Below are 72,089 nucleotides of genomic sequence, written 5' to 3' on the forward strand. Positions count from 1 at the left end.
CTGATTTATGTTTGTATATCTATATGTATATGCATGTTCCTACCTAGTTTCATTCCAATCGCAATTAATTCAATATTACCATGAATCTTGATCACATTTTTTTTTTATATTTTTGATTTTCTATTATATCTAATAGTAGTTTCATTTTAAATACAGTATATTCGATTCCTCTTTCATATTTCTAATAATTAACTCTTAAGAATACCATTCAACTTTTTTTTTTTTTTTTTATACTTAGTAACCATTTGTTTGTTTATTTTTTAAGATGACTTCCTTTTCTTTTCACGAAGAAATTTAGAGGCGCAGAATTTGTACCATTTAGCCAACATATACTTTCCGTTGAGATACAAAATAAAATTAACGACAACATATTGAATAATTAATTGAATGAATAAAAACAAAATCATAATACTGAATAAAATAAACGATCAGAGTTTGGAATGCCATCACATAACGTGTGGGGCATTACAATGTGATACTTAAGTTACTTTTCGACATAGTCGTCGTGTAAATTTAAACACTTGTCATACCGTGGTACAAGTTTTTCTATGCCTTCGGCATACACAGTTGCCGCCAAACTGTTGAACCAATAACTAATTTTTTGGTAACCAAGTTCACCACTGACAATTTCGTACAACAAAGTTCTTGAAATTTTAGGAAAGAATTCGTGCAGCCCATCAATAGTGAATCGCCTATCCTCTTGAATTTTCCGCTCAATTCTTCCTTTGAGTTCGTCAGTCACAACGGAAGGCCGGCTCGAGCGTTCCTCATCGTGCACATTCGTCCGTCCGTCATTAAGCATAATGCACCACTTACGAACTGATGCTTCGTTCATTACATTTCCATACACCTCAGTGATTTGTCTATAAATTTCTATCGGACGCACTTTTCTTGCATTCAAAAATCTTATCACACTACGAACCTCACACTTGGCGGGATCAGTAATTGTATCGCACATTTTACAGTCGCACAGCGAAGCAATAACGAACCGTAGCGGATCGCAGCTGGTGCCAGACTGAGGCTAAAGCATGCCCAGGTCAATAACCCAGCGGCAGCGGGGGTGGGGGAACACGCGCACGCGCTAGCGCAAAACGTTCTTTACTTTCCGAATGACCCTCGTATATACATATATTCACTTTTACGGTAGAACCTAGGAGAGAAGAGGGGAAGGGGAGATTAATATATAAAAATAAATAGAACTTAACTCTTGAACCACCCAACCGATCTCGATGAAATTTTCAACATAGACGACATACCGGCCTGGGATAGTTTTTGTCATTTGACTTTGTCGGTGCAACGTAGGGGAGGGGGAGATGTATATGTGATAAAAATGAAAGTGACATCATCCGAACATAGATGAGGTTCGGACCTGGAATTTTATTTATCTATTCATTTTGACCATAGAACTTAGGGGAGGAGGAGGAGGAGTTAAAAAATAAAACAATTTTTAACATATATGCGATTCGGGCCTGAGATGTTTTCTATCATTTTACTTTGACGGTAGAACTTAGGGTAGGGAGATGGGAGGGCGAGATATATAGATATGAAAATAAATAAAACTTAATAATTCTTGAAGCACCGGACCGATCTGAAAACGATCTAGGTTGAAATTTTCAACCTAGATGAAGTTCGAACCTGATCAAAAATAACCGATATTAGTGTCGAATCTATAGTTTTTAAGGTCGCTGAGATGAACAGTGATACTTCTAATGCTGTTTAAATCCAAATTCAACCCCGCAACTTGGGGGCGAAGGAGGGGGAGATATATAAAATTGATGAAAATGACCAATATCAGTGTCGAATTCATAGTTTTCGGGGTCGCTGAGATGAACAGTGACCTTTTCGATGCCGTTTAAATCGATGCCATTAAAAACTAAAACAGCATATTTCACGGATACCAAACACATGAGATACGGAGTTGTGCATTTAAATTTTCATTTTAACCCAGAATGAATCGATGCTAGTATGGCGGGTAATCGATGCTAGTATATATTATTATATCTATGTGATGTTACTATTATTCAATATGATATAAATACATTTTAGTCATGTTTTCATAACTTATATGAATTACGATTATCATTTACAAACAACCTATGTTTATTTTGTAATCACACACTTTCTCCCTTTATTCATTTTCAGCTTCTAAAAATATGCCAAGTATTGTACACAAAGGTTTACTATTGATGGATAAATTATCTTCGTATATTGTTTGCCTGTGTGAAACCATTTGACGTAGAACAGGAGTCACCCAAGAAATTGATATTGTGAGTATTGTATGATTCAATGTGTGAGATATTTTGCAAAAAATTCAATTTTGATCCGAAATGACGAGTCCTCAATCTTCCATTGAGCTTATATATATATATATATATATATATATATATATATATATATATATATATATATATATATATATATATATATATATATATATATATATATATATATATATATATATATATATATATATATATATATATATAAGAAATAGTAAATCTGCTTTTTGGATCAAGCAGTGGAGTTTTGATACTTAGAACTGTTAGTACTTGTTGACTTATGATGTGGATGGAGAATATTAGTAATGAAAAAAAACTATTAAGCCCGTCTCACACGGATCTGAACTAAGACCTCAATCCAGGCTACAACTTTTAACTCAAACTTCCATACAATTTATTTTATCCTTAGGTGATGTAGGGGTCTCAGACGATCCTTAAAACTAGGTAGGTTTTACCATCAGAACCTCTCGTGGTCGGTGTATAAAACAGACTAAAACATTTCAAGAATGTGTTACGCACAGGGCAATCAACTGTCGTAATTGTAAATATTATTATTTATCTATTTCAGAATATGAGTTCATCCGAAGATGAAATAGCTGTAGCAGTGATATTTGCTCCGTTGTTGACACAAAATCCGCCCTCCCCTCCCCCCAAAAAACGAGAGAGAAAGAGTAAAGAGGAGCTGCTGGTCAGGGAGTGAATTCTTCGCCCCAATAATGCACAGCAAAGTACCATATTTTCAATGGTGAATAATGAACTACATACAGAAGATCCTCGTTCATACAAAAAAAATCTACAGAGTGGACTATTCAGAATCCCATACGCTATTGAAATTAGTAACTCCGAAAATTCGGCAGCAAGATACGAACAAGAGGGAGTCTGTATCAGCTGAAAAAAGGTCTGTAGATCCTTGTATCCACCAGATTGTAGAACTGAAAATCAAATGACTTGTCCAGATATGTAAATGAGGACAGTTATCAGGCGCGGAAAGCTAAAATAAAGAAAGAGAAATTTTCTAGTATAGATACTAAGTGTATACGCTCAGCTCACTATCCACAAAAAATGCACACATAGATCTAACCCATAAAGTAAACTTATCCCGCGCCGGGAGCTCCTCTCATGCACTACACCCGGACTTTCTGTATTGTGCCAGCATTGTAGAACTGTTCCCTAAAATTGCACGAAGACCACACAACATTGATGACAATTAACTTTCATTGTTTCTGTTTCTGGTGCTGGTTTACTTTTCCCGTACCACACCTGAATTTTATGTTTATACAATTACTAGTGTAATATTATTACAAATGCTTTACGACGGATAAAATACGTGAGTTCATATGAAAGATGTATGTATAGAAACTATTTTCCACCGGCGGTGAATTTCTGCACACCTGTGCAGAAGTTGTATTTTGTATACAAGTGAAACGCTACTAGTATGAAACCATGACAAATGCCATTGAAACTCGTATCATTCCCAAAACCCATTCGTTACCACTACCCTCGCTTATGCGGATACCCGCTTTCACTGACGCACCCCCTCGCTAACACGGGCCCTCCAGCTTCGGTTAGATAGCATTTGTGCTTTTTAGTGGCGACCTAGCGCAGGTTGTTTTGTGTTTTTTGGGCTGTAGTTTTTATGCATGCATCCGGACGCTGTATTTATAGGCAAATAGTAAAAGAAGTATAATTTTTCAACAATTGCTTGTGATAAACCCTTGAATTTTAACTATGCCATGTGGATATTTTCATGTCGGCCAGCACAAATCATTTAGAAAACAATAAGAAGGAAATTAGTAAAGGAATCCTAATTTTTGAACAGTTATTTCGAGTGGTGCGCCAAAAGTAAACCTGCACGCTTTTTAAAAATATTTACATTTTTTGGTATATGAGTTGCACAACATACGTAAATAACCTATCTTTTTTTCTTTTAAAAGAGGTAATTATATATGTTCACACCTGTCGTGTTCGGGCGGACACTATTTACTTTACTGCATACCTTCTCTAGTTCTCTAAGGTCTTTATATATTTAAAAATAATATAAAACGTGCTTCACATTATCTAAAAATTCATATTTTTCATATGATTCTATTAACATTATTATTGTTTATCTTGTCCAGGCAGCATTGTTTTGAAATTACAGCGAGAAATAAAGTTGAATGTCGTCTCGTCAGGCGCTACTCTTTTCTGATTGGTAGTTGTATGGAAGTCCAGAAGAAAATAGAAACTGCTTCTATTTCTTCCAAGTCAGGATCCAAATAAAGACAGCAGAAAATTTCAAGCTGACCTAAGGGCAAGTTACCTCTCACACGATCGTTAAGTAAGGTCGTGAGTTTTAGATCGTGAATCGCAGCCTTACTTCAGTCCCGTCTGAGACAGGCTTTACTCTATATTTCTGACTGTACTAATGAAGAAACTAAACATAGGGAACTCGAGATAGTTGAAATGTTACATACCGATGGGTAATATTCAACCTGTAGTGAGTAAAACACCTAGCTATTGATCTGATATATTTTGCACTATTATAAATACATGTATAGGATGCTCATCATTCAATTTCTTTGAGACATGCTTATAATAACTTATTGATTGACTGATTTATTTATGTGTATAATAACTGATTGATTGACTAATTTTATTTATACTTGTAATTGATTGACTAATTTATTTATGTGTATAATAACTGATTGATTGAGGGGCCGCGGTGGCTCAGTGGTAGAGCGTTCACCTCTGATGCTTGAGGTCCTGGGTTCGATCCCAACCTCCGCCAAGTGAACTTTGTGGTGGACAAACACCGTGTGCGTGGGTTTTCTCGGGGTGCTCCCGTTTCCTCCCACTTTCTTCATTCCACCATTTCATTCATTACTCATCATCACAGTCTCCTTTAGCCTAACCGGCATAACCGTGGGACGTAAAACAAAGATTTCATTTCATTTTATTTCATAACTGAATGAGTGACTAATTTTATTTATACTTGTAATAACTGATTGATTGACTGATTTTATTTATACTTAAAATAACTGACTGACTGATATTATTTATGCTTATAATAACTGACTGACTGACTCATTTTATTTATGCTTCTAACTGTATTATTGATTGATTTTATACTTACAATAACTGGTTGATTGATTTATTTATGTGTATAATAACTGATTGATTGACTAATTATTTATGCTTATAATAACTGATTGATTGACTGATTTTATTTATACTTAAAATAACTGATTGACTGATTTTATTTGTACTTGTAATAACTGATTGATTGACTGATTTTATTAATATTTAAAAAACTGATTGACCGATTTTATTTATACTTATAATAACTGATTGATTTTATTTATACTTAAAATAAATGATTGACTGATTTTTATTTATACTTGTAATAACTGATTGATTTTAATTATACTTAAAATAACTGGTTGATTTTAATTATACTTAAAATAACTGATTGATTTTAATTATACTTAAAATAACTGATTGACTGATTTTATTTATGCTTATAACTGACTGACTGACTCATTTTATTTATGCTTATAACTGTTTTATTGACTGATTTATTTATGTGTATAATAACTGATTGATTGACTAATTTTATATATGGTTATAATAACTGATTGATTAGCTGATTTTATTTATACTTATAATAACTAATTGACTGATTTTATTTATGCTTATAATAACTGATTGACTGATTTTATTTATGTTTATAATAACTTATTGACTGACGGATTTTCTTTATGCTTGTAATAACTGATTGGTTGACTGATGCTTATAGTAATTGATTCATTGATTAATTTTATTTATGTCCTTTGTCAGCAGCTAGGTTATACAGAATGAGACCCACAATTTAAAGCAGGATCTATGAATCGGGAATCGAATTCGGAACCTCTTGCACCAAAAGCCGTCTAGACTAGCCACCAGGCCAGCAAGCGAGTTATATTCTAATAATAAATAACTACTATCTTGAATCAAGTTTGTTTCTTGAAGTACCGTTATAGAGTATTTTTATAACACTGATTATATGAGTTTCACTGTTATTATTATTATTATTATTATTATTATTATTATTATTATTATTATTATTATTATTATTATTATTATTATTATTATTATATTTTTAACCTAGATGTTAGGCTGTATTATCTGTAGTCATTCCAGCATATTGTGAAGCTGAAAAGAAGTTAAAAGCGTTGTGAGGCAACCTTTGAACAGTGTATTATGTCATCTGGGTCTTGAATCGTCTAACGAAAGAGGTCAACCATCTGTGTGTTGTTTCTGAGATTACTACAGTACCACTCTCAGCTTACCTTCTGGAGAAAGGCGCCAGATAGATTTCAACAATGAAACGTAATGCTTTTCCACCCACATGAGGAAGAAGAAAACTTTTACATCATTCATAGGCAAAACAAAAGTGAATTCCAGTTACGTTAAGTACTTCACAACTAGGCAGGTTATTGACAAGTGAATAATAGCTGCATGGTAGAAGCAGCAACAATTAAACACGACCAATATAAGTATATTACATAGTCGTAGGCACGTACTTTTTAAAAATAAGGTCGTTTATATTTAGGGTGACCAGACATACTCTTTTTAAGAGTATTATACTCTTTTCGAGGTTCATATACTCTATACTCTTTTTTCTTCCCAAAAATATCGAATTATACTCTTTTGTGGTATTTTCAATTTCATTTAACGTTTAATGCATTTCCCCATTGAAAATCTCATTTTTTTTTCTGTAAAAACTTGGACGTTGACAACAGGACAGAAAATTTGAAAAACTTTTGTGAGTTCATTGGTTGTCATTATGAGGGTCTTTTGTATCACTCAGACGAGATTCTTGTCTCTGCTTCCGTGTGTAGAAAAATTATACGTCAGTATGAACCACTTAAGGGGTACTTTTTGAGTGATGAAAATGCTCCAATAGCTATAGTCAATTTCTTTCGGGACGAAACAAGTGAGTTGTGGCTGTATTTCTTGCATGCTCAGTTAATCTTCTTCGCTGAAACAATTACAAAAATTGAGAGGGAGGATATAACAGCGACTGAAGTTTCTGTTGAACATTTTGAACTTCTGAGGAAATACAAAGATAGAATTGAACAAAACTTTTATCCGTTTTCTGCTAGAAATTTACTTACGAAACTTGTAAAAGAAGGGAATATAAAAGAGGAATATGCCTACTCAGTGTCAAGAAGGTTTTACTTTGAAGTGATAACATACTTAGAGATGTGGTCACAACCTTTTTTCGGAGAAGTAAACAAGATGAAACATTTACTACTTGACACATCAGTTACCTATGATGAATTTCAGGTGTCGTTTGCATATTTCTATGAGCAGGTAAAACATGTAGACAGTTCGTTGGAATTCAGTGATAATGATATTTTTGACACTTACTGTGCAATATCCAGATATGTTAAAGAACACGTTGAACAATGGGGAGAGAAAAGAGAGACAATGATGGGCAAATGGAAAATAGTGTACAAAGATTTAGTGCGGGCTGGGTCAAATTTAAAAGTGATTGTGCCACTCGTGCATTCTTGTTTACTTTACCGGACACTAATGTTGATTGTGAGAGGCTCTTCAGTGCTATTAACACTTACTGGAGCGAGGAAAAAAAGTCAATTCACAGTGTCGACACTGGAACAAGTGATGAAAGTGAAGAGTTCAGATTGGCAATAAAGGATAACATTAACTTACTCAAGAAAGCAAGATCGTCGCAAAAGTATGAATGATGGTGAATAAAACTGTTTTAAGTATTTAACTCATTTGCATGCGCATTCGATAAAATACTGTAATTCATCTTGTCTTCATACTTACTGTCTTTTTTTTTTTTTATATATATACTCTTTTGGATTTAAAAAAATCTGGTCACCCTATTTATATTGAGTATGGTCTGTAAGTATTAAAAAAAATCCGAAAGGTATAATGTATTTAAAATCTCTATGAAAATGAAATGTCAATAATATCATTAGCCCACCATGTTTTTCCTTTGATAAGAGCAGGGAAAGGCAATTAATTATCCTTCTGAGTTTGATATATATTTTAATAAATAGTACGAGGGATGTTATATAAATTCTAAGCCTAAATACTAGAACTAGACATGTAATACTTTTAGGCCACATTTATTGAATCTTCCTATGATGTAATTTGAATGTATGACCAAAATTTGGTATTAATATCGACTTTTATTCTGTTGTTACAGGTCCAGAAAGACAGAAGAGTGACCAAAAGCAGAAATTGAAGGCGAGAGATGTTATTTTCACAAGAAATTTTTAAAGTCGCAAAAGATTCACGCCGACATGATTGCTACTTTAAGTGATAGTGCCCCTTCGAACACCACAGTGAGGAAATGGCATCTCAAGTTAAGAGAGGAAGAACTTCCATTGAAAATGATACGCAATCAGGAAGGCCCGTGGAAACACTAACTTAGGAGAACATTGACAAAGTGCATGAAATCATCATGAATAATTAATTTGCAAATGACCATCAGACATATTGCTGACAAGTAAAGGGTCCAAATGGATGAATCGAGTTGCGGGATGAGACCCAGTGCGTCTGATAGAGGATGTGAAAATATGTATATGTGCAAAGTTATAGCGGATGGGCATCATGAGAAACAGAAGGGGAGGGGGTCAAAGTTAGTGGGAGAAGAGCTATGCTATGCTATTGAAATACATCAAATAAACTGTTGAATCGTGAAAATGGTGTGGCAAAAGAAGAACGAGCAGAATAGATCACGAACCTCCGTCGCCATCTTGAAATCCGCCATTTTGAAATCTGTGATATTGTTTTGAAATGGAAAGTTAGTCATGTGATACATCAATTAGGGTAAGCATGTTCTCAAAAAGTGAATTATGAACTTTAGTGATCGTTATCTGTACTTATTTGAAACATTTAGGATCATCTTTATAGTTATTTACGAAAGGCTAGAGGACTGATACCTGTATGTTGAAAGTTTGGATTATCACAAAAACACATGTAAGTTAAACATATCTACAAACCAAGGAAACAGGGAAATTTGATGTCCAACTGTGAAATTTGATGATAATAATAATGTAATAACCTACAACTTGGATATCAAATTTCACTGTTAGTTTTCTTGGTTTGAAGATATGTTTAATTTACATATGCTTTTATGATAATCCAAACTTTCAACATACGGGTATCAGCCTCCTAGATTTTCGTAAAGATGATCCTAAATCTTCCAAATAAATACAGATAATGATCACTAAAGTTCATAATTGACTCTTGGAGAACATGCTGGCCCTAACATATATCACATGACTAACTTTCCGTTTCAAAAAAATTCACAATTTCAAAATGGCGGATTTCAAGATGGCGGCGGAGGTTCGTGATCTACTCTACCCATTCTTCTTTTGCCAATATGTGAAACTACCACCGTTTGCATTGTCTATCCTTCACCATTTTCACGATTCAACAGTTTATTTGATATATTTCAATAGCCAGCATAGTCCTTCTCCTACCAACTTTGACTCCTCCCCCTTTGTTTCTTATGGCACTCAGCCACTATAACTCTGCACATGCACATATTTTCACATCCTCTATCAAGCACACTAAGTTTCGTCCCGCAACTCGATTCATCCATTTGGACCCTTTACTTGTGAGACAATGGAATCTACTGCAAACGTTGACCGAATTATCACCTAACATCTGGAAATGAGCAAGGTTTCCGCGAGATAGGTGCCAAAATTTTGATACCTGATCAAAGTCTCACCAGACGCAACATTTTAACGGAGAATCGTCATCTCTTTTGGAGAAATCCAGATGCCTTTCGCACTCGATTCATAACAGTAGATTAAACCTGGGTCCATTATTACCAACCAGAGTCCAAACAAACTTTCAAGCAGTGGAAACGCCCCTCAACTCCTCTGAAGAAGGCCAAGTCAGTACCCTGAGCTGGAAAAGTGATGTATAAAGTTTTCTGGGATTTAGAAGGGATAATGATGGTGGATTATCTTCCAAAGGAGCGAACAGTATCTGAGGGAGCTATACAGTTCTTCTGCGGCAGATGCATGATCATAAGCAGAAGCTTCGTGGAAAACTGACGACAGGCGTGGTTCTCCATCAAAACCATGCCCCTAATAGCAATGGCAGCAATTCACGATTGTGGCTACAGATTAATCCCCACCCATCGTATTCGGCTGATTTAGCACATTTTGATTTCCACCTTTTTCCAAAGCTCAAAAAAGAAGTCGGAAGGTACTCATTTTGACACTGATGATGACGTCATGCATGCCATAGATGAAACTTTACATACCTTCAATAGATCATTAAAAAGAAAACGATATTAACGCACTTGACCATAGATGGGCAAAATGTCTAAACTTGTTAGGAGACTGGGGGGCGCGGTGGCTCAGTGGTAGAGCGTTCACCTCTGGTGCTTGTGGTCCCGGGTTCGATCCCAGCCCCGCCAAGTGAACTTTGTGGTGCACAAACACCGTGCTCGTGGGTTTTCTCGGGGTTCTCCCGTTTCCTCCCACTTTCTTCATTCCACCATTTCCCTCATCTCTCATAATCACCGTCTCCTTTAGCCTCACCGGCATAACCGTGGGACGTAAAACTCAAAGATTTCATTTTTTTTTTTTTTTTTTGTTAGGAGACTGTTTAATATTGACCCCTCCCTAAAGAAAACAGTAAGAAGTAATTTGAATTTGCTTATATAAAGTCAGCGTTTCCAGAACTGACTTACTCTCCATCCTGGTTCTTTCACCGGAAATGTAGTACAACTTCCGGTTTTAATATTGAGTATGTAGAGATAAACTTAAAAGGAAGCAAGAAACGGTTTTCTCATCCCAAAAATAGAGACTATATTACTCTTGTATTGAAGCCGGAAGTAGTACTCCAGCTTTTGCTTTCAATATTGATTCACATAGAGCAAAAGGATTTTTGATTTGGATTCAGTAGTAGATTATATTCCTTTGTATTGAAGCCGGAAGTGATGCATCTACCAACTTCCGGTTACAATTTTGATTACCTATAGATTGGAAATTCGAAAATGTGAAATGAAAGCCGCTTCTCTTAAAAAATATATATATATAAAAAGGGCATCATTTTGGGATTCTGGGAGCAAGAACAAGAATCTCTTTAAGAAGAAGAACAAGCTGCCAAGCCAAGGCAGATCACGTGTTGTTCATAAGATTGGTTAAGCCAAGAGAACAGGTGCTGAGGTTCAGCTTTTCCACGGCATCCTTGCATAAAACTACCACGTAAAGCTGACACAAGGGAATTCTTATTGTGAAAACGTTTGCAGGATGCATCACACAATCTCACGTGCAATGCTTTACAAGCGTTAACAGACGAGGGCCAGTGAAGATAACTCTTGGCAAGCGTTTATCCCTGGGACTAGAGGAGACAAGTGGCCAAGGTGAATGCAAAATAATGAAGTCGTTGATTCACGCATCTACTCAGCTATTATGCTAAGCATACTATCAGAGCAGAATATTATTGCTAATAACTATATTATACTTACAACGACGGAAATATAGTCAAACAAAGTTAATGCAGAAGTTTTATAAAACTTGCGATGTGTATTTGCAGTTTAACGTGAAATACAAACCACATCTCCTTCATCAAAAATCGAACCCGGGTCAGCTCACATCAGGGTCATAGCCAGAATGGGTTCGAGATCAATTTTGGGGAACAACTTTAGGCATACATTTATACATACATAGAAATAAACAATTGAAGGTTTCAGGGGAAGCTGAATGTTGTCGCAGAGAGTTACGAACCCCCCTGCCCACTCCCTAGCTACGGACCCTATGGCTGATCTAGCCCGAGGCCGGGGACCCTAGCCCCAGTTTTTTTTTTTTTTTTTTTTTTGAGTGGCAAAAATAACTGAAGCTATTATTTATACATTTTTGAAAGTCTATAGTAAGTGTTGCCCTTTATTCTTCATTGGACACATCTATAGTGCTGCCAAAATATCTTGAGCCGTGGCAAAAATGCGAAATAAAACTCTCACCCTCACACGCTCACGCGTTTAGGCAATGAAGGTTCAGCTGTTGCTAAGCAAGAGAGCGGATGACGACAGGGTGTGGAATTCCTTCAGCCGATAGCAGCGCTTGGAATGGAAGAACTAGGTGTCAAGTCAATGCGGTATATCTTTAGAATAACATTAATAGTGGTGAGTTGTATGTTTATATGCAACATTTATTTTCTCCGACAACTTCTAACTTGACTGTAAATTACAATATTTTTGCCATATAAAGCGTAATCTTTTGTTACTAATCTGTTTAGCTACGGTGCCTCTAAATGCCCACAATTTATTAATTCCTGATTCATACTTCATGTCTAGCTGTAACTCGTGAAAGGAATGATTATTTTTTTATTCCTAGTCCCTGTTAAAGAAGTGCTTAAACAGATTTCAAATTAAAATGATTTGTGTAAACTCATGCTATAACTATCATAGTCTAGGTTCTGGTTATCCAGGTTTTTACCTTCTCAATCCGCCACTGTAAGGGCTTGACGCACAGATATAAATAATAACCACTTAGTGACGGGTAAGCGTATATGTAGAAACCTATCACGTGTGTGCCTGTGTCCTCGCCGATTTACTGGCTAGCGTGCGTGCCTTTGATACACTAGGTACCAGGTTAGATTCCCGGTGGGAGACATCGACCTACTTTAAACTGTAGCTCTCGAGCTGTACGTGTAATAGACTTTTTGTTGACAAAAGACGTAAAATACAAATCAATTAATCAATTATCTTGTGTGATACTGTATAACACACTCTGTATTAAAGCTCTCTTGCGACTATATGATTAACATATACTCCTTCGTTAATTTTAACATATATTCGAGCCCAATGGCGTCGATTGGACGTTAAAAGTGGGAAAGGGGGAAGACATGATCTGAATATTTGTATGCCAATATAGTTTTCCTGATTGTTTCTAACACTTTGTTTGACGAAAGGTTGTATAACTGATAGGATACTATATTTTTCAGTTAAAATACTGTATATCGTATTTCATATTTTATTAAGTAAATTGACAAGAGAACGCAACTAGGTACTAGCCCTTTGTACTTTTAAATAACGAAGGTGTAAGAAGAGATTTGATTCCCTGCTCATGGACATCTTAAAATTCTGTCTGGAAAATTGTGTAATCAGATTATTTAATAACAAATTTGCAAAACAAATAAATAGAAAGGATAATATTAATCATAGTAATGAATAATGAGGTTTGTTTTGTAGAAGTTATATGGAAACTGGGGATTAATGAACAACTTATATTTTTAATAACACAGCCACACATACTATTAAATGTATGTTATTACTCTTGAAGCATATGCTACGATATTTAAAGAAATTCTCAATTGCAATATTAATTGCTTTGAATTGCAATTAAAACGCAATTCCTGTAGCTTTCTTACCCCATGGGAAGACAAATAAGCAACACGCAACGGCAAATATTATATGGCCCCATTTTTTTCTATGAACCAATAATAGACTACGTACAAAAACTTTACATTTCCAAATGGAACTATATACATTAAAGGGGGCAACTAACCCTCTTGCCCCCTTAATCGCCGCCCCTGCTCCAGCCCCGAGTATACAGGGTGGTCCAAAATAGGTATATACAGTAACGCACTGATAAGATCATTGCATTTTTTTAAATTTCTTATTGTTATCCACAGTTTCCTTATTATTTGTTCTTAATGTGTTTTTACCTATATATTAAGCTCGGAAGAGCTGAAGCAAATAAACCCATAACTAGAATGTTATATTTGATTAATGCAAAGGTGTATACCTATTTTGGACCACCCTGTATTGATAAAATGTATATGGATTGAAACGATAGTCATCTTTTAGACTAATTTCACTGACAAATTCTGCCAAACGCAAGACTATTCACTCGAAAACAGACTGTTCTTCGGTCCTAGCATTACAGCGATAATAACGTAATCTGTTAAATTAGTTCCTTCAAAATTCACCAGTGCGCTGTTATCGTTTCACTACTTCCACTACATGAAGTAGACTCATCTGACTTCTAGAAGAATTCATTTTTCCTCATCTTCTTGTCAAGCTAAGGTCGTAATCGTTAATTGTGTAATTATTACGAAATTACACGAGGTTGCCTGGATGGATGGATGGCTATGCAGAGGCGGCGTAAGCTGAAATGGGATCGGCGCAAGTGAAACTCATCAAGATCAGCTTGCAAAAGCAATTAGCGCGCACAACGCTACTATTTACCGGAATTCTTACTTTCCGTTACCACTCTAACCATGTGGAGATTAATAATAATATTTTGATGGAAATTTGTATTTTTATGGGCTTATGTGCAGTATGATCTGTATAAATAATTGTTCGATAGATATTGTTACATGAAATTATATTTCCAACTATCGTACTACTATCTCATAAGTCAGTTTCGCATCAACATTTAGAACGAAACTTTTCGTGCCTTGGTTGGACAAAAACTTTCAATTATATCCTCGAATTCCAAAGTCGATGCTGTTTTATGCACGATGGAAACAACAATAGATGTGTAAGTCTTTCCTGCTCATAATGGAACGAAAGTACAATTTTATCAGTTTTATTTTACTGAAGGACCACTCACATAATGCGACAGATAATGGCAATGTAATCAAAGTTTGAAGTGTAGTTGCCAAGTTTTATAGATTTCAAATCTCATGCAAGATACATATTTCAAGATGCCTTGTGAGGAAAAGTCTAGCTGTTCCTTAGCTTCCGGTGTACGTGTTAGTGAATGAATTATGTATTTATCACCCTAGCATAATTCCACACCTCGAAGTCATTCGGATACAATAATGCCAAATCAGAACAAAATGCTTTTTAATTTTCATCGGATTGTTGTTGGACGAAGTCGGCAGTGAAATAGAAGAATCCAAACCTATCATTTAAGTCTTGTACCTGAGAAAGACGATCAGACATTCGTTATCTAGTTTCATTTAGAATTTCGTTGATAGAGACCATCATTTCGACTTCTGGAAATGTTCGTCACTTGTGTCTGCTCCAGGCATCTTGTTCTTCTAGAGCGTGTCCCTATTGTCACATTCCATTCTTTGCACTTTTCTTCTCTTGCATGTAGGTTGAGACTCCACGTATCAATCGTACTCCCAATGCTTTCCAACTAAATAAGAGAGTGATGGGAAATCATATCCTTGGATTGCAGACAATTTTTGATTCAATCAATACGTTGGAGAACTTCAGATCAGAACCCAAACAGGACAATGAAGTTAAATCAATGGATGTTTGAAAGAAGAAGACTTGCATCTCCTCGTATATCAAGTGTTTCAGCCGAGGTGTCACTCAGTTCTTCCTGTGTATCAATAACTTGATCCAGTTGATTAGAATGTATCTTCACATCTCTTGCTTTCGAATTCCATCGAACATCATTCAGACCAATCCTGACGTACTTTGGAAGAGTACTCCACCGATGATATTCTATTGTTTCAAAGAAAGTGGCTGCTAGATTGATAACGGTGCAGCATGTACACCAACAAGATTGAACGAATACGGCAAAAGAATTTACATTTCTTAGTTCGTACCAAAGTTTGAACTCAGGAATATTGACCGGCCATTGTACTCTAGTTGTCATGACCTCTACAATCGTGAATGTTAAGTTCATGATGTTGAAATTTGTTCACTATGTCAACAGATTGCTATCAACAGTCTTCCCCTCAATAGCAATCTTCCCCATTTCAAACAGTTTCGCTGCGTCTCCATAAATCGAAAAATTTCACACAATTGTTCTACGTGAGAACAATTAGATATAACATTGAAGTATGTCGGGTTTTTCACAGCTTCAAGTATGCGCTGGCGAATCAAGAATGTTGATCAATTCATTTCAAATGGCATGATTAAAGTAAGACAACGCTCTTTGTTCTATCTTTTTCATGTTAGCTAATTGAAATGATCTGAGCTTTCAAGATTGTATCACATATCTAGAGAAAATTTATTAGAGCTAAAAAGTTTCCCGGATTCGGATTTTAAGTTAGAAACTCTCTGTGACCGCGAAGGGGAAGGTTTTGTTCTGCAAGTAATAGAATCAGGAGATGATTCTATTACTTCCAAAGGCCTCTTCACCTTTTGGCCATCATTACCTCTTTATTTCTCTTTGGAGACTGTCATTGATCAGTTTGCATCATTTGTTTATGCGACGTTCTAAATCTTTCCATTAAAAAAAAAAGTGACATAACTAGAACTGCTTTCATGATCCTGAACTCATGGATTTAACTTTCTCCATTTTGAAAAAACCATCAGTGATACAAAAACTGTTCCTACATATCCATTCTCTCATCAGGGAGTAAGACACAACATAAATAAAACAATGCTTGCTTCTGAGGGGGTACCACACGCAAGTTCTGGAAAGCTTTTCTCCATGCGATATTTTTGTTTCAATCCAGCCTTTCCAAGTCTTGAACTATCTTTCGAAAAAACAACACCATTTATTCTGCAATTCTCCTGGACAGACATGCAAAGCTAGCGTTCTCATTTTTGGTCTGGGTCCGATTCCCGGTGGGGACACACAGTCTAAGATGTGTAGAAAGAAAGTCTGTCCTGGATTCACACCAGGTAAGTTTCGGAATAGAATCTAACACAAAGGACAGCAAATAAATTCCGAAATGGTAACTGACATAAAGGTCTCCAGGCCGCTTTCTTTCTTTGCCAGATTCACAGGTAGTATGAGGAACATCATTCCTTATACGCGACGGACTTAGGTCAAAGATACCCGAAATGCCCAGAATTGAGGCGTTGGATGGCCGAGTGGCGTAACTCAGTTTAGAGGCATTGTGAGATATTGAAACTTTTATGGGAATCGATATAGAAAAGGCGGACAAAATCTATGGCTGGCCCATGGCCTGGTCGTTTAACTTTGAGATACACAGCTTTGTCATCAAACAGGTTATGGTTTCAAGTTCACGGAAATGACTTCATCTCATTTTTTTAAAATGAGTTAACACCACTTTGCCATCCAAAGCCTCAATTGTAATTCTAACTCCAAACATGAGTCACATGCGTTGCGGAGCATATATGAAAATAAAACGTATTACGTGTCTCTATTGGACACAGAGGTTCATTAAGTTATATTGAGCCGAAATGTGCCTCTTACCTAATAAATGATATGTTTCCAGCATGGGTTATGTTTATGTTTGATTTGCAGGCCACATCTATTGAACTATTATTGCAAGGCATCGAAGTTTCCATTTCAGAAGACTGCGTTGCGGTTCAACCATGGGTATTGCATCCTACTCCTGTTTACAGGTTTTTCACAGCCCGGAGACGTTGCGGACAGGCATCTCTTGAAGAGTTCGAAAGCACAATAGTCCACTGGGCTGGCATCTGTACACTTTACAGGCATATCAGAGAAGGGAACTGCTGAAATTCCAGTTTCCTGTTCTACGCGACCATAGAATTCCAGCGATGTTTTCGCCATATGGCTCGATCCTTTGTCTTGGTGCAGTTTAACCTAGTTCACGTCTTGTCTGTACAACACTGGGATCTCATGCTGATACATTTCAGCCGGGATATGAGTCTGGTAGTACGTAGCATTGATTTGGATGTTTCGCTCTACCTTTTGGAAAACGCCTGTACGAGAAACCTACCACAATCATGAACTCTTTTGAGAAACGGTTCTAGCTGCTCGCATCGGTGTAGTGGGCTCACGGCTCTGTACCTCATATTTCCACATAATAATATTTAGAATGGCACGACCTACACGAAAATTACCCCACTTGACACACTTGACGCGCGACATCGTAAACTTAGCGTCGTAAAGGCCACGATGAATCCCAACCAGAATCTGTTCGGTTTCGGCGACATCAGACTAGCTAAGGCCTGTGACAAACATGTTGGCATTTCAGCTAAACGAATAAAACGCAAGCTCTGGTGTGACGTTGCCAAGTGGTAAAGGGGTGTGGCTATGGGTAAGCAGACAAACTACAGCGCCATCAGGTGACAGGGGATAGACGTGGATGTGTGCAAAATAAACGTGGAAATACCGTTGGCCTCGCATTTGCTAACAGCATTTAAAGGGAACTTGGAGCGCCGCCTTCAAATGCCAAGATGTTTGTCACGCCGTTTAGATCACACTGCTCTACTACGTGACTAATGAGATACTATTGCTTGCTTCGTGGTCATCTCACGGCGATGGGTTGCGCATACGCGGCACAGTATCACATTGAATTCCACTCAACATAACTGATTTAACCTTTGCATTAAGCAGTGGAACTTTGCATAGAGATATTAAGGAAGATTCGGCAAAAATTCCTATCGTCCATGAAGCAATCTAAACGTGTTAGGTGTCAAAAAGCACTACAGTAGTACAGTATGGGATAAATTAAAGCTAAAGTATGGAGGTCAGAAAACGTTGAAATATGCAATTGAATTAACTTGTTGAAATACTTGTTGTGTGTGCTCATTGGAAATTTCGTTCCCGCTCAGTTCAATCCAAATAAAACTAGTAATATTGTCCGAACCCATTCCAATTTACAGCATTGACGGCAGTGTATAAATATGTACTTAAGAAGCAAGTTAGACAATCGTATTTCAATGACTTTTATAACTTTTCCATTAAATGTATGTCTATCTGTTGTACACAATACAACAACAGAACAGCACAAAGGAGACTGAAATCCTAGATTCAATCAACAAATCAATGAATTTACGTGTGGAGCTGAGGATGGGACAGGAAACCGGGATTGTTTGGGGCCTTCACTGTTGGCTAGCAGGAGCCCTGAGTTTGAGAAATATATGCTTTTTCATAAATTATACTAATAAAAAACGTGAAACTCTTATGTTGGTGGACAATCTTTCTCATTCCTCCTGGAAAAATCTGAAGTGATGTTGTTGGGACTCGCCGTATAAAGCGGACAAGTTCTCGCTCGTGGGTATTGAGACAGCAGAGTTTTCCTTTCAGTAAGTACAGCCAAATACACAAGTAAATCCTTTAAGACAGGCACAATTATCGTTATTACCAACTACCATTGAGATGCTCCATTGATTAACGACCAATTGATCATTTCCGTCAGCTACCGACCAGGCCCCCTCCAAAGGCCGGCCCGGGGCGGAGGCACTTCTGGCCTCCCACTTACGCCTCCAATGTGTATGTATAGGATGCGTGTTTCATCATAACTCTGGAACGTTGATCGGATAACACCGCAGTGGGTTGAACTAATTGCATCATTCTGGATAGAAACATTCGAATGTGCTATTTATGTAAAATGCGAACATTAGTATGCAATTTTTTTTAAAATTTTATTCATGTGGTAACAATGTTGCCGAAATCAATCGGAGATAATTTTCCACTGGAAATATTATGATAGTGAGAAATAGGAAGAAATCTTGCGAAAGAAACCTATGTGTGTATAAATACCACCATTTTGTGGAGCTCGAAAGTCCATAAAGGATGAGCGACCATTGGATTCGAACTAGAGGCCATTTAATAAAGGAAACTAGAACACAAATTGGTTACTAGTTGGTGACAAGGAGCTTTTAAAAGCATCGCGAAATTACAGCTCCCTGAAACGAAAGAGTTCTTTCAGGTTGATCTAACAGATATCTATCAAGTTGAGTGGTGTGAGATCAGTTGTTGCCATTATTTCTGGCCTTTTAGACTAGAGTTCTTTACCTCTTAATGATTCTTTACTCCGTGTGCCATTACATTTTTTAAAAGGAACTGAAGAAACAAGAAGCAAAAAGAGAATTTTTAAAAGTATGCCACTTAGTGCTTAGAATATACTAACTAACTCTATGGAACATGAAGGTTCAATACTGCGTTCAGGAAAGCTCTGCACTAACTTCTATCCTTAGCCAACTGGATCAAGTTTCTACATTGTACTCTTATTTCTGGGAGATCTATCTTAATAGTGTCCTCCCATCTGCACCTAATGCTCATTTTCCAATTGAACTTTGAAAGCGTTCTTACTTTCTGCCATTCTGGCTACACGACCTGCCCACCTAAGCCTCCTAGATTTGATGACCCTAACAATGATTGGTAAACGATATAAATTATGTAGTTTCTCGTTATGAAGTTTCCGCCATTCCCCATTCCCGTTCCTCTTGGGTCCGAATATTTGTCTCAGTATTTTGTTCTCAAATACTTTCAGTCTACATTCTCCATCAGAGTATGTGACCAAGTTTCGCAACCATACAGAACAACAGGCATGATTATTGTTTTATATATATTTTAAGCTTCAAATTCCTAGACAGAATTCACGACGACAAGAGATATTGAACTGAATAATAACACGAATTTCCTGCTTTTAGTCGACATTTAATTTCTTCATCAATATGTTTTTCATCTGTTAATATTGATCCTAGATATTTGAAAGTATCCACTTTATCAAAAGTATTATTTGATATTTGAAAGCATCCATAATATGCCATATTACGATCCCGACGAACTTCCACGTATTTAGTTTTCTCTGCATTTTCAAAACCCATGTCCTTGCAAGCGTTTAATAAGACCTCTGTATTTCTTCCTATTGTTCTCTTATCATCCCCTATTAAATTTACATCATCAGCATACGCCATAACCTGGAGAATACCATTCAGCTCTGGCTCTGATTACTATTTTTGGTTTTCCTTATAGCGTATTCCAGAAAAATATACTATTATAACGAATTTTCAAGACGCTTCGTATTATGAAGAAATTCTTTTAAAACTTTTATTATTATTTTTTTTTAATATTTTTTAAATTTTAACTAAAATGCAAAGAAATTATGGGAGATTTGGAAAGAACTTAATTGATGAGCTTCCCAATTATAATACTAATAACATCAATAATTGTACGTTCTGAGACGGATATGTACCCGAGATCACTCACACTTAACAGTTAATCATCGCCTACACACCTCAAAACAGAACATGATTATCAAGTCACGGTAAACAGCTATGTTGTTTCAAATCCCCGAAAGGGACAGTTCCTCTGGGATTTCTCGGAATAACGGTCCTGTTTATTCATTTTTTTTTTAACTGGAATAAACAATTATAAATATTTAGAAGTTTTGAAGTTGATATCATGTCTATATTTATTAATGACTTAAACGCACAAGTGCTTCTTTATTCCCATTTCGTTTGTAATTGGTCACAAGACAATTGCGGATATGACTCAACTATTATTAAATGAATCTTTTCATATTTTGTTTTAATATGCAGTGGGAGTGAGCATCTTCCATTGCAATGCCTTTGAAGAAATGATGATTAGAAAACTAATTAAAAGGCATGGTGCAACTGGAAACCTGCCGCTGTTTCATTCCAGGACGTGTTTCTCATGGAAACAGCTTCGGATTGTCTTTACACTTTTTTCTTTTTTCTTATTTCGAAACGAGTTGGACAAGGAATCAAATATTAGGCGTAACTGTAGCTTTTAAATTAATGGTTACTACGATTGAACAGTAATTTACATGTAAACATTTTGACATAATACTTGTTAATCGTCTGTTAAATGACGCAAAGTACATAGAAGAACAATATTTGCGTATGAACTTCTCATTTTCTACTTAATTACATGTCATAATCTGAAAAGACACCGAACATTATGCCACTGCTTTCGACTTTACATGTAATTTCAAATCGTGAGTGCTAAAGATTCCTGGCAGGAACGCCAAGCTCTGTATAACTTTTCTAAGGGCCCACCCAGGTTTGTCACATATGAACTAACAAGACATCAATGAGTATTTTAATACAACTACGTAAGCTCAAACAAACTTCAGGGGAGCTTGGGCTTCTTTGCTCCCTCCAAGATAGGCGCCCATGCTTCCTTGACCATTTCCGGAATTTTCAGTATTGAGACAGCATTGTGAAGCGGCTGTTATTTGGGGACCTTCTTAAGATGTCGTGAGCTCTGATCTAAAGAGCCACAAAATACATAGGCCATTTGTTTTGTCATAGCCCTTTTTAGATTGCAACACCAGAGAATTTTAGGGGGTACAATCTCACAGTGGCAGATCGCTTATCTCTAATATTAGAAGTCCTGATTCGATTCCATGTTATGTGAGTGTAGGGAGGATAATATCGCGTTATTCCGTTTTTCTCCTACATTTTCTCGCATCAATTCTTTTGATAATCATTCGCTTGCATTTAACCATCCGTCTCCTTTAGCCTGCAGGGTATAATTGTGAGATTACAAAGGTTGTTCACATATCGGTATAATATTGTCATTAGTTCCAAAATGATGATGAAATTTTAGGTGAACGTACTTTGGTCCTTTGGCTTCAAAATAGTCACAATTCTTGTTTCCTATTGCTCACAGGTAAACTACAATGGACACTGAAGTATACAACAGAACACGACAACGGTCAGTAATGGAATTCCTGTTCAAAGCTGGTAATGAATCAGACACGTCAATTCATGCCAACTTGCATCCGGTTTTCGGGGATCATATATTGGACCCGTCACTATCTACGTTGGTTGCAGCGGTTTAAAAAACCTAGACTTTCCAGATCAGGCCAGAAAATTATGGCCTTTTTCTGGGATCATCACAGTATTATTTTCATGAGCTTCTTGGAGCATGGCTTCACAATTAACGAGGAGCGTAATTCTTTGTCACTGGGTAAAGTACGACTTGCTCTCTAGACCAAAGCTGCAACGTAAGGCCATCGAATTCCATCATGACGATGCCATGAGACAGCAGAAAATAATGAAAATGGGATGGAAAGTCGTTTCTTAGCCTCCCTATAGTACGGACTTGGCTCCTTCGGATTTCTTCCTGTCTCGTTATCTAAAGGCCCACCTACGAGGGAAAACATTCTACCGTGACAAAGCCTTCATTTCTTGTGTGAAACAATAGTGTAAAAGTCAGCCAACTTAATTTTACAAAGTGCATTCGAGACATGGAAAGAATATTCGACCAGACGAGTCACATCAAATGGAGGCTCCATTGAGTGACATAATCTTGTACCCAAAAGATCCAAGTATGTCCCGCTAAAATTACTTCATCATATTGTAACTAGTAACAATATTATAACCATCTGTACAAAATTTACTGAAGGCCCTTTGTAAAAGTAGAAACTTGATTTTGTTTCCTTTCAGCAGAGGGTTTTTAGCTTTCTAATTACAGCAGCTGTGGTAGCCTACAAGGTAAGGCGTAAACATACCAATAGGATAACTCATTCTCTCCTTCTACCTCTGCGGATTCACTCACCCTCTTTCTAACAGGTGAGTGAGAACATCTCAGAGTGGTGGGTGGTAAGCAGAACAGAGTGCTCATTAAAACTCCTCTCTATGTCATCATCATAGGTCTTCTGCTAACCTCTTCGTCTTCACGTATGACTTTTCTCTTCTGATATCATCCATCAATTGTAGTCTCCTTCGCCCCCTTCCTCTTTTTCCTGCCACCATACCCTCTAGCACGTTTCTCCATGATACAATTCCTTCTTATCCAATGTCCCAACCAGTTTCTCTTCCTCTTCTTAATAATATCAAAAATTGCTCATTTCTCCCCCCATTTCTAACACCCTCTCATTTGTTTTCCGCTCGACCAACGAATTCTCTCCATTCTTCTCCACATCTACATTTCAAAAGCTTCCAGTCTTTTTATTATTATTATTATTATTATTATTATTATTATTATTATTATTATTATTATTATTATTATTATTATTATTATTATTGCGTAATGTCCATACTTCTGCCCAATACAGCACAATACTCCAGACGAAACATGTTATGGGTTTTTTCTAAGGTCTTTATTCAAGGCCCCACAAAACAGACTTTTTTCTTCCTAAAAGCTTCCTCGTCATTAGGGGGCCGCGGTGGCTCAGTGGTAGAGCGTTCACCTCTGGTGCTTGGGGTCCCGGGTTCGATCCCAGCCCCCGCCAAGTGAACTTTGTGGTGGACAAACACCGTGTGCGTGGGTTTTCTCGGGGTTCTCCCGTTTCCTCCCACTTTCTTCATTCCACCATTTCATTCATCACTCATCATCACCGTCTCCTTTAGCCTAACCGGCATAAACGTGGGACGTAAAACTCAAAGATTTCATTTCATTTCCTTCGCCATTAATACCCTTCCTTTTATTTCACGTGTGCACTTCATATCGTCACTAATAATACTGCCCAGGTATGAAACTATTCACCTTCTATTTTCTCCCCTGTTACTTCTATATATGACAGTGACCGCTTCGTTCCAATCATCACGAGTTTTGTCTTTCTAACATTTATTTTCATCCCATATTTTTCAACAACCCTCCCTCAACTTTTCTAACATCTTATTGATTTTTTTTTTTTTTTTTTTTTTTAAGATTCCGCCAGAAGTGGCATACCATCTGCAAACCGTATACATGTAATCATTTTATCTCCTACCGAAATGTTGCCTTCATTACAAGGCTCTTTTTCACCATCTCACCTCTCTATGTGCTGCGGATGATATCCCCAAAAAAGGACAGGAATCCTTACATTCTTTCGGCGCGGGAGATTTACGTTTGATTCCCGGTAAAGGGATGGGCACGAGTCGAGCTAAAACTCGACTCCACTCGAAACTCGAAGCGAATTCGAGTCGAGTCAAAGGTAATTTTCTCGAGTCGAGTTACGAGCCGGGTCACTGTATTGAGGTCGAGTTTCGAGTCGAGTCAAGTTTGAAAAATAGCTCGCTCGTTTAGCTCGTTTTAACTCGTTTTGAAATCATTGCCTGCGAAAGCTATGAGAAATGTAAGCAGTAATGTGGAATATTTTTAGTGTTGCTCAGGAGGTGAGACACTGTTCGCATCTCGCCTCGTCTTGATTAACAAGACGACAATGGATTTTTATAACGAGACAGCCTCAAATGTCGTGAGCACTAACATAAGTATATACTGTAGTTCTTACCACCAAGGCTGAGACCTGCACGGTGAGAGTTTTTAGCCGAAGCAGAAGCCAAACCCGTGTAGGGATGTTAACCGGCTTAGCTCGCTTCAACTGAGCGAACAGCTGGAGCCGGCTTGATTGAGATGAGGCACCGACTTGGCTCAGGTGAGCCATTGTCTTGAGCTCGGTTCGGGTGAGCCATCAGCTCGGTTTGTTTCGGCTCGTGTCGGTTTGCGTGGGTGAGCTGTTGGCTCGGCTCGATAGGGAATGGGCTGTGAGCCGAAGCGGTCGAGCCGTTGAGAACCCTAAACCCGGACCAAGAAGTTTTGAACATGTGTGGCCGGCGCCCTCTAACTTTTAACGATATTTGGTTCGAGTCCGGACACTTGCTCCTCCGAAACTCAAACCCAGAACCTCGTGAACGATGTCCTTGCCTTCTAGTCTTCACGACTACCGAGGTCAGCAGTCAACTAGTTTTTAGTATTCAGATACAAACCGCCTATCTTTCATGTTTATACACGGTGTTGTTATAATAATAATAATAATAATAATAATAATAATAATAATAATAATAATAATAATAATAATAATAATAATAATAATAATAATAATAATAATAATATAGTAGTAGTAGTAGTAGTAGTAGTAGTAGTAGTAGTAGTAGTAGTAGTAGTAGTAGTAGTAGTAGTAACATTGATAGTAATTATATTGTCTATGTAGGATACTTGAAGTAAGTACTTGAAACTACACACAGCATTTGGCTCGATTTGGCTCGTTTTGGCGAGACTCGACTCGAAACTCGAGTCAAATTCAAGTCGAGTTTCGAGTCGAGTTGGAGGAAAATTTTCGAGCCGAGTTCTCGAGTAGAGCTCAAAGATGTCTGTTTCAAGTCGAGTCGAGTTTCAATGAAAACTCGCTCGTGCCCATCCCTATCCCGGTAGGAACTCTTGTGGTTCGGATCTCATATTGAGCTACAGCTCTAAGTGTAATCTAACCTTGCTGCTAATCGGGACACTAAACTCGAAATCAACCAACCAACCGAATAAAAGGCATAAATTTACTTTCTTAATATCAAAGATTACTTTTTTACGTTGACTATAAAGTGGTTCTCCACTCTTAATATCAATGCCAAACTGTGTTCCCGTTTCTCTTCACCTCCACATTTCTCCACATACAGTATTATTCACTATTAACGTTTTATCAAGGAATTTAGATTACCAAAACTCGACTAATAGTTACCCTGTCCGTCTGTCCAGAGGAGAAAAAACCCTCAATAACTACTTGATGGATTACCACGAACTTTGGTTAGGATATAGAGGATTAGAAATTAAGAGTCGGATCGTCCCTGGAGATGACATTCAAACTGGAAGTGGTAGGAATCAACCATTTCCGTTTTTTACATTAATCACCATAGAGCAAAAACGGTAACAGATAATGAGAAACAGTTTTCCTCAATTGATTAAACGTTCTAAAAATATATGTCATTTCCATTGTAATCTCTATACTAAACCGGAAGTATTAAAGGTACATACATTACCACTTCCGGTTTCACTATTAATTCAGAAAACATACAAACAAAACTCGTTCACGTGGTGTACACATGACACTGTTTCTTGTTTCTTTCTCATGTGTGGTCTTGCTAAAGGAACTCATTTCGTTTCCTAGAAAGAAGAAGAGAATGTAGACGGGAAATCCGAAAAGACATGTGAAACATGACAGTTCTTGTCTAGTTATCGAGAAGAGATGAGAAATTCCTCGTCTCCTGGAAACACTGGTCCGAACGAGTTAGCTGTTGCGATTTGAAAGGAGATCAGTGTTATTTTAAGAAGGTATAAGCAGAAAATTCCACTATTATGTATTACTTATAGTTGCATTAGTTTTGTATTGTAAAAATGTTCTTTTATAATTTTATTGGGTTTTATAATATTTACATGGTAGGGATGCAGTGGGTCAGTAGGCCCTGGGTCAATAGAACGTAACCCACTGTAATCCACTCTCACCCACCGAATCACTACGATCCACTGACTTAACTCTGCTCAGTGCATTGTAGACAGCATGTTTGGACATTGCTCAACTTGTTTATGTTTTACTTTCAAGGCCTCCGTTTTTCTTCCTTTTTCATTTATCTCTATATATTTACCTGAGATGAGTGCATCTAAGTGAAAAAAGAACTTCAGACACTTTGGATATTGATATTTGCAATTGTACTAATAGCAATAGGCTTTACTATTTGGCTTTCCACAGCCAGTCGAATTTTACACTGTCTTTTCTCCTTTATGTGGTCTACTTTATCTTGGTTAGAAACTTTCAAATTTCATCCTAATTTCCACTGAAAAGTATCTGTAATTGAACAAGGAAATAATTATATATGATAATTAAATTGAAATTCGTCCTAATATGGCCCATGGCAGACACTTTATCATTTTATATCGTAAAGTCCAGACCCACCGATATCGTAGCAGACGTTACTTGAGCGATTGGTCGTAGAAATTCAAACTCCGATTAATGATTTCACAGTCTTGTTTTCACAAGTGTAAACTTTTCATTCAGTTGAGAGGAGGGCGTAGATCATGGGTCAGAGTTGATGACGATGGATTTTGGTGAGTAGTGGGTCAGAGTGGGTCATGTTGAGTCGTGTGTCACGGTAGATGGTGGATCAAGTTTCCATTGGGATCCACGCCATTTCTGTTAGATGGAGTTTAGATTGTGTGTTGTAAATAGAAACCACGGACAATGAATATCTACTTAATATGAAGAGGTTGTCTGTAGCTGTGAAGAGTTGAGACTACTTGTATCAATCAGGATAATATGATAGGATATTTTCAGAGATGTGACAGACAGATTTATTATGAGCAGGCTATGTGAAAATGGAAGATAAAAGATGGATTGAAGAGAGTTGGTTATATTTCTAGGCAGTGGCGTAACTAAGGGCTTGGAGACCGCCCAGCAGTCTACGTGGAGTGAGGCCCCTTCTCTACGTCCTACTTCACGATTTGGGGACCCTCGCAATGCGGGGTCTGCGGGGCCCTTATTTACGCCCCTGTTTCTAGGGTTAAGTATGATTATAGCAGAAGTTAAATATAAGCAATTCAATGAAGAGACAAGATCTTCCGTTAAGTTAAGAGGACTTCTATCTATATCCCATTTTCCCTTAAATCTGATATAAAATTAAATCTTTCAGTTTTATGTTCCAGAATAATGCCTCGTAGGTTAAAGGTAGCACATGATTAATGGAAGAATGAATGTGAAATTGGTGGAATCATAAATGAACGGGAGGAAATGGAAGAACTTCAAGAAAACCCATGGACACGATATCCTCCACAATAACTATCATTGACTACCTTAAATCTGATATAGTGACAACATTGACCAACAGAATATAGTTTTCGGTACTTCCACAGAGAAAACTCTATGCCAAAGAAAACTATTGAGGGCCACAGTGGTTCCCTGGTAGAGCGCTTACCTCTGATGTCTAGGGTCCTTGGTTAGATCCCGGCTAGGTAAGTTTGTGGTGGACAATATCGTGTCTGTGGGTTTTTTCGGGGTACTTCCATTTCCCCCATTTTCTCATTCCAGCAATTCTTCCGTGATCAGTCACTTGTCTGAATCATCCGTCTCCCTGAATAATCTTAAAAGTTTTTTTTTTTTTTTAACTCCAAAGCTATAGATGAAAGATCATGTCAATACTGCATGACCATCATGTTAGTTAGCGTCTCCACGTACGAAGGGTTGAAGAAGAGAAGTTGTTCATGGATAAAACATTTTCCAGAGCTTCCACTTTCCATTTCCTGAATACCTTACGAAAAGCAGAAAATGGCTAACGGAAAAGTGAAAGAGGAATTCAGAAGGGAACCAGGTGCACACATTGATGTTTGGGAACAATCATCTCCCTGCATGCAGATGGTGAGTAATTTGATCATTTCTATGTGTAGAGATCACGTCATCGAAAACATTCGTATTTATAGTCCGTTGCATATACGTTGCTAGCTAGCTAACGTGACTCACGTCTAGCGTTCTCTTCCGAGAGGATTTGTTCGTATGAAGGTGGCACACCCACAGAATTTAGATTGCTATCATCGCTTGATGACAATCACAAACATTTAACATTGTTTATGATCATGGATATGATACACACAACAAACATTTGGCCTGCAGAGTCATCCTTTATCAGGCTGGCACTTAACGACCCACGTGAGGTAACGTTCTCACTTTTTACGCTTTTTGTTTTTCTTTGTTTTTGGTGAGTTGGTCTACTATGCAAGTAAGCTAATGCATAGTTGCACTGATTTACAGTTTCCGTGAGTAAGCATTGCGAGGTTTCTGGTCAGTAGAGTACTCAGAAGGATAACCACTGGGAAAACCTGGTGGCGTTGGTAACGCAGAGTCCAGTCATCTTCCTTGAGGGACTACCTGAAGAAAGAAGTAGAGAACTCGGATCAGAAAAAACAGAACAACTATGATGAGAATAGTGATGTGATGACCAGACATACTCCAATATTAAAGCACTGGCTAATCATCAATGATGCCAACAATATTTTGAATAAATCCAGAAAACTTATTCATTCTACAAAAACAATTGATTCAAAAATATCACAATGTATAGATAAACTTAGGATAGTGAATTTGAAAATATACAGGGTATTCTCCTATATACACAGAAAATACACGAAACAATAACAGAGAAGCATGTGAAAGCCGAAAAACAAAACAATAACAGGAAATACAGGAAACAATAATGTCAAAATACATATGATGATCTCTACAATTGCATTTTAATGCTTCATTTTATATTAATAATATTTTATAACAATAACAACAATGAAATTTAAACATGATTTCTAAGGAGCAAACGCAATTTACTAATATACGTTATTGTGATAAGCTTTGCAACAGCATTTTCAAACTTTCGCCGAGATTACAGACAAAAGATCTCCTCCAGTTCCTTACCAGAGGGTAGCGTTCCCAAAACTGATGCAATGTTCCCTCTTTGTACTGCCATACTGATGCGTTGCAATAGAAAAGAGGTTGCTCCTCCTGACGATAAATAAATGCGGTGACCGACTTCTTTTATAAAGTTAAGACCTTCGGATCCCCATTATAAGTTAAAATAACTGTTTTTCCCCGGGAAATTTTAATTTAAATATTAATATCGAATACATTTTCATACATTACAAATGTCAGTGATGATTTCAGATTTTCCCCCAGGAGGGGGGATTTCAATAAACAGGGGATGAAAGTAATTTTGCGAAATTATGTATTATGTGTAACCCAGGTTGAGCGCAATTGGTGAAATAGCCCGGGTTGATTTTATAACTGCGGAAGAATTCCCTCCCTAGGCCATCTCCTGAAATTATCACTAACAAATGCTATTAAACTAACTTTCTCTACCCCTGATCCACGATGCCCCCTTAAACATTGAAATATTGGAATAGAGATATTCCAATGATGAGATGTTTTAACTTTTTAGAAACAAAATACTTCCAGAATACGATAATAAAGGTAAGCACAAAACAAATTATTCCCAAAAAATTTCCAATTCGAGGCGACAAGAGATACATGAAAATTCTCGTCTCGTTTTGCAAGACAAGACGAGAAATTCTCGAATGTCGTGGGCAGTGGCGTATTTAGGGGGGGCTTCCGGGCTTAAGCCCCCCAAATCTTACTTACTATAGTAAAGTATATGGAATATCTTGCACAATTTTCAGATTTTCAGGCAAAGCCTCCCTCCCCCCCGAAACAAAATCGTAAATACGCCACTCGTCGTGGGTAACATTAGTTCACCCAAGTCTTATATCTCAAAGGCTGTTTTAGTTATGGATGCTGTCTCGTCTCGTCTCGAAAATGTGCTGTAAAAATGATGTCTTGACTCGAAAAATGTATGTTTCTCTATTGCAAGAGCTGTGTCTCGACTCAAATTTTGTCAGGAAAATTCTGTCTCGACTCGTGTCGTGCGCATCCCTAGTTTTAGTGATATATGGTTCATAGTATCAAGTCGGTAAATTGTTAACGTAGTTTTATACCAACACAATGGCATTGTAAACTTTAGCCAGGTAGAATTCACCAGAGTGATACTAGCTCTAACACACAGACAGACAAACAAACAGAAATATTATCCCAACTTTATAATAATAAGCATAGGCCTAACTCAAAAGCTGAAAACAGATGATTGCATGTAGAAATCAGCATAATGCAGAACTGTACAATATGTCTTCAATGTATTACAGATAACTAAACCCATATACATGACTCAGTGCTAGAGCAAATTCGATCCTAGGGTATGTGAGTTTCTGGTGCATAACATCGTGGCCGTGAGTTTTCTCGGGGTTCTTGGCTTTCTTCCCACGTCCTCATTCCACTGAGTCTTTCATTAATGATTCTTCTCCTTTAGCCTACAGGACATAACCAAGAACGTTAAATGCAAGATTTAATTTCCTTTTTTATATGAAGAGAGAAATCTAAATGGGATACACCGTTCAACTAGAGAGCTTCTGAGGAATATTATGTTTGGGTAGACAGAAAAGAATATGTAAAATATGAACTTACTTTGTTAATTCACTAATTGATTTTTAACGCCCTTTTCCTGCACCAGGAAATATTATCTTTTTTTCAGTTTAGCGTCCCACGTTATATCCTTTAGGCTAAGGGAGACAATAATTAAAGGAAGTGAATGATGGTGAAAAAATTGGCGGAATGAGAAAGTGGGAGTACCTCGAGAAAACCCACGGATACAATGCTGTCCACCACAAACTTGCTTGCCCGGACCCGGAGATCGAACCAGGAACCACATGCACAAGAGATAAGCGTTCTACCAATGAGCCACCGTGCCCCCAAGAATTATTATACTCCAGTTTTTAATACAAGGAATGTTCACCCACTGGAAATCGAACACGGGACTACCCACTGATGCACAGGACGAGAGCATAGACGTTGGATACTTGGCGACGAAATAGTATTTCAGCAGAATATCCTTACGAAATGTGGGTAATAACAAACTGACTAACCTGAGTTGATAATGGAAGACTTCTGTTTCTGTGGCATTGAACCTTGGGAGACTTTGCGCCATGGAGTTTGGTTTAGTCCTTCCGAAATTTACTACTTGAATAGTGATAACTGAAAATTTTAAAAATAATTTGAAGGGAATGGCTTTTGAAATATAGAGAAAACCCAAGACCGTGCACATAGACAGCAAGCTTAGTAACAACTTGACCAGAAAGATACATTCAGACACCTCACAGACAAATAATTAGCTTTATCTAAATGGTTTTACTAACCCTTAAAGTACAGTTAATTTCGCTATTTGTTTCCAAACAAACTTCCGGTAATAATCATTAACTTCTAGTTGTCTCTTTATTATGACTACATGACTACAGCGAAATTAAACTACCGCTAATTTTAGAGTTTTTCTGTAATATCTTCAAAACAAAATATATATATATATATATATATATATATATATATATATATATATATATATATATATATATATATATATATATATATATATATATATATATATATATATATATATATATATATATTCGAAAAGCAGAAACGTAGTGAACTAGACAATACGATTTTGCGTGTGATACCATTATCACAACTCATCTATCTGCTTTCGATTTGCAACTGTAGATCGATTTAGCATCTCTTGAAGGTTCTGTAAGTAGCGGCATACCAAAAGCAGATAGGTGAATTGTGATAAAGGTATCACATGCAAAATCGTATTATCTAGTTCACTACGTGTCTGTTTTTTGAATATTTTTATTTGTTTTGAAGATATTACAGAAATATTCTAAAATAAGCGGTAGTTTAATTTCGCTGTAGTGAATGCCCTTAATGACACTCTTATAGAGTGAAGGTATAGATTAAAAACTACAATATTCAGAGCCATTATGACACACGTAGTTTACCAATCTCGTATTGGTAACGTTAGTTTTGTTTGTTTGTTTGTTTTAGAAATGAATTGCTTGACACAGAAGTAGGTTTTCTATCTGAGTTTAATAGTCTTTAATTGAACATATAGGAAATGTAGTGTAGCAAATTTGTGTACGCAAGGAACCTATTTCTTTCTCACTAATCTGCTGTCGATGGTGTAGATCAGTGTTTCTCAAGGTGTGGGTCGCGACCCATTGGTGGGTCGCGAGAAGTTTTCCCTTTCAATTGTGAAAAATTTATTTTGATGCAGAAACATATGTTGTAAAGTAAGTACTATTCAGAAAATGCAAATTGAAAGCGTTTGTTAATGAGGTGAAAAGTAAGTGGTTACTCAGAGCCCTGCCCTGTTGTACAGCCCGCAGCAAAAAACATGCAACATGAGCATGTAAGTTTATTGTGAAACGACGAAGTCTTTTGCTTCAAAATAAGTGTGCAGAGGACGCGGAGATTTCTCCTGGCGTGATTCGTGCTACTAGATGTTATGTTGATTGCCTGCGCTATTAGGAATAGTTTCACATTAAACTTACATGCTCATGTTGCAGGTTTTTTGCTGCGGACTGTACAATCAGTAGAGATGCTGGGTTAGGATGGGAAGAGAATGGATGAGTCAAAATCTGTTATGGAGTAGGGCATTGCATTGAGAATAGTGTTAGCTCTGTGTTACCTTTATATGAAAAAATTAGAAATATGATTTACAAAATTCAATTGGTTTGAAATACCAATACCACTAGAATGAAAATGTGTATTTGAATAAAAAGTAGGTGGTCCACAAAGTACTTTTTAATATTTAATGTGGATCACGGTAACAATAAGTTTGAGAACTACTGGTGTGGATGGCTTCTCTCTTATGAACCTGGAAACGGCCCGTCCTTGTAGATCGAAGAATGAGAATAGACACGAAGTCCACTGGATTCACAACTTATTCATTGCAACTTAGAATGAGGATAGACGGTAATTCAGAGTATTATTTCTCATAGCATAGGTTGAGTTTAGAGTTAGTGTTGTAGACTTGGCTGTTTATTTTTAAAAAGTTAAAGTGTTGGTCTGCTAGTTACGGGTGGCTATACTAGAGACCAAATTAATGACACTAGGAAGTCTTTAGTTTATATACCACGGAAGAGATAGTATTGAAACGTGTAAAAGTACTCCCTGTGTTGTCTCAAGTTTAAAATCTCGACGTGTGCAGAAAAATGTCAATTCGAGAATAATATGTTCTTTAGCATAATGTAACTAGAAAGTTTCTACAGTTTGTTACATACACAGTTTTACATGACAGGGAAGCTATAGAAGGAGACAAACAGCAGAATTTACATATGTATACAGAGTGATTCAGGAGAAATGGCACATAATTTGTGAGGTAATTATAAATGTGAAAATAAGCCGGAAAACATGTGTCCGATTTTCGATCGTTACGGAACTGGAACGGTTGAAGACTGCACACATCCATGAATGATTATGAAGACAAGTGTGAATATTACTTATCGCAACGCTTTGTAGGCGCTGTGGTGGACAAAAGAATAGTGGGACAGATGACCGATCCATCCTACCTGAGGTGTGGGAGCTCTCAACAAAGTGCAGCACTGTGATGTCGCACAGAGGTAACAGCTGCAAGAATACCCAGTGTGCAATCGTGGATTGGATCAGTGAGCAATCGTGTCGTGAGGTCGTGTGCATGTCGTGCCTGAATGTTGCACGGATTCACTGTACCAGAGAAGCATCCCAGTATCTGAATAACACATTTTATCAATGGTGGATTGGCCGTGGCGGACCCATTAACTAACTTCCCAGATCACCCGACCAAACCCCATTAGACTTCTGTTTATGGGGCTGGTTAAAGGGGAATGTGTACGAAAGTGGATACACGTAAGGAACTTGTCGCTCGCATCACTGACGCTGTTGCCCGCATTAAAGCCCCCCGAGATGAAAGTTCGATGTGCAACACAACACACCCTCCAATGCTTTGACAAGTGCATTAAGATACGTAGGGGACGTTTTGAGCACCTCTTGTAAGGATGGATCAGTCATCTGTCCCACCATTATTCTATCCACCACAGCGCCTACACAGCATTTCGGTAAGTAATATTCACACATGTTTTCATAATCATTCATGAGTGTGTGTATCCTTCAATCCGCTCCAGTTCCATAACGATCGAAAATCGGATACATATTCATAGGACTTTTTCGGTTTATTTTCACATGTAGAATCACCTCACAAATTATGTGACGTTCCTCGTGAATCACCCTGTATATAACTTTTTCCCACTTGTCTGGAGAATTTGACAAGCGAATAGAAAATCAAAACTAATAAATCTACTGGCGTGACATAAACAAAGATTTCGATAAAATTAAAATATTAATTTCCATTTTTACTTGTTATAACCACAATTATAGCGAACTGAACAGAATCTACTGTTTTAATACAGAAAGTAAGACTTTCCTTGATCTAACAAGTCCAATGATATACAATTTCAACGCTCAAGACACAGTTGTCTTGGCGATCCTTGTTACGTGTGAACTGAACTTCTCAAGACAGCTTCTTTTAAGCTCATTTAGGGTTTATTATTTCTGTGCGCTGATCCTCGTTACCATCCGTTTTCTCAACGTTTATTGATATTTATGGTTATCTTCGTGTCGAATGGAATCTTTTGCTACGCATCGGCAGCAATGCAAGGCAAGGTCAACTGGAACTGAAAGGCAAATCCAAAACAGGATCACCTGCAAGAGCCTATAATAACACTATAATAAAACATAGGTAATAAAAAGAAACGGTACTTGTAATTTTTAATAATAGTTTTGTAAAGTGAGGATAACATGGTAGTTATAACAAGTTTTCGAATGAAAGGTACACAGCCAGTCACTTAATGGACGAATCAATAAGTAACCGAAAGTTTTGTCTAATTTACTGGTAACAACGTGAGATCAAACAGCCGATGACAGAAGAAAGTTCATTAGACAATAAATTCTCAACACAAGGTTGGTTAGATTTCAATTTAGTGTCCCTTTTAGAAGCGAGGCTATATAACACATGGACTTATGATCCAAACCATATGAGCTCCTGCCGGGAATTGAACCCAAGTCTCCCACGCTAAGTCCGCGCACGATAACCACATAACCACGAATCAGGACATTTGAGTTTGCAACATAGATGGTTCACCCTGTATATGCACAGGGTTGCCTGCGAGACGAGACAGTGGTCTTCCAATAGAAACAGATATGCTTTTCGAGACGAGATATTACTAACACGATACCTTTTACAGACGAGACAACCTTAAGTCTTGTCTCATAAGAAACACTAGGCTATAAGTTATTTATAAAGATTCATGTAGATTAATAAACTTCTAAACAACATATTGGTTATTAGTTTATTTGAAAAACAGTAAATTAAAGTATGAAGTACTTTATGTAAAACAAAGTATTTGGAATTCGTCAGCGATACATAAAATATTTAATTAATCGTTGAAATTTATTTTTTCACCTTCAAAATATACCCCATTTGAAGCAATACACAGCAATTAACGCAATCATCAAGATATGTTTTTGTGGTCATTTCCCGGCATATCGTTTAGTTCCTTCAGCGAAATTTGTTTGATGGATTCAAATTTAATGAAAGTGCCTTTCGCGAACTGGTAATTTGAGTTTTAGGAACAAGAAAAGTGAACTGGGTCCACATCAGGTGAATATGGAGTTTGATCAAGAACATTCGTTGTATTTTTTGCCAGCAATTCTGTCGTAATGATCGCCTTGTGTGATAGTGTGTTATCGTAGTTCCAGAGTTTGACTCTTTTGCGGCGAATATATATAATCTATTTTTAATTTCTTCGCTAAGTCCATTGTTATTTGTTTACAAATACACCTAATCATTTACATATGTTCACTTCTGTAACTTCATTCCATTGACTACAATGCTTCCATTATCTCGATTAACATGAATCCCACATTACCACCATGCACTGTTTTTCAACGAGCAATTATAATCGGTTAAATGTATTCATAGGTCGTACAATCTATGAATATTTGGTCAACTGTATCGCGAAATTTATATTTCTTCCTTAATATTTGTTCCATATAGAATATTTCATGCTGTGTTAACATTTTGCACCTGAAGACACTCTGTTGATCTCCAGTTAGTTCATCAACATAAGGATTCAGCTGCTTTAATTATAAATAAATAAATTTATTAACATGTAGGAGATTGGGAATAATGAAGTGACACTGTAATTGATGAAACGAAAAATTTCGCTAGTCTTATGGAAAATACTAATCCATCCAAATCTTATATTTTCAAACAGTTTTTTGTAATATTACATGATTCATAGTATAAAAGAGGATAAAAAGATAAAGTGATTGTACGAACACAATGTAGAACATTTATCAACGGTTAAAAATAGGCAAGTGATTACACAACATACTCTAATAATAAATATGGTTTGAATGTTGATATATGACACTGTTCGAGAACCTCTCATTACAAGAAACGATTCTGTTAACTCCTAGATGAGAGTAAGAAAATAAACAGGTAAGGAAACGAGACTCACGCATGAATGATACGAAAAAATGTTTGCACTATTTACGACTAAATACAAATTCAAACTTTGATGATCTTCAACTGCGCTTTCAAAGTTTTTGCTGGAAATCCAATCGGAAAACGTCCGTTAGGAAGACCTAGGCGCAGATGGGAGGACAATGTTAAGATGGATTTCACAGAAATAGAGATACAAAGTAGAAACTGGATCCAGTTGGTTAAGGACAGAAGTCAATGGAGAGCTTTTTGTGAATGTAGTATTGAACCTCTGAGTTCCATAGGCCATAGAGTTAGTTAGTTTAGATGATTCATAATTTGGAACCAAAAATCTTCAAAGGAAAATACTTCATGCGACATAAGCAAATCAAGATCTATTTATCTTCGTGTCTAGTTTGCTCAGATCGAACAAATTCTATAGCTTGGGTACGATATGCACTGTTCTTGTAATTACTTTTAGACTGTATATAGAAAAATTAAATACGATAAAAAATAAATAAATAAAGTTCTCAGAGTATCAGCGAGTTCTATAGCAACATCATTAAAACTTGACACAAGAACTTGGTATTAAGGTGAGTTTAAAGGAACGCTGATTATCAATAGATGGCGCAATGTTTGCTATATTTTTCCCACGTATTTTGGCAGGGAGTGACAATATTCACAACAACTCAATTAAAATTAAGAGATGGCTTCCGTTTTGCAACAAAAAAAGATGAATCAGTAATTAGAGTGTAATCCGTGTTGTTTATTTCTTTCATTGCTGAGCGAACTTTATTACTGTCAATATGTTTCTCAAGAGTAGTATTAAATGCTCTGAATAATGAACAAAATAAAATAAGAACTGAAAGATTATTCTCTGAATATATATTGTAATATCCTACACATAAATGGTAACACTTGCTTCTTATCTATAAACAAAACCACATGCTCTTTTACTACAAGAAGCAGACGACAGGTATCCTCGCCATCATCTGGGAAAGGAACATCAGCCTGACCGCTATCCAGAAGAGCACATTAAACATCTTGTAACGTCTCAATCGACATCAGTTTCGGTTGAACAAATCCCCTTAGCTTGTATGGAGCTCTGAGAGATCTGTGGGAACTCAACCACGTTCTTAGCTTGTCTGGAGCTCTGAGAGATCTGTGAGAACTCAACCACGTTCTTAGCTTGTCTGGAGCTCTGAGAGATCTGTGGGAACTCAACCACGTTCTTAGCTTGTCTGGAACTCTGAGAGATCTGTGAGAACTCAACCACGTTCTTAGCTTGTCTGGAGCTCTGAGAGATCTGTGGGAACTCAACCACGTTCTTAGCTTGTCTGGAGCTCTGAGAGATCTGTGGGAACTCAACCACGTTCTTAGCTTGTCTGGAGCTCTGAGAGATCTGTGGGAACTCAACCACTCTCTTAGCTTGTCTGGAGCTCTGAGAGATCTGTGGGAACTCAACCACTCTCTTAGCTTGTCTGGAGCTCTGAGAGATCTGTGAGAACTCAACCACGTTCTTAGCTTGTCTGGAGCTCTGAGAGATCTGTGGGAACTCAACCACGTTCTTAGCTTGTCTGGAGCTCTGAGAGATCTGTGGGAACTTAACCACGTTCTTAGCTTGTCTGGAGCTCTGAGAGATCTGTGGGAACTCAACCACGTTCTTAGCTTGTCTGGAGCTCTGAGAGATCTGTGGGAACTCAACCACTCTCTTAGCTTGTCTGGAGCTCTGAGAGATGTAACCTAACCCAAGGCTCCTAGTTTGCCTAATGCTTTAAGGCCTCTTGCTCACTCACCTTGCCTGAAGCTTTGTGGGAACTTAACCACTCTCTTAGCTTGTGAGGAGCTCTTTCTAAGAGAATGCTAATCGCAACCTCCTAGCTTCTCTGGAGCTCTGCCGACACCAACCTCTCTTTGCTTGCCCGAAGCACTGAGAATTCCTAAACCACTTCTATTTAGCTTGCCTGGAGCCTCATGGGAATCCTTCCCTTGGCTGCCTGGGTCTGGGGACATCTGTTTCATTCAAACAATTTAGTGAATTTTGTATTGGTCTTAGGAAAACACTTATAGTGACTGTGTTATATTGTATATAACAGGAATTTTGTAATAAGACGTTGTGGGAGAAAACTAAATCAAGTGTGCTAAGTTGCTACCATATCAAGATAACTTTGCAATATTAAAGTTGTCTTTGGACGAAATTTCAGTATTTATATCTGGAATTTCATCGACCGGTTGGAGCATCACACTGAAAACTTCATTTAAAGTTCTAAATATTTAACATAAAATAATCTTATTAAAATGCTTGGTTATCTTTTCAGACTAAAACTGAAAAAAAGAAAACTTTCTGGAATTTAAGAATCTGTGGTAGATGTTCATAGTTATATGTAACTCAGTCACACGTAACATTCTACAGTACATTTTGGGGTATTATTTCTCAGCTGTTTCCGGCTCAAACATGGCTTTCACCCTAACTTCAGTAAGTGACGAACATCTCACAGTAACTTAAACTTCGAAGCTGTTGCAGACTCTAGTGTTTCTACGTCCTCTCGTGACACATAACATGTGTGGACTTCAGAAGAAAAAGTTCTTCCATAACGAATTCCAATTGCTCACATATGTGTCACGGATCACCCACAGATTCATTCTTCTTTTGCTGTCTCTTCACAAGTCTCTCTCTCTCTCTCTCTCTGTTGGCAAATCCAAGATTTTTTTTTCGCTAATTTCTTCAGTTTGGCTGTCTTTGTTTGAAGTTGCGGCTTCTTTCTGACTTTATGCTAAGAATTTAAACAATTCCATAACAGTAGAAAGCAAATGTGTGAAGGGGTACATGATTTTGGGCTCTTACACATTTCTTTTTGAAATTTTGTTCACTGTCATGAGTACCGGTAATTACAGTTGTCAATCTATTTTACGAGTTTCGTTTTGCTTAAAAGTACTGTCGGCAGGATGCCACTATATCTTGACAGTAGATAATATGCAAAGTCAGCTGTTGACAGTTGAAATCAGCGTGTCTTCTTTCAAAGTGTTCATCATTACAATGGTGGATATATGTTAGAAGATTTTTTAAAACGAGAATTGAGAATTTTATTTGCGAAAATTGTTAGATTAATTAGAGTTGTTTTAAATGATGGAAATATGATGATGGTAATATGGGTGGAAATGATGGAAATATGGATGGAAGTGATGGAAATATAGATGGAAATGATGGAAATATGGATGGAAATGATGGAAATTGTTAGGTTAAATTACTTAATCGCAAATCTTTATATAGTATCTAGATCACTTCGTTTGTATCAATCATACTACAACAGTAATCTACACAAAATCAATACTTATTCAATCTTCTTGAATCTTGTTTATTCTTTATCTGTACCTTTATCCTAGTTGCATATAAATCTCTTAAAACATATTACTCATCATTATCCTATCTTCTTGTAATCTTGAAATCATAAATCATATCTTACATAACATCCATAATCTATATCTTCGTTAAATCTTGTCACTTTCTATTTGCACATACTCATGCCCAAATTACCTTAGGAACGGCTAGTGCACATTTTTAAAACACTTTTTATCTATGTATTCTTATATTCTAACATTCTCCCCTCTTTACAAAATAAGACTTATACCTTGAAACCTAATCTAACATCTTATGTAATCTTATATATCTTGTAGCCTAATCTAACAACTTACAACATAATCTAACCACTTGCAACTGAAACGTATCACAGAAACAGAAATCAAATCACAGAAATCTAGGAATCCTCCGAATAATCTTCGTTTCCTTTCCATCTTCTAAACTTCCTTCTTCTTTGTTGCGCCTGCCATCTCTCCTGCAGAAAATCTATCTGTGCCTGCATGCACTTTTGTTTCTCCATCAGCTGAGCAAGAATTACGTCACGCTCTTGCAGCTCCTCCGTCCACGAAGTGTTCTTGCCGGCTTCCACAGAATCACAGTTCTTCTCCTTGCTATCAGACTCTTTCCGATGATCTCGTGACCTTTTCTTGTACCACCAATTGCCCCAAACATGTTTAACTCTCTTGGGAGAATTCGTATGCTTATCCTCTAAAACTCCTATATCTGGGTAGTTCGGTACCTCTACTTCATGCAGATCTGACATATGCCCTTGTTGTAATCTGTCGGTTGCCACGGTTGCCAACCCAATCTTGTCTTGCTGTTGATCCGTGCATTTGGTCCTGTCACACTGTTCATCCTTGCACTGTGAATTCTCTTGGTTCCACTGATCATACCACAATATGTCCGTCATGCCATAGTGTGAATCACAATTGGAAAATGTGCGTTCCTCTTCCGTATCACAAAATATGTGATCTAACTTCAGCTGATTTGCCATTTCAACTAGTTCGTCCTGTTCCGACTTCCTGATGGTATTTTCAGAGGCTTCAAAAGCGTCATATTGGCAGGCTAATGCGAAGTGATTCTTCCGTCCGCATTTTAAACATTGTTTTCCCCACGCAGGACAAGCTCTTCTTTTGTGTTGTAATCTACAGAAACTACATCGAGCAGGAAATTTCGGTGACGATCTTGGAAATGATGATGATTTTGGAGATGCTGAACTGGAACTAGACCCATGCCGATCGTTAACTTTTGCAAAACGATTCTTTGTCGAATGCACCATACTTATACCAGACTCTGGTTGATGCTTATATAACCTTAACTGCTGTTCGGTGCTTTCCATAGTTAAAGCAATGTCTATAGCTAGCTGGAAAGTCAAATCTTTTGTGTTTAACAGCTTGCGCCGAATCGCTTCATCACTGACTCCAAACACAAACTGGTCTCGAAGGTTCTCATCCAAGCAACAAGTGTAGCCACAGTACGATGATTGCTTTTTAAGATCTAGTACAAAGCTATTAATCGATTGATAAGGCTTCTGCTTCATGTTGTGAAATTGAAATCTCTCCGAAATAACGTTCACTTTTGCAGCATAATATGTTTTCATAGCTGTCTTGATTTCTTCATATGATTTTTCCGATGGTGAAGCTGGCCAACACATATTACAAATTTGCTCATACGCTTCTGAACCAATAACAGCAAACAAGGTTGAGACCTTTCTGTCCTCTGGGATTTGCGTGGCTATACATAAATGTTCAAAGCGATCCAGATATGCTTGCAGGCGATCGGTTTCACAGTTGAAAGGTGGAAAACTTGGCAATGAAGACATTGTGCAATCTAGCTCTCTCTTTTAATCCTTCAATACAATCTGTTAACTGTAATTCTTCTTGGATCAATACTGGTATCCTAGAGCTTGAATTCTATCCTACCGTAGACTGCGCCAAAATTGTTAGGTTAAATTACTTAATCGGAAATCTTTATATAGTATCTAGATCACTTCGTTTGTATCAATCATACTACAACAGTAATCTACACAAAATCAATACTTATTCAATCTTCTTGAATCTTGTTTATTCTTTATCTGTACCTTTATCCTAGTTGCATATAAATCTCTTAAAACATATTACTCATCATTATCCTATCTTCTTGTAATCTTGAAATCATAAATCATATCTTACATAACATCCATAATCTATTGTTCTTGTTCTTGTTCTTGTTCCTCTTACAAAGTAAGAGGATGGGGGGTGTGGGAATGACCCATTTCACCTGCATAAATAACTATTTCTTCTTCACTTCACTTGTCTTGTCTTTTCCACTAATTTCAGATTTACACTTCCTTCCTTGCGTAGGGATTATGAGAGGACCCCCTTTTATTGTTATTATTATTATTATTATTTAAATATAGTGTTTATCGTAGACTGTGTTATTGGTATAAAAAGACAACTTTCTAGATGATCTCCTAGATTTGATATAAACTATATATAATCCCTACTTTTTGCTTTTTTTTTTTAATAGTAGTAAGATTTCTTTCTTTATAATTTTATATTATTTTTCTTAAGGTAATTTACGAGAATCTTATATACTTCTAAGTTCTTACTTTCTAATATAGATTTGGTATTATAAGGTCCATAGGGTAAGTATATTGAAAATAAATTAAACATAGTCTCTCTAAATTCCTTAAAAAGATTACATTCTAGAATAATGTGTTCAAGTGAGCCAGTCTCCAGCAAACACTGACATAAGGGCGAATCCCGTTTTTTCATCATATAAAGTTTTTCTGGAGTTAAGGCAGTACCCAGTCGAAGTCTTGTTATTTGTATGATGTCTGTTCTATTCCATTCTTTTAGTTTTGGGATAAATGGCGTATCATTAATAGATTTGATGGACCAATAATGTTTACCTGGGCCTAAACGATATGAAGTTTTTCTTTTTAGGTACAAGGTCTCAGCATGATTTTTTAATAAATTGGAGAAGTTATGATATGGTAATTTAATATTGGAAGTCTTTCCATTATAGCAGGAATCCTTAGCAAGTTTATCGACTTCATTATGCAAAATGATGCCTGTATGACCCATTGTCCAAATAAAAGTTACATAACATTTGTTTTTATTGATTTTAGTAATGAGCGATTTCAAATTTAAGATTATCCAGGTAGTTTGTTTGCACCATTTCGTAGATTCAAGACTTTTTAAAACACTCAGTGAGTCTGAACAAATACAAGCATGTTTTAGTTTTTCTTTATGTACTATTAATAATGCCTGTCTGATTGCGAAAGCCTCACCTTCAAAAATTGATGTATTAGACGGGAGCTTGTACTTTTGTGTAATATCTTTTTGCGGTAAATATACAGCAGCGCCTACTGGGAGTCCTTTACTTTTGGAAGCATCAGTAAAGATAAACGTATATCCTGGTAACTTATGTATATAGTTGAGCCATACCGAGTAAAATGCTGAAGGAATTGAAGATTTATATATGGTTGGAGGATATTTTGGAATAATAATTTTTGTTTGTTGAAGATTTGTCTGATAATTTACCGAAAAACATGGAAGTACTGGAAACTTTTGGATCGAAGATGCTAAATTATGAAATTTTCTGTATGCCAAGTAAATCCAAGGTAGTTTTTTAAGGAAGTTTTCATTTATTTTATTTTTCTTCGTTCTTTTATTTGTTAACCTTGAGATTGAGGTGTCTAATTGCAATAAGCTTGTATTGATTATAGTAGTGCTGTTCGCTAACCGAGAAAGTATAAATTTTGTTGCCATATTTTCTATGATTAAATCTATTGGAATAGTATCAGATTCTTCTAAGAGTGCATTTCGAGGAGTATTTCTGGGCTGTGAAAAAATTATTCGTTGAGAATCATATTGAATTTTTATCATAGACAAAACATTCTTATATGGTCGTGGTGACATAAATATGCCTCCGTACAATAGCTTTGCTTCAACGCATAGTTTATATACTTTTTGTAAAACTATAGGATTGGTCCCCCATTTTTTATAACTTAGACTTTTAATTACATTAATTACACAATTAATATCAACTTTAAGATTATTGATGTGTGAAGTCCAATTAAGTCTAGAGTCCAAATTAAGTCCTAAATATTTAATACTAGATTTTTGTTTTATTTCTAAATTAGCTATATTTATACTGATATTTGGAATTTTTCTTTTCCTTGAGAATACTATGAGATTTGTTTTGTTCCCATCTATGGTGAAACCATTATTATCGCACCATCCTATAATATCCCTCATGACTAATTCTAATGTGTTCAAGTCTTTTTGAATATTAGATGTAGTTATGTAAAAAATGATATCATCTGCATAAGCAAAGACCTTAACATGTTTTTTTATCAGATTAATTAACTCTAATATATAGATATTGAATAGTATAGGGCTAAGTTTACTACCCTGACTTACACCTTTAGATGTCTGTCTAGGAGCATTACAATATCTGCCTAATTTGATAGATATTTCTCTGTTTATGAGTAAATTATGTATAATACGTACAAATTTTGAATGAATTTTAATTTTATACATGTAATTAATTAAATTTTCTAATATTACATTGTCATATGCTCCCTTAATATCTAAACTTATGGCTATTACTGACTGTTTTTGTTGAAATGCTGTCCATACATCTGTGATTAATGATCCTATTGCATCTAAAGTAGAGAAATTTTTACGAAAACCTACTAAGTTTGGAGGAAATATATTATTAAATTCTATGTACCACATTAGCCTATTTAATAGTAATTGTTCAAATAATTTTAATATACAAGAAGTTAAGGCTATAGGCCTGTAACTATCAGCCTGGCCTACAGGTTTTTTCGGTTTTTTTATTGGCACTATTAATATTTTTTTCCATGACTTTGGAATAAGCGAAGATTCCCAGATTTTATTGAATATATTCAAAAGGATTTTGATACCTGAAATATGTAGATTTCTAATATGTGAGTATCTCACTCCATCATGCCCAGGAGATGTATCCCGTTTTTGTTGTTGAAGTGCAAGGAGAATTTCATCCATAGAGAAAGGTGACGTTACATTTATGTCATTCTTATCTTGTTTGTTGTTTAAGAGGGCTTGTATTATTGATTTCCTATCAGGGTTTACATAAGATGGTGTTATTTTCCTATGAAACTCATCTATCCATGTATTATTATTTTCGTCAAATGAGATTATCGCTGATTGAACCGGATGAGTTTGTTTCTTAAGATATTTCCAAATATTGGGCCAAGATGTTGATGGTGAAAGTTTATTGCAAAATTCTTCCCAATGTTGTTTCCTGATATTTAATAAATTTTGTTTCATTTTTGCTTTTATTTTTTGATACTTTGCAAAGTTCTCATTTGTTTTAGCCTTGAAATAATTTCTAAGATAAATATGACATAGATTTACCCATTTTTGACATTCAGAATTCCACCATACTGGTTTTTTGTATATATTCCTTGTTTGTTTATGTTTACGGTTTTTATTAGTCCAAGATAAAGAATTTTCTCCCGAAGAATCTGCAATATGATTTATTATGTCTGTAAATTTATTAATACTCTTGTCTATAGAATGATTACTATGAGATGTCTGGTGGTTATTGAAGAAAGATTCGGAATTGGAGGAATATAGGGACCAATTTAAAGAATGAGGTATATAATGAAGTTTTTCTTTTTGCAATCTATCAGGCACCAAATTGATATGTGATAATTGAGTACTGTTATTACTTGTTAGTTGAGTAATAATAGGGAAATGATCGCTACCCATAGGATTATAAAAAACACTCCAATTACAATTTAGATATAAATCTAAGCTGGTAATAGTTACATCAGGAGCACTATTGTTGTTTAATGTAAGCCGAGTGGGTGTGCCATCATTTAAGTAAATTGATTTATTTTTAGCTAATGCCGTTTGAAGATTTCGTCCGGCAGAATTTGTATGAGAACTCCCCCATAAGATTGAGTGAGTATTACAATCGGACGCTATTACATATGGCTTTTGTACTTGTCTAAAAATATCATTCCAGACCTTAGTTGAAGGAATGACATTAGGTGGAGAGTATATATTAATAAATGAAATGTTTGATATTTTTATTCCTATAATTTGTGTGTTTTGTGGTAATATTAACTTGTTAAAATTTATATTCGAGTGTGGAATATCTGTCTTAACACCAATGGCTACACCCCCATAACCATCATATCTTAAATTTTCATAAACAATATAACCTGGAATTTTTAGAGGTGCGTTTGCCTTTGTCCATGATTCCTGTATAAGAATTAAGTGAGGATTATAAATGTTGATGAGTAATTGTAATAAATGTAATTTCCCCTTTAGACTTTGTGCATTCCATTGTAACAAAGTTAAAACTTTATTTAACTTGATTGCCATTATGTAACCAAGAGAAGGATTTGTTCGATTATATTTTGAATGTGATCTGGGGACTGGCTGATATTTTGTACTAATAAGGACGTGTTGAGAATTTTCGATAAACCTTCTTTAATTTTATTTAATTTTTCTGTACTAGGAGTGGTGTTATTCGGTTGCTTAGAATAATTATTTGCACTGTGATATGAAGATTGATCTTTGCTTTTATTTGAAAAAGCGAAAGCTTGTTCTTTGTATTTTTCACTATATGACGTGGGTAGCCCTCTTTTGTTAATTTGTGCAGTAATATGTGTCTTTGTTGTAGTTTTAGAGGTCGAAGGGTCTTGACGACTAAAAACCATCCATGGTGTGTCAGATTGTATTATCATGGAGTCTCCCTCCCCCTCATCCTCTTCTAATTCTTTACGTTTTTTAAAAGATTTGTGTTGGGTGTTATTTTGATTTTCTGAATTAAAAATTACGTTATTTGATTGTGGGGAAGGTTGTGTTCTTTGTGTGAATTTATTATTTGTTTTGTTGGTGAATGAGTAATTGTGTTTTGTCAGTTGACTACTATTAGCTTGATTTATGCCACTTACGGAACTTTGTACCCCAACCGGTACATTTGAAGTTGTAATATTTCTATATGAAATAGTTGGTACTAACTTACTTGCCTCATTAAATGAGATACGGTTTGTAGCCATTAAGTGGATTATATTGTGTTGACGTTGATATTCCCTACATTCTTTCGAGTCAGCCTCATGGGTTTCTTTACAGTGAAAGCATTTTAATGATGACGTACAGGTCTCAATTTCATGTTTTTCCCCACATTTTTTGCAACGTATATTACTAGATTTACAATTTTTTTGGATGTGACCAAATAAGAGACATTTAGAACATTGTCTTACTTGTGGTATGTACGGTTCTATGTCAAGTTTTTGGTAATAAAGTTTGCAGTCTCTCGGTAGGTATTGAGTATTGAAAGTCAATACTACTGTTCCCGTAGGGCCTCTCTTTTTGTCTTGGTCATTTCTAAATATGCGCCTAACAGATGAAATTTCTATTGAACACTCAATATCTGTTAAAAGTTCATCCGTGCTAATATCTGGAGCAACATTTCTAATTATCCCCATTGATGACACAGCATGTGTCGGAATGAACGCTGACCAATTATTATTCTTTATAATATCATGTGTTAGGAATGCATTTGCATTCTTACCTGAATCGAACGTTACCTTAATTAAATTTTTTCCAATAGTCTGGAAGTTCATGATCCCATTAATTTCTGCAAGATATAATTTCCTGCTTATTCCCATTGGGTGCACTTTTCCCAACTCTTTGTCATTCGATTTGAGAAATACAAAGTAGGGGGCAAGATGATGATTTAGGTATATGTTATTTTGTATTTCACCTTTTGACTTAGTAATCATTGTTTTATTGTTATCATTATCGTATGATACTTCCATTTTAGTTTCATTACTTGTACTGATGTTGTCCTTATTAGAAGGATTATCTGTAGAACTAATTAAATCTGTACCATTCACTTTTTCATTAATTATCTGAAGACTTTCCGCCATTTTTAGATGAGCCTTAACCCTAACAAGAAATAAGTTAAAATATCTAAACCTAATTCCTTAACACTATATTATATATACAACCCTAACCTACTTAATATTAATTCCTGCAAAATCTTACTACTATTAACTTATCTTAAAATTACGACAGCTTGCTCATTTATTTTTCACTTAAAATAAGGGGGTCCATTTTTCCTACAATTTGCATTTCTTTGTTTCTGGAACAATCCATGTCGTTTTAACTAACGTCACTGAACACACAATAAAAATATCACTTCACATTTTAGTTTCTTAATATTTAATTTTTCACTTTTTAATAGAACCCATATAGATTGTCATTCACTAATAAAAGTAGGAAATATGACTGCTTATGCACAGTAATTCGGTATTATTTTTCCACTAATAACGAAGCCTAACAAGGCTCTCTGACATTGACATACATAATAAACACAGACTCATCCATAATCTATATCTTCGTTAAATCTTGTCACTTTCTATTTGCACATACTCATGCCCAAATCACCTTAGGAACGGCTAGTGCACATTTTTAAAACACTTTTTATCTATGTATTCTTATATTCTAACAGAAATATGGATGGAAATGATAGAAATGTGGATGGAAATGATGAAAATATGGATGGAAATTATGGAAATATGAATGGAAAGGATGGAAATATGGACTTGCGAACCTCACAATTGCGAGTAGGTAATCATCAGGTCTTGCTTGAGAATATCAAGTAGGAAACAGTTTATTAAGAAAATTGTGATTATAGAAATCATACGCTTTCTTACTAATTTTCCTTTAATACTAATTTGGTTAAAATAGTTTAATTTAAAGTTAATTGACTAACAAGGTATTCAATTTAATATTTTACGACATAAGGGAATAAACAGCAATTTGTTGTTTGTGCAACAGCTTGTTTTCACCATTCCGCAAGTGTTTCAGCGAAACCTGATTATCTTTTTCAAGCCCTCTCTCCTGTACAGAATTTCGTGTATCAAGATTGGATAAGCTGTTAAATAGTTTAATTATGTTTTCAACAATGTTAGTTGTTCTGTATAAGTTTGTAGCTTGGCTAATGAGAATTCATATTTCGTCCACAGGAAGCTCCAATGGCGGCTGTTACATACGGTAGTTGAACGAAATACTCTTCTTTTGTACGTCAAGCATTTGAGTTCAGAAGTTGTTTTCGTAGTGACAATGCATGTAAAGACCTATATAGTATAGTTAGTCGTGTGTTCGATTTTCCTTTTACCCTTAGCTAGAAACTGTTTAAAAAAGGAAAATAAATGTTGTTCTGAGTACATTGAACTGTTCTGTTAAAACTTAAATATTATAAAAGATGAATATGTTTTTATGAAGAAATCTAATGTGAAAATTTTGACGTAGACAAATTCAAGTATTCTGTTAACTAACTAACTAACTCTATGGTCTATGGAACCCGGAGGTTCAATGCCGCGTTCACAAAAGCTCTCCACTGACTTCTATCACTAGCCAAGTGGATCCAGTTTTTACTTTGTACTCCAATCTCTGCGAGATCCATCTTAATATTGTTCTCCCATCTGCGCCTAGGTCTTCCTAATGGTCGTTTCCCGATTGGTCTTCCAGTCAAGACTTTGAAAGCGTTTCTACTTTCTTCCACTCTAGCTACATGACCTGCCTACCTAAGTCTCCTAGACTTGACGATCCTAACAATGTTGGGTAAACCGTATAAATTATGTAGTTCCTCGTTATGAAGTTTCCCCCATTCCCCATACCCGTTCTTCTTGGGTCCGAATATTCGTCTCAGGATCTTGTTCTCAAATACTTTCAGTCTATGTTCTTCCCTCAGAGTAAGTGACCATGTTTCGCATCCATATAGATCAACTAACTAAAACTAACTCTATGGCCTATGGAACCCAGAGGTTCAGTGCCGCGTTCACAAAAGCTCTCCACTGACTTCTATCCTTAGCTAATTGCATCCAGTTTCTACTTTGTATTCCTATCTCTGCGAGATCCATCTTAATATTGTCCTCCCAACTGCGCCTAGGTCTTCCTAATGGTCGTTTTCCTATGGGTCTACCAGTCAAGACTTTGAAAGCGTTTCTACTTTCTTCCATTCTAGCTACATGACCTGCCCACCTAAGCCTCCTAGACTTGACGACCCTAACAATGTTGGGTAAACCGTATAAACTATGTAGTTCCTCGTTATGAAGCTTCCGCCATTCCCCATTCTCGTTCCTCTTGGGTCCGAATATTCTTCTCAGGATCCTGTTCTCAAATACTTTCAGTCTATGTTCTTCCCTCAGAGTAAGCGACCAAGTTTCACAGCCATACAGAACAACAGGCATGATTATCGTTTTATATATTTTAAGCTTCAAATTCCTCGACAGAATTCGCGACGACAAGAGATTTTGAACCGAATAGTAACACGAATTCCCTGCTTTTAGTCGACATTTAATTTCTTCGTGAATATGATTTTCGTCTGTTAATATTGATCCTAAATATTTGAAAGTATCCACTTTATCAAAAGCATTATTTAATATTTTAACGCCTCCACAATTTGCCGTATTACGGTCCCGACGCACTTCCATGTATTTAGTTTTCTCTGCATTTACTTCTAAACCCATGTCCCTGCAAGCGTTTAATAAGATCTCTGCATTTATTTCTACTGTTCTCCTATCATCCCCTATTAAATTTACATCATCAGCATATGCCATAACCTGGTGAATGCCGTTCAACTCTAGGCCCTGGTTGCTATCTTTGATTTTCCTTATGGCGTATTCCAGCACAAAGTTAAATAATAATGGCGACAACGCATCTCCTTGTTTCAGGCCATTTTCGACGTGGAAGCTCGTGGACAAAAATTTTCCTACCCGGACTTTACTTTGGGATTCACTTAAACATATCTTAATTGATCTAATTAGCTTTCTCGGTATTCCAAGTTCTGTAAGAACGTTGTATAATGTTTCCCTCCTAACCGAGTCGTAAGCCTTTCTAAAATCAATAAACAGTTGATTTACCGGGGTATTGTATTCCCACTTCTTTTCGAGTATTTGGCGAATGGTAAATATTTGGTCGATAGTTGATCGATTTCGTCTAAATCCGCACTGATAATCTCCAATAATTTCATCTGCGTATGGGGTCAATCTTGCTAACAGAATATTTGAAAGGATTTTATAGGATGTTGACAGAAGAGAAATGCCTCGATAATTATTACAGTCAGTTTTGTCGCCTTTCTTGTGAATTGGAACAATGATTGATTCTTTCCACTCTTGTGGCAATTCTTCCTTGTTCCAGATAAGGAGAATGAGTTTGTTTATCTTGTTCCACAATTTTTCGCCTCCAGCTAAAATTAACTCAGCCGGAATTTCATCTACACCCGGAGATTTGTGTTTCTTCAATTTCTTTATAGCGGCTTCCACTTCTATTCGATTGGGTTCTGGAATATACCGTTCTGCGGTGTGTATCTCCTTTTCTCCACGCACATTAGTTTTTGGCTGCGTGTTCAGCAAATCGTCAAAGAAATCTTTCCATCTATTTAAGAGGCTATCCGTATCGGTGAGAACTGTTCCGTCAGATTTCTTTAATATATAAGCACGAGGTTGATAGCCTTTCTTAAATTCGCTGATCCCCTTATACATGTCCCGAATAGTTTTATTTTTACTATTATCTTCAAGTTCCTTAATTTTAGCTTTCAAAAAATCCCGTTTCTTTGTTCTAAAAGTTTTCGAAGTTTCCCGCCTGATATCTGCGAAATTTTGTGTAGTTGTTTCATTCGGATTTTGTAGCCACCGTAATTTTGCCTGTTTTCTCTTCTTTGCTAGTTTAATGCATTCTTGGTCGAACCATGGTTTGTTCCTACGTATTTCCGCGTGTCCCAATTTTTCTATTGCTGAACTTTTAATGCTATCTCTAATTTCAATCCAAGTATCCTCAACACTAGTGCACTCCGAGTCTTCTAAAACCGCGAATCTATTCGAAACTTCAATCTGGTATTCCTCTCTTACCTGGCTCTCTTCTAATTTCTTTAAATTAAATCTCTCCGTTTTCGGACATTGAATATTACCTTTATTCAACGATAATCTCTCCCGTATTATCGCTACTACCAGGTAGTGATCAGTGTCACAATCAGCCCCTCTAAACGACCGGACGTCAATTATGCTAGATTGTCTTCTTCTATCTACTAAAACGTGATCAATTTGATTATGTGTTTTTCCGTCTGGTGATGTCCAAGTGTATTTATGAACGTCGCGATGTGGGAATTTTGTACTCTTCACGATTAGGTTTTTGGATGTTGCAAAGTTCACGAGTCTAACACCGTTGTCATTACTTTCCTTATGCAAACTTTCGTTCCCTATAATCGGTTTGAAAATATCCTCTCGTCCTACCTTCGCATTGAAATCCCCTAATAGAATCTTCATATGGTATCGCGGGAGTTGGTCAAATATCCGTTCCACTTCTTCGTAAAAACTATCTTTTATATCGTCACCCTTATCTTCAGTTGGAGCATGTACATTTAAAACAATAATATCACACCACCGTCCCTTAAGAGTAATAAAAGAAAGTCTGTCAGTAACAAATTCAACCCGTTTAATTGCTGGTAATATTCGTTTGTGAACGAAAAACCCTGTTCCTAACTGGTGATTTTTATTTCCTTCCCCGTAAAAGAACGTAAAATTTCCGGAATTCTCAGATCCATTTCCTTCCCACCTAACTTCCTGAACTCCTACTAAGTCCATCCTGTATTTCTCTAACTCACTCGTTACAGATTTTAACGCGCCTGCCCTATAAAGACTTCTAATATTCCATGTTCCAAATCTCATGTCCATTTTCTTTTGCTGATGTCGTGCCAAGTTATCAGTCCTTGTCCGAGGCTTTTGTGAATGTTTCTGAACAAGTACCTTTTTTTACAGGATGAGGGTGTTAGCCTTACCCAAACCCCCAAGCTGGAGGACCACTCCTAGTCGTCTGTCCGCGACTGCTTATTCAGTATATTCGCAGCTAACCTCTATATCTAGAGGCCTTCTCCTCGATCCGCAACCTGAGGACGCGCCATGCCGTGGTGACAGGAACCCAAAATAAAATCGAATGAATTTACAAGTTATGAGGAAATTCCGGATGTGCTGATTTACTTTGCCTCTGCATATACAATCTTTCAAATGTATCCAGACACTTTAAAGATAAGTAAAATGACACCCATATTCAAATCTCGATACATAATATAAATTGTTACGCTATGAATTTATATGGACAAATATTTACCAACGGCGTAGCGTAAGGGAACGCCGGTATGCCCGGCATCCCCTGTTAATAAGAAAAAAGTACGTATTTCGTTATATATAAATTGTTTTCTTGTGATTATCACAATTATTTCCACTGCAATCTTCTGGATGCGCTCTCTCGCCTTACTTTAACAAGCGGAACCTACGCATGCGTCACTCAGATGCACACAAGGTTAAGTCTTTCCTCTTGCCATATGCTATGTTCCTTGCGCTTCCAGGCCTACTACAAGCATCGGGGTTTTCGTCTGCTTTCTGTAGAATGCGCATGCCCAACTTCTTGCTTTCTCACTCCTCCTCATCCCTTGCAACTCTAAACTTTGCTTTAGATATACGCTAGCATATTCAAGTATTTCCAACTTTTTCAACTAAGCTATAGTTTCTGTACAGAACGTACGAGCGCTAACGTCAAGGAGATAGAACAAAACAGAAATGGTTAGTTCAATGCCTCTTTGAAGCATGTCGATTATGTAAATAATAGCATAAAAATAGTTATGCTTTAATCGTATTAAAAAGCATCGTAATTTAATAGAAATTAAAGGCAAACTATTAATATTCATCATAAATACATAGTGTGTCCAATGGCGTGGTCAGAAACTCGTTGAGGGAGCTCACACACACAAGCATAAAGCATTCTGTAGAATTACGGTCACCTATCTGGTAGGCCAAGAGAGCCAGTACTCCTCAAAGCTCGCAAAGATTGCTTGGGCCCTTCAATCACTGGCACATATCCCGGGGGAGATGATGGGGACATGTCCCCTCCAATCTTGGAACAGGGGGACTGTCCCCCCAATAATCCGATTTGAAATTCTGATGATTTGTATCCGACTGCCACAAAGGAAAGCAGGATGAAATTGATGTCCCTTGACTTGTTTTATCTTTAAAAAAAGAATCGTATTCTTTAATATTTCATTGTCATTAATTATTGTTAGTCTATTTTCAACTACTTGTTTAATTCCTGTAACGATTCCTATAATGCTATTGTGATCATCATAATTTTGCTCAAATAAGAATATTGTTGCGCCATACATAGTTGATTTCCTTTCATAGTTTTGGGGAAGTCATTATTTATTATTACAAAATAAGTGTCCTAAAATTTTAATGTATAGCATTGTGGATGCGTAAGTAGAAACATATCAATTATAAATATGCATGTATTCAGATTTCAGAATGTGTTCACGGCAGATTTGTAATGCTGATATGTACCACAATTTCATCTACATCGCCTTCTATATAATATACAACAGGTTCACCTCAGAAATCAGATTCATCTACCGTAACATGAGTCTCATCTCCCCACCCCCAGAATAAGCCTCAATTCTGCCTTCCTCCCAATGTTGAAGACAAGTCTGCTCCCCTGATCTTCCACAACATTGTTTTCAACTTCATAAATATTTTGAACGTCGCTTAAAAAAAAATATGGGAACGGTCTTACCTGTCCCCCCTCAATGTTGAAGACAGATTTGCGCCCCTGCCTTCAATATCTGGATATCTGACAACGAAATACATACACAGAAACAGGCCCCCAGAGCTGGTTTAAGTACTTTCTATTTGCATCTTCAAATGATATACGTATACATTCAGGCCCATATTCACGGATGGGCGTCTGAGTTCCGGACCCAAGATGACTTTTTCTAGGGGCAACTTTTTTAAGAACGAGATTGAAATATGGCGGAAAAAGAAGCTGCCCACGAGAAAGAAATAAAGGGAAATATACTGGAAACAATGTTCATACAACAGTGGGGCCGAGTTTTCTCGACACAACGGTAGTGGCAAGGAGCTGAGACAATTGCTTATTGGCTTCAAATATAATCCTCGCATTTGCATCTGTATGCCCCACTAGCCCACCAATTAGGGGGTCTCCCCCTAATTTTTTTTATAACCCTATATTTCCCCTCGGGGTTATAGCTATGTATTACTGACTGCAGTAGTATTGTATCGCACAAGTGACTAGCTTTGGCATCCCCATTTCGGAATACCACGCTACGCTACTGGTATTTACACAGATATTTATCAAAATAATGGAAGAGGTAAGAAAATAGATCATATCCAGGTAGTACTAGTACTGATGACATAAAGTAAGAACATTAAAAAAAAAAAGGAAATAAGGATAAGATAACAGAAGAAGCATTTAGAAGGACGTAAAGTCAATTTTGTCAGTCCTTAAGTAGAGTTAAAAAAAAAAAACACTCATAAAATATTCCGTGTGGATTATTGTACTCTATGCAGCAGAAACCCAGAAACACGGACATTACGCAAAAGCGATTTAAAAGACTGGAAGTTCTCGTTCGAAAGGTAGGTATGGAGAATAATTGAGAGAATTAGCTGGGTCGAGCAGAAAATGAATGGAAGGGTGTTAGAAATGATGGGGGAAAAGAATTTTAAATATTATTAAAGAAGAGGCAGAGAAATTGGTTGGGACATTTGATAAGAAGGAACTGTATCATAAGGGACGTCCTAGAGCAGTCACTACTCAACCAGGGGTCCTGCACCCCTGGGGGTATTCGGAGATGTTTCTGGGAGTATGTAATGCTACTTCTTGAGGTCTGCTGGAAATGTCTGTTGACAGTTCACTGCAAACGAAATTCGATAAGTTGTCAATTTGTGACTTTTATATTTATGCTCGAAAAGAGTACAATGAAATTAGTGACACTGTTATTTCACAACTTCTTCCATTTAATATGTTAATTTCCATTAACATATTTGTGTTAAGAGAGATTCTCTGCATTAACATCAATAAAAACGAAGCACAGAAATTGCTTGAATCTAGAATCAACTCTGATTCTCGCACTCTCGAAGATTCAACCAAGAATCGAGGAGTTGGCGTCCCGGGAACAAGTTCATCATCTCATTAACAAGTTAGTTCTGAAGTTGCGTTTAGTTTTTGAATTTTTAAGATTGTCCTTAGTGTATGAATTATCAGGAAGGATGAGGGGAAAATCCTCCTCAGTAGAACTGGATGTCTCCCATTTGTTTTGAAGTTTTCCATGTTAATTTTCTCGGATGTGCACTTTATCTCCCTGTAAATAGTCATTTGGTTGGTACACTGATTGCCCTTTTGTTGGGTCTCTATTTGACTTCAATTTTTAATCAACAAAACATATGTATTAAGTTTAATAAGTTAATTTCGACTTAATTTATTTTAAGCAGCTTCAGGGGTACGGGTCATTCCATGTCAAATCACCTAATTTTAAAACATGACCGTGCTTCAATGTCTGAGATTCTCTTCTTTTTTTTTCATACATAAATACCAATGAAATTATGTTAAATTAATTTTTTCCCGATTTTTTAGATGAGAAATGGGCCGGGGAGAAATTTTAGAAAAATGTGAATTTGACGCGAATTTCACTTTCCAGCACTCAGCATCATGGAACTAAAATTACCATAACTTCCTTATTTTTCAAGTTATTGGGCTCATCCAGGTGTCAAATGAAAGATTAATTTTTGCTCTTTCAGTAGATCTTAAGAAATCTTAAAAAATGTTACAGTATCAAACATTACTTGGCATAAAAAACTTTTTTTTTTTTTTTTTTTTTTTTTTTTTTTTTTTACAAATTGTGCCAGTGCTCAAAAGTTACAATTATGAAACTTTTGATTTTTTTTCTGCACATCATCTTAACGGATACATGGCATGGTTAAGAATTAAAAAGTTTTTTTTTTTTTATTTTTGTAATTATTATTTTTTGATATTTTACATGCACGGAAATATACAGTTTTAAGTTTTGTTACAAATTGTGTCATTGTTCATAAGTTGCATGAAACTTTGGAAACTTTTTTAATGGAGTTATCTTAGCCCATACATGATATGGTTAAAAAATAAAAAGGGTGCTTTTGATATCTGTATTTATTTTTATTTTACATGTACGGAAATATACAGTTTTAGGTTTTGTTACAAATTGTGTCATTGCTCATAAGTTACAACTATGAAAGTTTTGAAGCTTCGTTTTGTAGAATCATCTTAGCCCATACATGATGTGGTTAAAAAATAAAAAGGGTGCTTTTGGTATTTTTCAATAATAATAATAATTAGTAGTAGTAGTATTAGTATTTTAAATGTGCAGAAATATACAATTTTAGTGTTGTTAACAGATTATGCCTTTCCTCTGAAGTAGTGATGGCCAATTATGGAATTTTTACTTTTCGAATTCTGGAAAGTAAAATCGGAATAATTTCGGAAGTCAGAAAATTCCGTTTTCTGAAAAAATCCGGACTTTCTTCCGAAATCCGGAAAGTGAAATTTCCGATTCTGGAAAATAAATTTGGATTCCGGAAAATTTTGGCCATCCATAGTCTGAAATGACAACTGTCACATTTTTAAAACTTTTTCAAATAATCGTATTAGCAAATATTAGGTATGCTAAAAATAAAATTGGTGTAATGTGTAGTTCTGGTATTACCATAATATATTTTTGTACTTTAACTATGACTTTTTTTTCTCAATTGTACCATCGCTTACATCTATCAAACTTTTGTAACTTTTTACAGGATTAGTTTGCATTTACTTGGTATGGTTAAATAACAGAAAGGGAGGCCTTTTCTTTGTAATAATTTTGTGCTTTTGTTAATGAAAAATATAGGCCTAGCAACGTAAAGGGTTGAGTGATTATTACAAAACTTATCAACAAAAATAAGAAATAATAGACTAATGTACATAGATAAAAACAATAAACATACATACCGGTAATACTTCTCAGAATTACATATATTTACATACAAAATGTTGTCCTATATTTCACAGTTCATTGTTTTCACTGATGAAATGATATTTAAAAAAAAAAAAATTGCTCTCAATTGCATAAGTCCGGGCTGATTGGCTTGTAAGAAATGGAACGGGAACTTCCCACATGATATTTTCAAAATGTACCCAATAAAAGTCTTCGTTTTCTGGCTAGTTGAATATAGAAGGACCAGAGCGATTCATGAATTGCACTCTGACGTAAAAAAATAATAATTACAAAAATTGCAAAAGCACCCTTTTTATTTTTTAACCATATCATGTATGGGCTAAGATGATTCTATAAAAAAAAAGTTTTAAAAGTTTCATAGTTGTAACTTACGAACAACGGCACAATTTGTATCAAAACTTATTTCCGTACATTAAAATACAAAAAATAATAATAACAAAAATAAAAAACATCCTTTTTATTTTTTAACCATACTATGTACCCGTTAAGATGAATATGCAAAAAAAAGTTTCAAAAGTTTCATAGTTGTAACTTTTGAGCAATGGCACAATTTGTAAAAAAAAAAAAAAAAAAAAAAAAAAAAAAAAAAAGCTTTGTATGCCAATTAATGTTTGATACTGTAACATTTTCCAAGATTTCTTAGAATCTACTGAAAGAGCAAAAATTAAGCTTTCATTTGGCACCTGGATGAGCCCAATAACTTGAAAAATAAGGAAGTTATGGTAATTTTAGTTCCATGTGCTGAGTGCCGAAAAGTGAAATTCGCGCCAAATTCACATTAAAAAAAAATATCTCCGGCCCATTTGTCATCCAAAAATATCGGAAGAAATTGATTTAGCATAATTTCATTGTTGGTATTTATGTATGAAAAAATTTTGAAGAGAATCTGAAACATTGAAGCACATTGCTCTAGGTGAGTTGACATGGAATGACCCGTACATAATTGGATGATGGACTATGTCCAAGAGTACGCGAGAAAGAAAGATTGAACAGCACTGTCCTAGAGGATTCGGTGGCAGGAAAGAGATGGACGGGACGAAGAATGCTACAGTTGATGGACGATGTAGAAAGAGAAAAATCGCACGTAAAAACGAAATTGCTTGCTGAAGACCGTGAAGCATGGAAACTTGTCAGTTACGGCAAGTGACCTGCCAATAATGCCAGAATGTTAATGATAATGATGATAATCATTAACAAAATACTACTAACCAGAATAATATGGTTAACACGCTTCAACTATCTTCTGTTTGTTTCTAATTTAGAGGTCTATTTTGCATTCATAGTTAATTTATTCCTGGGTTCTAAGATATTTTCCTATTAGTGTTTTATTTAGTTCCACATTATAAGATATCATTCTTTATTCATTTCTAAATTCAGAAATGTCTGTACATCTACTTTTAACTTCTAATATGCCTCTTCTCAATTCTATAAAACGTAATTAAAAACATGATTTTATTGATTGCCATAGGGCAGGCAGTACAGTGCTTGAAAGGAAACAAACAGATTTTTAGAAGAATAATAGAAAACGTGATTTTATTGCATATTCGTACATAATGATGACCGTCACCAAAATGTTAAGAGAAAAATGGGTAACATTTAAAGTAAATGAGAGTATGGAGAAGATAATAAATAATATTTTGATTTACACGGGGTTACATATTCTCGTCCTTATGCTAAGACTGCCATATGCATATTTCATTACAATAGCAAATGGTTGCGTACTTATACTTGGCTGAAGTCCATGATTAGGCACAGTCAATTGACAGCTGAGTCTGCACACCACTAACGCTAAGATTGTAGAACACCACTGTAAACGATGTTGTGCGAATGGGTTGAGGTTCAGTTGTGGTTGCAATGTGGCGATTTTTGTAAGATTTCTAGAGTATATATATATATATATATATATATATATATATATATATATATATATATATATATATATATATATATATATATATATATATATATATATTATACTTTCATTTTTTATTTCGGATTTGAGAAAATTGGATTGTTTATTTTTTCCTGTGAAAGTCTGCCGTGTTTACAATACTTGTTTATAACTTTTACTATTTCTACCAAGATGTTTTTTGATATTTTATTTAAAATATTTCACTTTTACTTGTTTATTGTTTGGTTTCCCCGAGAGATTAAGAAAATACTTCAGTTTTTAATATCACAAAATAAAAGAATGTCTTATCTATGATATTTATTTAACTAATTTTTAATGTGTTCTTTGCATCACTGTTCCAGTTATTTTCAAATTCTGAGATTTCTTTATCCTCTTTATCTATATCTAAATTCTAAGATTTCTTTATCGTCTTTGTCTATGTCTAAATTCTAAGATTTCTTTATCCTCTGTATCTATGTCTAAATTCTAAGATTTCTTTTTCCTTTTTATCTATGTTTAAATTCTAAGATTTTTTATCCTCTGTATCTATGTCTAAATTCTAAGATGACTCTTCACTCATGTTTTATGGATGTCCTATACTGTCTTTACATGTTATTTTATGTATTTTAATTTCTAAATATTTATGAATATATCCTATTATTCACTTCTAATTTTTAATATATAGTTTCACTCATCTATTATTTATTTCAAAATGTTGAGATGTCTTTGCATTCGTGTTTTATTTATTTTTAAATGTTTACTTACATGCCTTTCAATCCAGTTTCATTTATTTTCAAATTGTACGACATCTTTAGGATCACGTTTTGTTTATTTCCAAGATGAATTTACATTCAGTTTTGATTTATTTCTAAATTGTAAGATGCATTTTTATCCTCCTTTTTTTTTTTTAAAATAGTTGTCTTTTCTTTTCAAGATTTTTCTTATTTTCAACGAATGTAAAAAGTTCGTTACTGAACTCTCTGTTTCTCTCTCTCTCTCTCTCTCTGTGTGTGTGTGTGTGTGTTATTTGCGAATTTTGAAATTTTGAGCTCTCGCATCACGCTTACCGTTCCCGAGAGATATCGGCCAAAGGAAGTTCGGATTTTGGGAGATTTAAGGAGCCATATCTCGGAAACCATAAGTCGTAGATAGATGGTATTGATGTTGATCAACACTTTAAGAGGATGGTGAACATTTTGGTACCAGAGAGTAACCTGTGAACACTGGCCAACTGGCCTCCGTTCCCCAAACATTAGCCAAAAAAGTTCGAATTTCGGGAGATTTAAGTGCCATATCTCGGGAACTGTAAGTCATAGAGGGATGATATTTTGCGAATATTTCAATTTTGGGCCCTCCATTTGGCCGAGCATGTGTCTTCGTAAAACAAGTTATCGTGGAACGTTTTAACAGAACTCTTAAACAAGTTATGTGGAAAAAAATTAGTACTCAAGAAAATTATAAATTGATAGATATATTACAAGAATTGTTTAATGAGTATAATAATAAAGTACATAGAACAATTGGTATAAAGGCTGTAGAAGTTAAAAAGAAAAATCAATTCTTTTTAAGTTCGTTCTGGCAATGCTCTTGGAGGATTATCAACTGCTTAAAATTATAAATTCTAAAATATTTGTTGATACATTTTTATTCTAAATTCTAGAACTTAAAGTTTAAAGATAAGGATGAGAAAACAATCAAAACTAGTCTCTAATACTACAAAAATTGTTGTAATCTTAGTAATTGTTTGATAATAGTGAAATGACTTGGCAACACTGATGTGCTTTCACAGGCAATTGCTTACTGCATAAACGAAAGCAATAATTTAAAGCCTGTACCCATATGTTTGATATCCTTGAGCTCATAACTCTTGTGGTGGTAGCTTCTGATGGACTTCAAGCCTTTTTTTTCTCCCTTCATTTGAACCAATTGACCAGCCAGTGCCCTTGACCATGCAACTTATCCATAACCTATTCTCACGTTTTAGTTCTCTTGCTCATTATTTCCCCATCTTCAAGGGAGGAAGACCACAGCGCTAAACACCGACGGACAATTATTTCATCATTCAATGAGGAGAAGGCGTGTCCCGCTACCTCAGACCATCAAAAGCATGTTTCGGACATGGTTACGAGCCTTGTCTAACACCACACAGTGTACAGAGCACGCCTAATACATTAACGGGAGAGAATTAATGTCAAATACGTGGCCGTATTTTATCGACTTAAAAGGAGAACGCAATTACTTCCTTCGTGGGTGGTGCTATTGCTATGCAACCTCTATAGTCTTGGACAATAACTGTTTCTGGACCTAGATGGCAATTGACATTTCAAGAAGCTTTAAGCTCCATGTTAATCACAATCTCCACTCATTTACTTCGTATGCTATAATATTAATAATATACCAACCAGGCAGTAGCGTTCAATTTCTAACGTTAATTCATCAACAAATATATGAATAGAGAAAAGAAAGGAACTATTTAAATTATTGGATAGAAAGTGTAACACAGAAGTGGTCAAAGGTTAGGAACAATAGGAAATGGTAACAAATGCAAAAGCATGTTGATAGTCACACAGTGGTTCAGAAAAAGAGATTGAAGAGAGACAATGGACGGTTTAGACAAGACTAACCCCAGATCCTGTGCAATCAAGATTCATTTCTTGTAATCAAACTGTGAACTCTGTTCATAGTATTCCAAAAGTCTACTGCAGGTCCACTAGTGTTTCAATATGTAATGTAATTACACTATGTGCTTAAGTGTTTTTTGTTCGGTATAAAGTAATATAAAACTAGGTTGCCATACTGCAAGAATCTTGTGGCTGTCATTAAAAAAAAATCTTGCAACCTCGTCTTTCTATTTACTATTTACATATTACAACTTTCTGAAAAGCAAGAAAGATATATCTACCCATGCAGCACTGCACTCTAGCGGACAAATAGTGAACTACCTTATTAAAAACATGTATTTTGGCGCGATTCCTCTCCCTGTTCAAAAGAATCCGTCGTTTCGGAAGCTGCGAAACTGTTTTTTTTTTCTTTTTTTCTTTATGTCATTATGATGGCGATGGCAAGTAGCAAGCAAGACGACGCAGAATGTTGTACATGGTTTGAGTCCTTGCAAGATGAAAAAATTGTTGCATGTCCCTTTCAAGACTATGTTTACATGGAGAAATACTGTAAGTTGCATTTTTTTTTTAATGACAGCTACAAGATTCTTGCAGCATGCCAACCTAACTTAACTCAAATTATATATCAAAAATTGGTGTGTGCATACTCAATATTTACTTACCATGCTCGCAGTTTCAAATCAGGTTTAATATCAATAAGTTCATAAAATTGCAATCAATGGACTTGTAAAGAGGTGGAACAAAAATAATAAAAGATGCAATGCTAAATTTATGAATCCTAAGCATGAATATTAGACAAACACAAAAATTGTACTTATTTTGTACTAAGAACACAGTAAAATTACAAGTTTGCCTCGCTTTGATACTACTCATGCCATAAAATATTGACATATTTCTTTCTGTCTTGCCTCTTTCTGCAGTGTCCAAGACTCAGGTTTCAAAATTGCTTGATAAATATTACTGGATGATTTCATTTCTCTGATGGTAGCTTTTCTGGAGGTGAAATCTTACGGATACTCATACCTGCAGTGAGGAAAAAAACGTATGTGGCATATGTAAAATCGTATGTTGCATTTGTAAATCCTGTAGTTTTTGGATTTAACGTACAGCAAACGTATAACTGAAAAAGTATATTTTATGCGTACTTTTCGTATAAGTGTTCCCAATAAACGTACTTTCCGTAAGAACGAAAGAACTGTATATGGGCAGTCAAGTTCTCACATACAGAGGGACGTATGTAATACATAGCTGACGTATTTAACGTACTTATACGTATGTAATATACAGAAGACTGATAGATGTCAGACATCCTGCAACGGCATGATGTAACATCTAAGCTGGAAAAGTATATGTAGCATATGCAGAACGTATGCTCCATACTGATTTCCGTAGTGAACATACTAATTTCCGTAGTAAACATACTGATTTCCGTATATTTGTACTTTACAATATACTGCTGTCCGGATAACGGATTTTTCTTAGTGTGAAATAAAAATAATACTGGAAATTCTTTCGTACGCCTGAAACAATATATGCTAGATCCACGATCCACATGAAAGAAATAACCAATTTTATAATCAACTATAACTTACGCGTGTTTATATATATATATATATATATATATATATATATATATATATATATATAATTACTAATTAGAAGACATTAGCATAATTATTAATTCAGTTAAAATTGATTGAACAGATTGCAATAATATGTAACTGATTGACTAGGAAATATAATGGAAACTTAACGCTTATTAATTATGTACAACAGAAGCTTAATAATACAAATTATCTGCATTAAAGTCTTAAATTTATGGAAAGTATATTTAAAATTTATAAAAATTTTCAAATGCATCTCCAATTAAAATAATCGCGGCTATTCAAATCAGACGTATTTTCAGGTAAGTTTACGATGTTATTATTTGTATTAAAGTTTTAATTGTTTATTTTACGAAAGTTAATTTAAGTCGAATGATGATGTGAAAGAATTTCTTCCTTCAAATATTTGATGTATTCAGTGCACAAGGGAATCAAGTTTACTTTGGTGGCTATCTTTGACACATTTCATCTTTAAGATTTCTATTTGGTGCTCCTCTCAGAGATTAAAAGAATAATTTCTAGACATTACCAATAAGTCTTACGTTAATGTAAAAAAGCAGTGTAGGCTTTTCTATACTTAGCGTATTGGACAAACTTTACGTCTCTTTTCTCATAATTCTTCTAATTGGACTTGATTCCCTTGCGATCTGAACACCACAATTGGGAATCCCAAGTGTGTAAGTGCACGGCTATTCGATGCGTTTGCAACACGTTCTTATAGCTGATACGTACGCTTGGAATACGCTGACTATGTATTTAAATGTGGATGGCTAATCACAATGTGTTACAAAGGTAAAAGCCATAAAAACGCACAGAATACGTAGGCTCGAGCGTATTTGGTGCGTTTCGGAACAATGCAGATCGCCTGCTGTTTCGAAATCAGTAAAAGATGTATAAAGGAAGAGAAAAAAGGAGAGACGTGTTGCCAGGCAAGGGAATTTTTAGCAAGAAACAGCTGCTTGAAAGAGGTTTTGTGCAGAGTATTGGTACTCTGTTATTATAAAGTATGTGCATGTATACCAAAAGAAAATTCACAAAAATACAAGGAAATTTTAAAAAAAAAAAGCTAATCACAGGAAAATCTATGTAACACAGTAGGCTTATTTCTCGTGATTCGCATGAATGAGAATAAGGGTGTGGTAGTAGGGCCTGGAAACACTGACAGGCTCCCAGTATGATTTATAAGTCTGGCGGAAGTAAAATTACCGAGTAGCCACCTTGGTCACGTTCGCTGCTGGAGGTAACGCATCAGAAACGCATCCTGGAATAGCCATAGTCTAAAGTGCCATTCCAAAGAGTTTGAAACGCGTAGTTTCTTCCTTTGTTGCGTGAATACGAAAGACTATTCGACGTAACATGAAGGGTACGAGCTTACCCCGTCTGGCAATCTCTCCTTAAGAAAATTTTGTTCGGGGATGAGGGCCGAAACGTGAAGGATCTGCACTGAGACACTATTTACTAATGAATGTGTTGTTCACAAGGGTCATCACAATTTGATTCATCTTAGCTCATAAGAGAAGGGAAAAGGATTGACGAACTTTGAGGGAAGCAATATTCCTCGCGGAAGTGTGCCTGGAAGAAGCACATTTGCCTGAGTATATTCAGTTTGAATGCCTGTCAGTAATAGAGTTATGGTTTTCCGTAGCAAAAGAAACACTGACCAATGCTTCAACACACACTGTATTTTAAACTACAATGCTAACAGTTTCGGACAGTGGCGGATCCAAGGGGGTCTATAGGGGCTATACCCCCCTTGACGCTCAGGTATACACTGGATAAAATGGGCTTTAATCCTGCTTTACACTGGATAAAATGGCAAAATATGGTTTAGCCCCTCCCTTGATCATATCCTGGATCCGTCCCTGGTTTCGGATATCTACCATATCCTTCATCAGACACTATATATCCAATCAGAGGAAAGGTGGGTGACTTTCGTATTCACCAGGTGGGGTTAGCATTACGGTTTTCACCCAGCGTCTTGAGAACAATTGGGGAACTACTTGAAAAAAGAAGTATCGAAGTCCGGTCTACAGACAGAGCTAGCATTAAAGGCGCGGCGACTGACGTGCTGACCATACATTATCCCAAAGGCATGAGTGCTACAAACCGGCTGGTAGGCCCTGACCCTCTGAGTTTAGTTTTAATAATAATAATAATAATATAATAATAATAATAATAATAATAATAATAATAATGATAATAATAATAATAATAATAATAATAATAATAATAATAATAATAATAATAATAATAATAATAATATGAAGAAGAAGAAGAAGAAGAACTGTAGGGAAAACCTGAATTTCAGTCAACTATGATCGAAACACGACAAATATGATATAAGAGAAGTAAATATTTTTTGTTATGATTAGGTTCTTTTTCCTTCGTTCGCGCCATTTAGAACATTTATAACGACTTGTGGAAGCAAGAGAAATTTCCTTCTACTATTTTCTGCTCAATTTAGAAGCAGAGAAGCAAGAAGACTTTTTTTTTAAAATGGCAACTAAGTTCGTCGCTGACCTCACGACGACGACGGCCGCCCACCTGAGGCAGCTGCCAAAAATGTAACAACTCCTGAGGTTTCCTTCTGATCAGGGGGATTGGGAAGAGTTTATGCATGAAATGCTGGCCAAGCGGAAATGAATCACTCTGATTTATAGCCTAACACACACATACACACGTACGCCCCTCTACATGTTAAAATATGTGTCATGGTGTGAGATCTCTGGTCAACACTTGCGCTCATAGTTTCTTCGCCTCGGTTCCCCCTTCATAATATTCCCCTTTCTTCCTAAAATGAAGTTCTGTTTCCTGCTTACCCCTGTGCTTTACTATTACTCCGCCCACAAAACTCATCCCTTTCTCCTACCTTCCTTCCGAAAGGGACAAACCGAAAATAAATAGCTATAGACGGAAGATAAGAGAGAGTAGTAATTAAAAACATGTTAAGTGGCTGCTTTCAAGTGAAAACTGTTCCGATAGTCTTAGAGGTTGTGTGAGAGAAAAAGTTATTTCATCAAATAAATAGTCTTCCAACTGATTGAGGCCTGAGATAACCTAAAGCTTGAATGACCAATATTAACACCTTCTGATAATTCTTTAAGAGACATAATAAACTCGTATCAGATGTAGACACCAAGAAAGAATACCTCAGGAAAATTTCTCGTATTCATTGCTCGCTCTCAATCTCAATTTTATCTTGACGAGTTTCTAGAATTGAGTTCCGGGCTAGATAGGATCCCTTGCCTCGCATTTGAAGTGGAAGCATGTGAAATGTCGATCGTTCGATAAAGCATGAAAAACTACCAGTCTTGTAGTTTTCTCATTGAACACTGCATGATGAAGGCAGATTTCTCTAATAACTGTGGTATTTTATGATGGAGATTTGCCTGGAATGGTGGTAAACTGTGTGTCTGGTGTAGATTTGATGTCATAGTCAATCACTAGTAGTCATATGGAGATCTGATTTATAGTGTCACCCATTCTAAAGTGGTCCTGAAAAGTCACCGCTTGACTTTTTATGGAAACAATTTAGCCAGCATGTCGATGAAAATATTAAGGCCACATTGCCACGTTAAATGAATCTTGTAGCTGCCATAAAAAAAAAAAAAAAAAAAAAAAAACTTGCAACTCGATCTTTCTATTTCCTCTTTACATGTTACAACTTCTTGAAAGCAAGAAAGGTTTCTCCACACATGCAGCACTGCACTCTAGTGGACAAACATTGAACCTCCTCATTAAAAACGTGTATTTTGGCTCACTTCCCCTCTCTCTCCAAAAGAATCCGTTGTTTCGGAAGCGGCGAAACTGGTTTTTCCTTTATGTCAGCGGGACGGTGATAGCAGGTAGCAAGCAAGACGTCTCAGAAAGTTGCACACTGTTCAACTCCTTGCAAGATGGAAAAAAATGTTTTATGACTCTTTCAAGACTATGTGTACATGGTGAAATATGGTAGGGTTTCAAGATTTTTTTTTTTTTTTTTATGACAGCTACAAGTTCTTCTAACGTGGCAATGTGGCTCAAGCTTCGTGAAGTATGTCAGGGGCTGGCATCAACTTCGGAACATGGGTGCGAAACGTTGGTAGCAATCGTGAAATAGTTAGGTCCTTCAGAATTTTAAGAAGTTCTTTGAACTGATGGCTTCTTCTGAGGGTGACGTTTCACCAGGTTGTTTACTTGAGCATGTTTAGTTGCTGTAAGTGATAATATTCTAGACTTGCAAACTGCGTAATCCTTATGCAAGCTGTGTATATTTGTCAGGCCGGTTGTTCATAGGTATGCAATCAGAATAAGAAATTGAAAGAAATGCATTTTTGATATGGCTTCCGTGTCCCAAGAAAAGATTGCGTCCCCTCCCTATCCCTCTGTCCGAACCGAAATGCATAGAAATGAATAGTTTTCGGTTTCAGTATTGATCATCATAGAAAAATATAACAAGCGGCTGTTTTTGATATGGATTCATCATCTTTAAAAACAGGTCCCATCTTTGCCTTATCACTCTACTACGGAAGTGTGGAAACCTGCTACTGTTGCTAGTTTGAATATTCATCTTCCCAGAAAACAGGTAAAATGGTGATAAATGTTTCTGATATAGATTGTGAGTTCCACGAATAGTTTTCACCTTTATCCGTATCCCTATATTCACACCGGAACTGATAGAAGTCTTACTAATTCCGGTTTCACCATAGAGATAGACAGTAAAAGAGCATCACACGATTCCATGGATGGGATATTTTGTAGTAAGAAAAGTTATATATCCTTTTCTATAGGCAACCAACATTTCTTTGCTACTCTGGGGTTGTATAGAAGCTAGGGAATGTTACGGATTTTAAACGGGATATAGATGTCTACCATTAAAGCCACCGTTACCGCTGAAGATGTTAATGGATTGCCTTCATTAAGGAATTCGGCCAACAAATAGTCAAGTCCTCAAAACCCGATCACTTTTAAGAGAAAAAGCTGCGACTCGGAAGGAAACAATACAAATAAGGAAATTTCACACTCATATGATAGAGAGGTACATTATTTATTGAATAAAAAAGTTTAGTTTGTATCCAATTAAAAATAAATGTATAATAAACAAAACATGGAACATGTACGAAATCTAGATATTAAACAATTTCTCTTATAAAAAGGATCATATGTCCTGCTAAGTGGATCATAACCCATTTCTAACAGCACAAATACACGAAAAAATCTAAAGGAATAATAAATGGAAAGCAAAGTGTAATAAGTAGCTCAATATAATTTTCTAGTATCTGTAATCCCTTTTTCTTATGTATTTCTGAAACAAATCACTGTCCAGAAAGAGATGTCTTTTTTTCTCCGACACCAACACAGTCATCATGAAACCACGTGTTACACGAGCTGCATTGGATCATTCTTAAGTTTTTCTGCAGCAAAGCACTTTCCACAAAGGAATGTCTTTTTTTCTTGGACGCCATCACAATCTTACTCGACGCCATGAGCTTCGGACCACTGATCTTCCTAGCCCGTACCCAGAACTATCAATGGGGGAAAGGAGGGAATATGAAATGAAACACGTTATTCATTTTTTATTTACCATGTAATGCGAAAATGTGTTCATGTGTACTTCGTTTTATTAGGAAGACAAAGATGTCTTTTTCTACAAAAAGATAACACTAAGTTCTGACGTATTTAATTACAAATCCATACAATTGACCAAATTGTAACAAATAAATTACTTTTTAAAATGAAAATATTTGTGTTTCACAGAAGAAACAAATGCTTTCTAATGATCCACTTTATGGGACTTTTCTATCAATGATCCTGTTTACAAGATAATTCAAAATTCGATTTACAAGACATAACCTTTCCCATAACTTTCAGCTGTGAGCAGCTAACGAGAAAGACGAGGCGTCACTGAATTTCATAAATTATTGCACAATGGTTATCTTAATGACCAACAAAAATGTGGTTCAATTTGAGCTAAAAATACTTACTGCAGAACCTTACATTTTTCTTCTACTGTTCTTTCGGAAGCAATTTTTGTTCTAACAATGGACGCCGAAACTTTCTTTCCGATTTTGTATGCGACAGACGCCACCACACACACTTCCAACAGAGGTATTCACTCAAATGGTTTTGAACGCTTCGATTACGGCTAGACACGGGAACACAGGAGTGCCAACTATTCGTCACACATCTCGCTTTTCTCACCTTGATCCTCTTTATAAGCCGATCCGGTTTTGAGAACTTGACTCTAATTGCAATAAGAAAAGCCATATATAATTTTATTATAGTCTTTGCTACTGTGCAGGTTGCATAAAAGCTAGGGAACGTTATATATTGTAAATGGGATATGGATAGCTTCCATTAAAGTGACCTTTACCCGTAAACATGTTAATGGATTGACTTCATTAATGAACTCGGCCGAGATAATTACAGTAAGAAAAGCTATATATCCTTTTGCTATAGGCAACCAACATTTCTTTGCTACTGTGCAGGTTGCATAAAGCTAGGGAATATTATAGATTTTAAACGAGATATGGATAGCTTCCATTAAAGTGACCTTTACCCGTAAACATGTTAATGGATTGACTCCATTAATGAACTCGGCCGAGATAATTACAGTAAGAAAAGCTAAATATCCTTTTGCTATAGGCAACCAACATTTCTTTGCTACTGTGCAGGTTGCATAAAAGCTAGGGAATATTATAGATTTTAAACGAGATATGGATAGATTCCATTAAAGTGACCTTTACCCGTAAACATGTTAATGGATTGACTCCATTAATGAACTCGGCCGAGATAATTACAGTAAGAAAAGCTATATATCCTTTTGCTATAGGCAACCAACATTTCTTTGCTACTGTGCAGGTTGCATAAAAGCTAGGGAATATTATAGATTTTAAACGAGATATGGATAGCTTCCATTAAAGTGACCTTTACCCGTAAACATGTTAATGGATTGACTCCATTAATGAACTCGGCCGAGATAATTACAGTAAGAAAAGCTAAATATCCTTTTGCTATAGGCAACCAACATTTCTTTGCTACTGTGCAGGTTGCATAAAAGCTAGGGAATATTATAGATTTTAAACGAGATATGGATAGCTTCCATTAAAGTGACCTTTACCCGTAAACATGTTAATGGATTGACTCCATTAATGAACTCGGCCGAGATAATTACAGTAAGAAAAGCTAAATATCCTTTTGCTATAGGCAACCAACATTTCTTTGCTACTGTGCAGGTTGCATAAAAGCTAGGGAATATTATAGATTTTAAACGAGATATGGATAGCTTCCATTAAAGT

Source organism: Thermobia domestica, chromosome 9, assembly GCF_964235325.1.
Source record: "Thermobia domestica chromosome 9, izTheDome1.hap1.1, whole genome shotgun sequence".
NCBI classification, from domain to species: domain Eukaryota; kingdom Metazoa; phylum Arthropoda; class Insecta; order Zygentoma; family Lepismatidae; genus Thermobia; species Thermobia domestica.